Raw genomic sequence first — 72,089 nt, 5'->3', positions numbered from 1 at the left:
GTTTGTGAGAACTTAGTTTCATTTTGTTTCTTCTGTTTAGTGGTTAAAATTATAATCTACATAATTTAAGCATCCCTACCCTATTCATTTTGTGGCCAATATATTTTAAAACTTTAAAAAGATGCTATTTCATAAATAATTCCAATGTATGTTTCAGGAAATGAAAAAGGTTCTAATTTACACAAATAAATAACTATTTTTAGAGTAGTAAAAGTTTACATTTATATATAGTGTTTTATTATATATCTCTTGACAGTTTGGAATATTGCTTGCTTTTCTCATGGTGACAAATAAGATATGAGCAAAAATAAAATTAAGATCCACATTTATTGTAGACTTCTATTATAGGAAGAAATATAAGATATAAATGTTGTATGTTCTTTTAGTATGTTATGATATGTGTGATATAATCATTTGTTTCTATTTTAATAAAGATTATTTTAAAATCATAGTTATTGAGAGAGAAGAAGAAATACACACACACATACACATAGAGAGAAAGAGAGAGAAAGAGAGAGAGAGAGAAATCTTCATTAGTTCACTTTCCAAATGGCTGCAAGGGCCAGGGATGGGCAAGGCTGAAGCTAGGAGCCAGGTGCTTTATCTGTGTCACCCATGTGGGTGGCAGGAACCCAAATAATTGGGCCATGTTCTGCTGCTTTCTCAGGCTTATTTTCAAGGAGCTGGATTGGAAGTGGAGCAGCCTGGGCTTGATCTGCACATTTGGGATGTCATTGACACAGGCAGCAGCTTAACCCACAATGCCACAGTGCTGGCCCCATCACTTGTTTCACAAGCAATAAATATTTGCTTTTAATTAGCCAATAATGCTATATATTTCATTCATTAAGTGTGATTCAGGAAAATAAAGAGAAAAAATGAAAATCCATTTTTCATCTATAATGTGTTAGTTTTGGCACTATACACTTTGTTAAAATAAATCAATTATTTTTCACAGCATCATATAAAATAAAAATTAATCATTCACTCCAGAACTCTTTAGCCTCTTGAGAAAGAAGTAGAATACAATGGAAAGAATCAAGCAGGTTTGAATTTGAATCCTATTCTATTTCTTACAAGCTCTGTGATTGTGACTTTATTCTATTTATTTTATAAATTTTTTTGTCTAATCCATAAAATTAGAATGAGTCTTACCTTGAGAGATAATTATATTTTGCAGTGAAACTCTTTGGAAGTGTCATTTACATTTAGCTTCTCACATTCCTCTCTTCCCATATTTCTTTGGTCCTCCATAATCTGGCTTTTCACCCACTACTCCAATGCTGCTGCAATTGTCCAAGTTCACAAGAACCTCCACATTAAATGCAATGGTTAAGTCACAGTCCTCATTTTACTGGATCTGTTAGTGGCACTTCAAATATATATATATTTCAAAAATATGTATGTATATACATATACATATGTATATACATATATATTATCCTCCTTGCTATACTTTTTTCATCTGCCCTCAAGAATACCACCATCTTCCACAATTCTTCCTACTCCACAGATGTTGTTTCATTTTTTAAAAATATTTATTTATTTGAAAGGCAGAGCCACAGAGGCAGAGACAGAAAGAGATCTTCCATCCTCTGGTTCACTCCCCAAATGGCTACAACAGCTGTAGCTGGGCCAATCCAAAGACAGAAGCCAGGAGCTCCTTCCATGTCTCCCACATGGGTTCAGGGGTCCAAGCACTAGGACTATCTTCTATTGCCTTCTCAACCCATAAACAGAGAGCTGGATTGGAAGTGGAGCAGCAGGGTCTCCAACCAGCACTAATATGGGGTGCCAACACTGCAGGCAGGGGCTTCACCTGCTACACTCAGCCCCAGATTTTGTTTCTTTTTTAAAAAAAAAAAAAAGTTTTTTTTTTTTATTTGAAAGATTTACATAGAGAGGTAGAGACACAGAGAGAGAGATCTGCTGGTTCACTCCCCAGATGGCTGCAACTGACGGAGCTGCACCAACCCGAAGCCAAGAGCCTGGAGCCTCCTCCAAGTCTCCCACATTGGTGCAGGGGCCCAAGGACTTGGGCTATCTTCTACTGCTATCTCAGGCCATAGCAGAGAGCTGGTTTGGAAGAGGAGCAGCCAAGACTGAACTGGCACCCATATGGGATGCCAGCGTTTCAGGCCAGAGCATTAACCCACTTCGCCACAGCACTGATCCCCAAATGTTATTTCTTAATATTAGCTGTTTGTCATAGTACACCCTCCCATCTTGAATTGGTGGAGTGTCTCAAGGTTCAGAATTTGGTACTTTTCCTTTCTTGAACTAGCCTCTCTTCTTGGTAATTTCAAGTCATCTTGTGATTTTAAATACATGCACATGCCAATGATTCTTGATTTGTATCTTTAGTCTCATCTTCATTTTGTATTTCAAAAAGTGATTTCACCACAATCTGCCAATGTGGAGCCTTCTCACTGGCTCAACTGGTGCCTCCTTCAAACGAATTTCCTTTATCTCTTACTGCAATAGATATAAAACTGGCCTCTCCGTTTCTAATATTTCTAGTCTTAGATCAAGCCAATCAACTTCACAAAATCCAGAGGAGGGAGGACTCCATCTAAGACTGTTAGATCCTGTCATCCTTAAACTCAAACCCTGATATGACTTCTTACAACATTCAGAGAAAAAGTCATAGCCTTATATATTCTGTAAAGTCATATGTAATCTTATTCTCCCAACTTTACCTTAACTCTCTGACTCCACTTTCTGACCTTCCTAACTAACCCCTTGTTGCATAATATTTCAATCACACTGACCTTTTTGAACCCACCATAAAAAATTGAGCATTTGCTATTCATTTTTTCTGGTATGAGCCCAGAAGTCGGTAAGAAAAAAAAAAAACTCACTTAAGTTCTTCAATATTTGCTCAAATCTATTCACTGTGGAAAGGTTAGTTATCCCTCCATTTAATATGTGCAGCCTTTGGCACTGCTAATCTCATGTATTCTTGATTCACATTTTTTAAGAAAACTTTTATTTAATGAATACAAATCTCATAGTTACAGCTTTAGGAATATAGCAGTTCTCCTGCCGCCATACCCACCCTGCCACCCCCACTCCCATCCCACCTCCTACCCCTTCTCCCATCCCATTCTTCATTAAGATCCATTTTTAATTAACTTTATATACAGAAGACCAACTCTATATTAAGTAAATATTTCCACAGTTTGCACCCACAAAGACACATGAAGTATAAAGTACTGTTTGAAAACAATTTTATGCAGCACTCTGGCCTCAGAATCAGCCCTCAAGGCATTTGAATCCGGCTAAAAAGCACATGAGAGTATTGCAGGCATGGAAAGTCAAGACACTCTGGCAAAAAAAAAAAATCTAAATGAAAGATCTCTGCGAGTGAGATCCCAATGGAAAGAACGAGCCATCAAAGAAGGAGGTACCTTTCTCTGAAGGGAGGAGAGAACTTCCACTTTGACTATGACCTTGTCTAAATAAGATCGGAGTTGGAGAACTCAAAAGGCTTCCATATCTTTGGCAACTCATGGCAAGAGCCTAGGGTGATTACTGATGCCATAAACAGGAGTGTCAATTGTTAAATCAACAACAGGAGTCACTGTGCACTTACTCCCCATGTAGGATCTCTGTCCTTAATGTGTTGTACAATATGAATTAATGCTATAACTAGTACTCAAACAGTACTTTACACTTTATGTTTCTGTGTGGGTGCAAACTGTTGAAATCTTTACTTAATATATACTAAATTGATCTTCAGTATATAAAGATACTTGAAAGTGAATCTTGATGTGAATGGAATGGGAGAGGGAACAGGAGATGGGATGGTTGCGGGTGGGAGAGAAGTTATGGAGGGGGAAAAGCCACTGTAATCTGTAAGCTGTACTTTGGAAATTTATATTTATTAAATAAAAGTTAAAAAAATTAAAAAAAAAAGAAAACGCATTTATGGTTAGTTCTTAGTATAAGATTCATTAAGGAAAGGGGTTCTACATGGGGAGTAAGTGCACAGTGACTCCTGTTGTTGGTTTAATGATTGACACTCTTATTTTTTTTTTTTTTGACAGGCAGAGTTAGTGAGACAGAGAGACAGAGAGAATGGTCTTCCTTCCATTGGTTCTCCCCACAAATGGCCGCTTCTGCCAGCATGCTGTGCTGATCCAAAACCAGGAGCCAGGTGCTTCCTCTTGGTCTCCCATGTGGGTGCAGAGCCCAAGCACTTGGGCCATCCTCCACTGCCTTCCCGGGCCACAGCAGAGAGCTGGACTGCAAGAGGAGGAACTGGAACAGAATCCAGTGCCCCTACAGGGACTAGGACCCGGCGTGCCAGTGCCACAGGCGGAATATTAGCCTAGTGAGCCGCGGTGCCAGTGACACTCTTATTTATAACATCAGTGATCACCCGAGGCTCTTTTCATGAGCTACCAACACTATGGAAGTCTTTTGAGTCCACAGACTCCATCAATATTTAGACAGGGCCATAGGCAATGTGGAAATTCTCTCCTCCCTTCAGAGAAAACTACATCCTTCTTTGATGGCCACTTCTTTCCACTGGGATCTCACTCACAGAGATCCTTCACATAGATAATTTTTTGCCACAGTTCATTGGCTTTCCATGCTGCAATGCTCTCATGGGCTTTTCAGCAAGATGCAAATGCCTTAGGGGTGGATTCTGAGGTTGGAGTGCTGTTTTGGGCATTTGTCATTCACTGAGTCTCCTGTGTGGACTGCTTCCCATGTTGGAAAGTTCTCTCCTTTTTAATTCCATCTATTGTTATCACCAGACACTGGTCTAATTTATATGATCCCTTTCACACTTAATCCTATCTATGTGATATTTTATACAATGTTTTTCAACTTTTATTTAATAAATATAAATTTCCAAAGTACAACTTTTGGATTATAGTGGCTTTTCCCCCATAACATGCCTCCCACCCGCAACCATCCCATCTCCCACTCCCTCTCCCATCCCAGTCTTCATATAGATTCATTTTCAATCATCATTATATACAGAAGATCAACTTAGTATATACTACGTAAAGATTTCAATAGTTTGCAACCACACAGATACACAAAGTATAAACTACTGTTTGTGTAGTAGTTTTACCATTAATTTGCATAGCACAACACATTAAGGACAGAGATCTTACATGGGGAGTAGGTGCACAGTGACTGCTGTTGTTGATTTAGCAATTGACATTCTTATTTATGGTGTCAGTAATCCCCAGTGAGTCTTTTGATGAGCTGCCAAGGCTATGGAAGCCTTTTGAGTTCACAAACTCTGATCTTATTTAGACAAGGTCATAGTGAAAGTGGAAGTTCTCTCCTCCCTTCAGAGAAAGGTACCTCCTTCTTTGATGGCCCATTCTTTCCGCTAGGATCTCACTCACAGAAATCTTTCATTTAGGTCTTTTTTTTTTTTTTTGCCAGAGTGTCTTGGCTTTCCATGCCTGAGAAACTCTCATAGGCTTTTTAGCCAGATCTGAATGCCTTAAGGGCTGATTCTGAGGCCAGAGTGTTGTTTAGGACATCTGCCATTCTATGAGTCTGCTGTGTATCCCACTTCCCATATTGGATCATTCTCTCCTTTTTTAATTCTATCAGTTAGTATTAGCAGACACTAGTCTTGTTTATGTGATCCCTTTGACTCTTAATCCTATCATTATGATCAATTGTGAACTGAAACTGATCATTTTGACTAGTAAGATAGCATTGGTACATGCCACCATGATGGGATTGAATTAGAATCCCCTGGCATGTTTCTAGCTCTACTATTAGAGGTAAGTCTGAGTGAGCATGTGCTGAACTGTACATCTCCTTCCTCTTTTTTTTCTCATTTTTATATTTAACAGGGATCACTTTTCAGTTAAATTTAAACACATAAGGTTAATTGTGTGTTAATTAATGAGTTCAACCAATGGTATTAAGTAGAACAAAAATATACTAAAAGGACTAAAATAGTAAGTTGTTACTCAATAGTCAGGACAAGGGCTGATCAAGTCACTGTTTCTCTTGTATCCATTTCACTTCTAGAGGTTTACTTTTAGGTGTTCAGTTAGTTGTCACAGATCAAGGAGAACATATAATATTTGTCCCTTTGACTGGCTTATTTTACTCAGCATGATGTTTTCCAGATTCCTCTATTTTGTTGCAAATGATCGGATTTCATTTTTTAAACTGCTGTATAATCTCTAGAGTACATATTGTATCATTTCTTTATCCAGCCTAGTGTTGATGGGCATTTAGGTTGATTCCAGGTCTTAGCAATTGTGAATTGAGCTGCAATAAACATTAAGGTACAGACAGTTCTTTTATTTGCCAATTTAATTTCCTTTGGGTAAATTCCAAGGAGTGGGATTGCTGGGTCATGTGGTAGGGCTATATTCAGCTTTCTGAGGAATCTCCAAACTGACTTCCATAGTGGCTTTACCAGTTTGCATTCCCACCAACAGTGAATTAGGGTGCCTTTCTCCCCACATCCTTGCCAGCATCTGTTGTTACTTGATTTCTGTATGTAAGACACTCTAACTGGGTGAGGTGTACCCTCATTGTGGTTTTGATTTGCATTTCCCTGTTGGCTAGTGATCCTGAACATCCATCTGTTTCTGTACCAGTACCATGCTGTTTTGATTATAACTGCCCTGTAGTATGTCTTGAAATCTGGTATTGTGATGTCTTTGTTTTTTTTTTTTTTTTTTTTTTGTATAGGATTGCTTTAGCTATTCGAGGTCTTCTGTGCCTCCATATGAATATCAGCATAATTTTTTCCAGATCTGAGAAGGTCTTTGGTATTTTGATTGGTATCTCATTGAATCTATAAATTGCTTTTGGGAGAATGGACATTTTAATGATATTGATTCTTTCAGTCCATGAGCATGGAATAATTTTCAATTTTTTGGTATCCTCTTCTATTTCTTTCTTTAAGATTTTGTAATTCTCATCGTAGAGATCTTTAACGTCCTTGGTTAAGTTTCTTCCAAGAAATCTGATTATTTTTGTAGTTATTGTGAATGGTATTGATCTTAAAAGTTCTGTCTCAGCCATGGCATTGTCTGTGTATACAAAGGATGTTGATTATTATGCATTGATTTTATATCCTGCTACTTTGCCATACTCTTCTATGAGTTCCAATAGTCTCTTAGTAGAGCTCTTTGGATCCCCTAAGTAAAGATTCATATCATCTGCAAAGAGGGATAGTTTGACTTCTTCCTTCCTGATTTGTATCCGTTTAATTTTTTTTCTTGCCTAATGGCTCTTGCTAAAACTTACAGTACTATATGAAATAGCAATGTTGAGAGTGGGCATCGCTATCTCAATGGAAATGCTTCCAACTTTTCCCCATTCAATAGGATGCTGGCCATGGGTTTTTCATAAATTGCTTTGATTGTATTGAGGAATGTTCCTTCTATATCCAATTTGCTTAGAGTTTTCATCATGAAAGGGTGTTGAATTTTATCGAATGCTTTCTCTGTATCTATTGAGATAATCATACGAATTTTCTTTTTCAGTTTGTTAATGAGGTGTATCACATTTGATTGATTTGCGAATGTTGAACCCTCCCTGCATACCAGGGATAAATCCCACTTGGTCTGGGTGGATGATCTTTCTGATGTGTTGTTGCATTCTATTGGCCAGAATTTTACTGAGGATTTTTGCATCTATGTTCATCAGGGATATTGGTCTGTAATTCTCTTTCAATGCTGCATCTTTTTCAGGTTTAGGAATTATGGTGACACTGGCTTCATAGAATTTGGGGGGAATCCCTCTCTTTCAATTATTCTGAATAGTTTGAGAAGAATTGGAGTTAGTTCTTCTTTAAATATCTGGTAGAATTCAGCGGTGAATCCATCCGGTCCTGGGCTTTTCTTTATTGAGAGGACCTTTATTACTGATTCAATTTCTGTCTCAGTTATGGGTCTGTTTAGGTTTTCTATGTCTTCATGGTACAATTTAGGTAGGTTGTATGTGTCAGTAATCTATCCATTTCTGATAGATTTCCCTGTCTGTTGGCATACAGCTCTTTGTAGTAATTTCTGATGACTTTTTTATTTCTGTGGTGTCTGTTGATACATTCCCTTTTTCATCTCTGATTTATTGATTTGGGTCTTTTCTTTTTTTAGTTAGTTGAGCCAATGGTCTGTCAATTTTGTTTATTTTTTTCAAAAAACCAGCTCTTCATTTTACTGATCTTTTGTAATGTTCTTTGGATTCAATTTTGTTGATTTCATCTCCAATTTTAATTATTTCTTCTCTCATACTAGTTTTGGGTCCATTTTGCTGCAATTTTTCTAGATCCTTGAGATGCATTGAAAGCTCATTTATTTGGTGCCTTTCCAATTCCTTGATGTATGCACTATTGCTATAAACTTTTCTCTTAACACTGCTTTTGCTGTATCCCATAAGTTTTGATATGTTGTGTTGTTATCCACATTTACTTCCAGAAAGTTTTTGATTTCTCTTTTGATTTCTTTTTTTTTTCATTTTGAATTGATCTCTTAATCATTATACAGTGTCCTTCTTTCTCTTTTAACAGTTTTTGTGTTCAAGTCTTTTTTGTCTGACATTAAGATGGCTAAGCCAGCTCTTTTTTTTTGTTTTCTGTTGGCATGGAATATCTTCTTCCATCCTTTCACTTTCAGACTGTGTGCATCTTTGTTGGTGAAATGTGTTTCTTGAAGGCAGTAAATAGATGGTCTGTGTCTTTTTATTTGGGAGCTGAGGTAATTTATATTCAAGGTGATTATTGATAAGTGACTACTTTGCCCTGCAATTTTCCCAAAATATTCATATTTGTTACTTTGAATTTCCTTTGCACTTTTACTGAGAGATTTTCTTCTTTTACCTTCTTTCATAGTGATGAGCGTAGTTCTGTATTTCTGTGTGCAACACATCCTTAATCATCTTTTTGTAGGGCTAGATGGACGATGACAAATTCTTTCAATATGTGTTTGTTATAGTAGGTTGTTATTTCACCTTCACTCACAAAGAGAGCTTTGCATCATATAATATCCTAGGATGACAGTTTTTTCTCTTATAACTTGGACTATATCTCACCATTCTCTCCCAGCCTATAAGGTTTCTGATAAGAAGTCTGCTTATCAGAAGAGTCTAATTGGATATCCTCTGAAAGTAATCTCGCATTTCTATCTTGCACATTTTCGAATCTTCTCTTTATGTTTTATTGTGGTGAATTTGATCACAATGTGTCATGGTGAAGATCTTTTCTGGTCACGTCTATAAGGAGTATGCTTCCTGTGCTTGGATGTCCCTTTCTTTCTCCAAACTAGAGAAGTTTTTATTATTATTATTTCACTCAAAGGCCTTTTAATTCTTTCTTTCTTAATTTTAAATTTATTTGGCAGATAGAGTTAGACAGTGAGAGAGAGAGAGAGAGACAGAGAGAAAGGTTTTCCTTCCGTTGGTTCACCCCCAAATGGCCGTTATGGTTGGAGTTATGCATATGTGAAGCCAGGAGCCAGGTACTTCCTCCTGGTCTCCCATGCGGGTGCAGGGGCCCAAGCACTTGGGCCATCCTCCACTGCCTTCCTGGGCCACAGCAGAGAGCTGAACTGGAAGAGGAGCAATCGGGAATAGAATTGGCACCCATGTGGCATGCCGGCTCCACAGGCAGAGGATTAACCAAGTGAGCCACAGCACCGGCCCCAATTCTTTCTTCCATTCCATGCCTTCAGTAACTCCTAGAACCTGTATATTTGGTTGTTAGTATCCTGTGGATTTCTAACAATGTTTTTAGATTTCTACTTTCCTCTTCTTGTCTTTGGTTTGTATAATTTCCTGTGCTTTGTCTTCTAAGTCCGATATTCTTTCTTCTGCTTCACTGATTCTGTTGTTAAGGCTTTCAACTGCATTTTTCATTTGTTCTATTGAATTCATTTCATTTTAATTTCTCTTTAAGATCTCAATTTTATGGGAGAAACTTCCTTTGATGTCCTGTATGGATTTCAGTAGTTCGTACATTTGCTTCTGATTACTTCTTTTTTTTTTAAAAGATATTTCATTTATTTATTTGATAGAGTTGCAGACAGTGAGAGAGAGAGAGATGGAGAGAAAGGTCTTCCTTTCCGTTGGTTCACTCCCCAAATGGCCTCAATGGCCAGAGCTGCACCAATCCAAAGCCAGTAGCCAGGTGTCTCCTCCTGGTCTCCCATGCGGGTGCAGGACCCAAGCACTTGGACCATCCTCCACTGCATTCCTGGGCCACAGCAGAGAGCTGGACTGGAAGAGGAGCAACCGGGACTAGATCCTGGTACCTATATGGGATGCTGGCACTTCAGGTGGAGGATTAACCCAGTGTGCCACAGTGCCAGCCCCTGTGATTAATTCTATGTAATCTTATGATCAATTTTTTGAATTGTATTTCTTGCATTTCTTCCATCTCATTATCTTCACAATCTAATATTGAAGTGTCATGTTCTTCTGGGGACATTATGTTTTCTTCCTTATTCTTGTTTCTTGAATTGGTGCATTTGTTGCTCTGTTGCTCACTATTTGTGGAGCTACTCATTGGTTTCTTCTTCTTCTTCTTCTTCTTCTTCTTCTTCTTCTTCTTCTTCTTCTTCTTTTTTTTTTGCTGTTGTGGCTTTTATCTTGTACTATGACTCTGTATATAAGCAGAGTATATGCCTTCAGTGAATCTCTAGAGGCTTGTAGTGGGTGTGGCCAGAGAGCTCTGTTCAGTTCTCTAAGGTTAAGGGTGTGCCTAAGTTGACACACCCATGTTTGGCATGGCAAATATTCTTTCTCTCTCTCTTTTTTTTAATCAGAAGGGAAATTCTGCTCAGTTGAGCTCCTCTCCTCAATGGAGACCAGTGCCTGACCACTAGCCCCAGTGGTTATAATATTTATCCACTCTGTCCCAAGGATCACACAAAGGATCTGTGTAGTCCTCAGTATAAGTTTAATTTCCCCAGCAATATCCCTCATCAGGTAACCAGGATACACTGAGCATGTGGGGTCTCCCACTGTGACTGCCCAAGTCCCAACCACACTGTGATCCTTAGACATACTGCGAATATTCCTCCTTAGAAGTATATTTTTAGGTGATGCAAAAACATGTACTTTCTTAAGAAATGGTTGATGGATTTCAATTTGTTTTATTTTTATTATTTTCTTTTAGTCCTACATTTTTACATTCACTCCCCCTACCATGTTTTCTGAAATACACATTAAGTCACAGAAATCGTATACTCTAATACTGGCTTTTGGAGTTTCAAATAAAGATATTGATGCCTGGTACTACTTTAAAAAATAAAATAAAGTTAAGTAAAAACATATATCATGCTATAAAATTCTATTTATAAAGCTAGGAAAAAAATAGTAACTCAGCTATTGCTGAGACCTATTGGCATACCTAATTACATAAAAATGTTTCATAGGTATATGTCTTTTGTAAAAATCTTTCAGTAAGTCATTGTTTTGATATAAAATTAGAAAACAACCAGGAAAATTCTATTTCATTGATTGAATAAAATACTCGCCAAAATAATCAAAACTATTATACTTATTAAAAGACTTTATTTTTGTAGAAATATAATCACACCAATGACATCATTAAATAAGCCATACTTATTCACTTTATTGATAGTATGTTTTGGTGAAATGAGCTATTTTACTGTGTAGTTCATCTTTCTTTTGTGATAGTAGTATTTAATTGTAGGTAACAATCTTCTTTCTTGTATTATTTTTCTTTAGTCCCACTGGAGGCTTTATTTCGTTTTTCTTTGCCACTGATGTAATGTCATCTTTATGACAAATGTCGCCAATATTCCATTATATCTGGGATGCCAAAACATGAATCTCCTTCATGACTGCTGCCACATGGAGAAGTTTGGTCTCTAAGAATGTGCTGTCCATAGAGCATTTGTTTTAGAAACTTCTATGTGATCCAGGATAAGGTACCAGCCCTTGTGCATCTTCCCTGTAGTTTACTCCTAAATGTGATAAATGTGGTTGTCTAGCAAAGCTAGAATGTTTTAAACCAGCAAGTTCAGTTTCCAAAGTGTAAAGCACAGATTCAGAACCCATGTTTTACCCTGATATTAGAAGGAAGCCAGATTGTTGCTGTCTTAGCCAGAGAAGAAAGGGTCAAAAGGAAGATATGGAAAAAATGATCTGAGACTGTATGTGCTCAGTTGTACTAGTTACCATAAATAAGAATGGTTCCTTTTCCAAAGAATGATCCTGCTTTTCATATTTTTGCCTAAATATAAAAAGACTCACAGAAGTATCTAGAAAGACAAAATAATTGCTATGTTTGATTTATAAAAGAGTGAAGGTCAATAAGAATAAACGATTCCTGGATCCTCCCTTTAAACTTGTGACTCTCTTTAACAGAGGTGCAGTTGATTGAAACTGTCAAGTAGATAGACATTGCTAATTTGCTTGGTTTAACAGCTAAATTGTGTCTTCCTAGGGAAATCATCAATTATTCAGTTTGCTTATTTCATGAATATCAAAAAGTAAACAATAATTATTTTTACAATGAGTAATTAATAATATGGACCTAGAGGAAAACAGGGTTGGCTACATTTTGAAATACTACTAGATTTTTGTGTAACCAGATGTATCTCCCAAGATACAGTGCTTCTGAAACTGTGACTTTCACGGTTGCACTGTACACACTCCATGGGAGCTTGTTAGAGAAGCATATGCTCTGGTCTACCCCAGACCTACTTAACTGGAATCTCTGGGAATGAGATCAAGGAATCAGTGCAGTAAAATGCTATCTAGCTGTTTCTTAGCCTTGTTAAATTTGAGAACTGATAAAAGATAGAGAGAAAAAGTATTTGACAACGGGATTTGATGTCTGCCTGGGCAACTAGTGTAACCCAGGAAACATTTGATGAACAAGGTAGAAGAAAAACCTGTGGGAGTCAGATCAGAAGTGAATATGAAATGACAGCTTGAAATCAAAACCAAGTGAAATACAATATGGGCCCAAGGGATATATTGCTGACTATGCTGATGTTTCTAGTTACTAATGTATCTTCTAGGGACTCTAGTAGGTTAACTGGAGCCAACGAGCTTTGAAAATCAACAACATATCTTATCTGCATAAATTGCTCAAACCTTTCTAAAATACATTTTATCCAGATTGCTTATTCTTTAATGCTATGTTTTTATTAACTTATGATGGGGTAAAAGCATACATATTTACTATATATATTTTTTTATTTATTATGTGTTCCTAAAGTCAATGAGTTCATTTTTCATTTAACAATTGGAGCACATCACTAGATATATGGTTTTTTTAGGAGAACAGCTAGATAAAAATTTTCATAATAGAAACAATTCTGAAAATTTGTCATGTATTGACAATGAAGCACTACTGAATAATGAACTGAACAGATTACCATAATAGTGACTGAATATTATGATAAGCCTCTTTATTAGATAAAATAACATTTATCAATTTTATTCTTAAAATCTGGGCTCTTCTTTTTAAAGGTTTATGTATTTATTTGAAAGGCAGAGATAAAGAGAAAGAAGAAGAAAAAGAGAGACAGAGAGACAGAGGGACAGAGGGAGAGAGAGAGAATTGATCTTCTATCCTCCGAATTACTCCCCAAATGGCTGCAATGGCCGAGGCTGGGCCAGGCTGAAACCAGGAGCCAGGCACTTCTGAGTCTCCCACTTGAGTACAGGGACCCAAGCACTTGGACTTCTACTGTTTTCCCAGGTGCATTAGCAGGAAACTGGATTGGAAGGGAGCAGCCAGGCCTTTAACTGGTTTCCAGATGGGGTGCCAGCACTACAGGCAGAGGATTAACCTTCTATGTTGGGGCTGTCACTGTGGCACAGTGGGTTAAAGCCCTGGCTTGAAGTGCCGGCACTCCATATGGGTGCCAGTTCTACTCCTGGCTGCTCCTCTTCCAATCTATCTCTCTGCTATGGCCTGGGAAGGCAGTAGAGGATGGCCCAAGTCCTTGGGCCCCTGCACCCACGTGGGAGTCACAGAAGAAGCTCTTGGCTCCTGGCTTTGGATTGGTGCATCTCCGGCCATTGCAGCCATCTGGGAAGTGAATAAGCAGATGGAAGACCTCTCTCTGTCTCGACCACTCTCTGTAACTCTTCCTTTCAAATAAATAAAATCAATCTTAAAAAAAAAAAAAAAAAACCTTCTATGCCACAGAACCAACCCCAAGTCTCGGCTAATTTTTAAAAAGTCAATTTTGAAAAGTAAATAAAAAGAAATAAAGAAATGGATTTATGGGGGGGTATGAACATGCAAAAATGCCTTCATTATTATTTAATTTGAAAGACACAACATAATAGTTTTAGAACTATAAAAATACTAATTGATCTTCTGCATTTTTTCTTTTTAAAATTCTTTTTAAATTTCATTTCAGTTATGTAAGTTTAATGTTTTTCATATATGCAGATTTTAAAGTGAATCAAAGCCCAGATAGATCAAATGAGTTGCACATGTCCAGGTAAAATGAGTAGCTTAGAAACACAACCTAAATTTCCAGGGGCCAGTCTTATAGCCATGTAATAGTGTTATTTTTCTTTTACTTCCACTCTCCTAGTATTTTTCAAGTTCCTTTCACTTTTGAAATTATGTACAACTGAATCTACCTGTTCACTTTCATGAAAAGATGCCCTAATACGTGAATAAAAGGTAAAACTGTTAATAAATCATTTATGTTTCTTGGTTAAGATGGAAATTATAAGTAAAGTATGAAAACTCTAGTAAAATTCTTGATTTGCTTCTGTACCTATCAGAAGAGAGAGAGCCACTGACTGTCCTATTATCACAATTGTCTTTAATCATTCTGTTTCTACTTCTTAGGCCAGCAGCCTAAATTTAAGCAATGTAAGATGTGTGTTGCTACAAGAGTGCTTCCAAAAACCATGAATTTGCTAGTCACACTGAATTTCCCTAAACAGATATCAATGTCCCTTATTTAAATTGATAACAGTTTCATGGTTTATTGTATGCATTTTTGGGCAAATATTTACTTTTTTCTAAGAATATTCTCTTGACTGTTTCTATAAAAATGATGATAAGTATGGTGCTTAAAAGTTGCTCCTTTTATTTTGAAATAATAATTTAAAAAGCACCACTATAATTTTAAGCATCTGTGTCAGCATATTAATTAAAAGGCAATAATACTATTATCCCACCTTCTTTTTAACAAAAACTTATTTCATCATATAAATTGAGTTTTATAGACTTCTTGCAAAAAAACCTTTTCTTTTTATTTAAGAATGATAATTACGAGGCCATTGGAGTTAATTGAGAAATGCACTTTTATTTAGGGATGCCATGAAGTTGAAGCAATTTAGACATTAAGGAGAAATATTTGTTTTTGTTTTAAATGTAATGAGAAAAGTCTAATTATTTATTAAGAACATGTTGGGTGGAAATGTCCAATATTGTTGTGATTTGCTTCATTTATTCTAATTCCTTAAGTCATATAGGTCTCAGGTCACATCTGTCTCACACAGAGATCTCAGCCTTGATACAAAAGAAGTTTGAATTTTAATAAGCAGTCTAAAAATGGCAAAGTGCTGAACCGTCAACGTTACTCTTGCCCTCAGTATTACAATGATTGGGATTCGACAAGTCATTAGCAGAAGTAGAGAAAATGAGGATCGGGACAATAGGATAAAGTTCCATTCTTGCCCTAGCTTTTCCCCCAGCTAATAAACAGCACACTTTTGTTCTTGGGTAAGAAACATGGAAATATTTTCGGTCGCTGGTTTTCACCACCTCCATTGCCACTCTTCAGCTTTCCTTCTTTACACAGGCCTATCCATTTTTCCTCCATACTCTAATCTGTTCTCCATTTCTAGTCCAGGAAACTATAATATCTTTCAGGAATACTGCAGAATCTTCCCAATGTATCTTCTCATGTATACTCTTGTTGCATTCCTATATATGAATCACACATAACACATCCAGTTAATTCTTGAGTAAAGTTTGTCAGTGACATCCCTGTGTAATCAAACTGCAATCGAGACTTCTGTTAAGATTTCCAAACCTGCATAAATTGTGAGTCCATCTGTACAAATTTATTTTACACCATTCCAGTTTGCTCACTTGGCTACCCATACTGTTTTTGCCTGCAACAGTTCGAATTTGTCCCCCTTTGTGTTTTTACTGCAAGTTTTCCCTTAGTCTCTCCTTGATCTTTATCAAGTTGCTTCCTAGAGTCCAGAGCTTAGCTTGTTAACCTCTGGGACACAAAGCGCTCTTGGTTTCCTGAATGCCTAATCTATCAAAGCAGAGACAGAAAAGGAAAGAGCAGCTTAAAATAAAACTTGAGAGCTAAGCAAGGTCAACCACAAAGTCAGTGTTGTGGGTGGACTCTGCTTGAATGCTTGGAGATCATATTATGTAAAATGAGTCCCCATGTTAATTTTCATAGACATTCATCTTTCTAAAGAGCAGAGTTAGTGTGTTGCCTAATAAAGAGTAAGATCATCTTTTACCTAATTACCTACAACAGGAAGGGTAAGTAGGCAGAAAAATGAGAGAAGGATGCTGAAAGGAAAGGATTAACACTGTATCACTTGGGCAGGACATCTAGAACCAAGACAAGGATATTTCAAGTGTTGTTATAGTTAGAGAGGCTTTGATTATTTGTGATGATCATGGCAAAGAGAATTAGGAACTATAAACAGAGTCCTTTTTGTATTACAATGAGTGCCACTCGACAAATTTGAAGATCAAGAAAGTAATCTTACCACCTGATTGTCTTACCCCAAATGAGTATATCTACCTGAGATATTGTTATGCATTGTGTATGACTAAGTGACAGATGCGTGTTCATCTTGATTCCTGACAGCATTGATGTGAAATATTATGACAGTGCTATAGTTGGGGAAATTGAGGCCCAAAACTATTAAAGCACTGCCAAGATCACCCAGTCATAAAACTTTTATATTTGGGTTTATTTGATTGCAAATCCCATAACTGTTTAGTAAGTATTATTTGCTCTATCTACATGTATTTTAATAAATCATTTCCATAGAGATTTTAAAAATAACTTTTTGAAGGATTACCCATTATAGAGGTTTTACTAAAAAGTGATGAATAGAGAAACAAGTTAATCCCTGTGTGTCTAAAGTGTTATGTGGAACAAAGACAAATATGTAATCACTGACCCATTTACTTTCAGTCTTTTTTGATTTTCTTATCTTCTCATGCTGTTGTGCTAAGCCTGTGTTAGCCTGAAAATTTCACAATTCTTTCATGCACTATTAAGGGAATCATTTTTGGTGGTTTGACGCTGAGCATGCACGTTTCTTTGCATATCAATATCTGACTGCCTATATTTGTTTATTTTCCAGGGCAATTTTATTTAAATCCCAGTAAATTCTTAACTATATCTCATGTACGAAGTTGCACCTACATTTGCTCATTGTAACAACTTTTGTGCTGAAAGAGGATAGGGAGGGATAACATCTTTTTATCAGTCACAATTTCCCTATTTTCTTGGACACACATCTGAAGCTGAATAGCTATCTAGTACTACATTTATGTACTTACTTACTTTATAACATATAGAAAAATTCAATATAAAATAAATATAGAATTCATTTTACAAAAAAAAAAACACAAATATCTATGCAAGTCACCACCCAGTTCAAGAAAAAGATTGTTTGGTACCACAAAAGTCATTATTACTCCCACTCCATCATTACCCTATCCTTCTACCCACATACCAAAAATCCTGACTTCCAAAGTTGAGTCCACATTGAACTTACATTAAGAATCATGAATTGTGCCATTATTTGTGTTAGTTACTCAGAATTTTCCATTTAAGAACTTTCAAGTTTTAGCATGAAACTATATTTTATTCATTTTTATCTTCCATAGTACTTTGCCTCATGAATTTGAATTCTTTCTGGCATGTGCATGCTGATAAATGCTACTTAGACCAACATTAAATAAATCTCTTTATGCACACAGTTCATTTGGAGATAGACCTTGGAGTGGAATTCTTGAGTCACGTTGTGTGGATATACTGGTGCTTGCATGAATTAATCTTCCATTAACAATGTATGAGTAGATCTTCTTACTACTCCATGTTCACTCAAGTTCATATTGTATTTGTTTATTGCTGTTCTCTTTCTTTTTAGGATATGGAAGATATGGAGTGTCATTTCATTGGTTTCAGCTGACACTTGTCTTATTACATTCATTTGATGACTTTTCCCTGTGTTTATTAGCTAGTTGAATATTCTGATTTGTCAAAAACCTCTGTCTTCTGACAATCTTTCTACTCTTGTTCATCGTTTTCTTATTTATCTGAATGAGTTTTTCATAACTTATTTATATGCTGTGACTTTGATCTCCACGTTGGTTACATGTGTTGAAAAAATCTATTAAGATTATTTTTTCTCCATTTTGATGTGTTTTTTAAATTTTCATGTAGTACAATTTAACAATTTTTCCTTTATTTTGTATTCCAATTAACAATTCCGTACTACAAAACCATAAATATATTTTTCTATAATATATTCTAGGAACCCTACATATGTATGCATGTAAATCATTACATATTTGACTCATATCAATAATGTGCTTTGTATTTATGTATTTTATGGGTAATATTCAAATTTCATATTTCCTGTACAGAAAATTCCCTGTGTCCCTGTTATTAAAATGTTGTATTTTTCAAACATATAAAATGTTTGTTGGGGAGCTGGCATTGTGGCATAGTGGGTAAAGGTGCTGCCTGCAATGCTAGCATCCCACATGGGTGTCTGTTTGAAAACCAGCTGGTCCACTTCCAATCCAACTCCCTGCTAGTGAGAATGGGAAGCAGTGGAAGATGGCCAAAGTCCTTGGGCTCCTGTACCAAGGTGGGAGACCTGAAAGAAGCTCCTGGCTCCTGCTTTTGGCTTGGGTTGGCCCTGGCCATTGCTGCCTTTTGGGGAATAAACGGGCCAACAGAATCTCTCTCCGTCTCTGTGTGTGTGTGTGTGTGTGTATGTGTATGTGTGTCTTTCTCTATCTGTGTAACTCTTTCAAATAAATAAATGAACCTTTTAAAAAATGAATTCTGATAGCACGGTGCTATGATGAATAGCGTCATTTAAAATTTATTCTGTATTTTGCATATATAAGTAAAATAAAATTTTGAATATTGATTTTGTGTCCAACAGACTATATTACCCATGTGGTCACCTAAAATCACTGAATAAATAATCTTACAAATAACTTAATATTTATTCCCACATAAATGTAATGCTTATTCATTCTTATATACTATTTTCTAGTTATTATTTCTAGAGTAAATTTCTATCTTTTTTTTTAAAAAGATTTATTTACTTATTTGAAAGGCAGAGTTAGAGGGAGGCAGAAGGAGAGAGAGAGAAAGCGAGAGAGAGAGAGAGCTCTTCTATCCACTGGTTCACACCCCAAATTACTACAAAGGCCAGAGCTGTGCTGATTCGAAGCTAGGAGCCAGGAGCTTCTTCCAGATTTCTCACCCAGGTGCAGGGCCCAAGCACTTGGGCCTTCTTCCACTTCTTTCCCAGGCCATAACAGAGAGCAGGATTGGAAGTGGAGTAGCCAGGTCTCAAACAGGCACCAATATGAGATGCTGGCACTACAGGCAGCGGTCTTACCTTCTATGCCACAGCACCAGCCCCATATACTAATTTCTGTCTTGATTGATAATATTTTTATTTGATTTCAATTCTAAAATTGTTAAGACTTCTTTTATGATTCAACGTAGAGTCAATTTTTATAAACAATTAAAAAATATAAGTTCTGCCCTTAGATGCAGCACTCGCTATTTGCCGAGCTTCTTATCCATACAGTTCTGGTGTCTGTCCTGACTGTTCTGTGTTGTCCATTGTCTACTCTCCATCACTACTTCCTCTTCTAAAGTCTCCTCTGCATCACAGGAGATACCAGGGGCTACATTTTCCAGGTTCCTAGTAAAAGGCACTTCAGTGAGCTGAGGTTCCTTGTGGGTTTCAAACACACTGTCTTGTATGACCCTTTACCTGATTAATGTGTTGCTTAGCACTGGGAATTATAAAAGCACATTATTGATATAGTTTGAGGCATGGGATGACACTGGTTTTTTGAGTAGCAGCTGACACAGAGCTTTACAATTCTAGATCGTTTCATGCAATCATGAATGGTAATATTTTGTCGTCTTTCCCTACAAACACTGATATTTGCTTACTTTATTCTTCCTCCCGCAGATTAGCTGTTCAGACTCCCTGAATGATGTGTTTAAGGCTCTGTGGAACCTTTCCTCCTGTACAGACCCCATCCTCTGAAACTGATTTCCTTAATTCTTTAAGATTCCTACCTTGTAGGTCAGGTTTTCCAGAACTGAGAGAGGCTCTGAATGCAAAAGAAATGCCAGATCTCAACTCACTGTCTCAGCATTCTTCTCATACTTTGGCGTCGTATTTTTGGGAGTTTGTTAATGTTTTAATGCTTTCAAGTCAATTTGTTAGTGTATTGTAATCACTTCTTCCTACTTATTATCAACAGAGCAGAATCTGGATTTACCTAGTCTGCTTATTATTAGGAACTTTTGTCATTTACATTTTCTTTTCAGTATGTTTTCAGTCAATGATATGCTTATCTTTTTTTTTTTTTTTTGACAGGCAGAGTGGATAGTGAGAGAGAGAGACAGAGAGAAAGGTCTTCCTTTTTGCCGCTGGTTCACCCTCCAATGGCCGCTGCGGACGGCGCATCTCGCTGATCCAAAGCCAGGAGCCAGGTGCTTCTCCTGGTCTCCCATGCGGGTGCAGGGCCCAAGGACTTGGGCCATCCTCCACTGCCTTCCCGGGCCATAGCAGAGAGCTGGCTTGGAAGAGGGGCAACTGGGACAGAATCCGGCGCCCCAACTGGGACTAGAACCCGGTGTGCCAGCGCCACAAGGTGGAGGATTAGCCTGTTAAGCCATGGCGCCGGCCGATATGCTTATCATTTTAAGAAAATGTTTTACAAGGATATAGACCAGGCTATAATTAGTTATTGCTATAGACACAGTGCCTAGCACAAGGTTTACACTTACTGAACATATATGGAGAGTGATTCATTGTTTCATTTAATTTAAACCCTAGTATGTATGATCTAGCTGAATTACTTATTTAATAAGTTAATAATAAAGAGAATATATTTTTCAATATTTTTGATAAACAGAGTATTAGCTTCATCTTCGTGGATTATCTCAACGTTTAAATACTCTAAATGCTGTTAAATTTGTCACCCTTAGTTGTAGAAAAGTTAACCTGTCCTAGATTATGCCCAAGTTCTATAAATTCTACTAATGAGACTCACAGGCCTGAGAAAGTGTCAAGTTACTCAAATCTTATGGTTTAAAAATAAGGTTAAATGATCTCCTTTCCAAGTTTTCATGAAAAATAGAGTTCATTTTCTCAGAAATGGTGTTCCTAGTCTCCCTACTATGCTGCTTTTGAGAAACTGAATACTTCTGATAAATTGAATTCTAAGTCAGAAGTTATTGAAACATTTTAACATTTTATAAGAATGGATTTTATCTTAGCATTGTTATCTTGTAGTAAAAATCTTGCTACATTAAACTGCAAAGAAAATTAAACAGTCAAAATAAATGCACCAGAGAAGAAATGTTTCTAGAAGGAACTTATTATGAGCCAATTATTCCAATATTGAGACACACGACTTGATTTTGTATTAGAAGAGAAACATGGCTATAAATTTCTTCAAGAGTGTTTTATATCTATCAGTGTACATATAAACTGCAGACTACTACACATACCCTTACATTTCACAAAATAACATGAAATGTGAGCAAAACTGCTATTTGCTCTAAGTTTAACAGTCTTGTCAGTATATCAAGATGTAGACACAAAGTAATCACTTTTTTTTTTGTTTAAATCAACAACAAATTAGTTTAAATTCTGCCATCTTCTTATTCACCTAGGATTATATTTTTATAATTGAATGTAACACTATTATGAGCTTTACTAATGTTCATTTAAAAAAAATTTTAATCCTTATTTTGAATCCTTATCTTTCCACCTTCCCTTTTTTTCTTTATTCCAACCACCTCTACTATCTTGTTGCTTCTACAACTAAATGTATTCTTAACTTTGGAAACATGGGATTTTTCTGTTTTCTTTGCCCAAAAGGCACATCACTCACATATACCATGACTGCCTCCTTACTTGATCCGGATCCCTGGTAATAGCTTACCTAATTTGAAAAGTCTTTGCCATTTAGTATATCTGATATTCCTTTTCCCTTACACGGCTTTATTTTTCCTTCTGAATGTTGTCACTCTAGCATAAGTATTAATTTATTATTTGTGACTTTTCACTTAACTGTAAGTTTTACATGAATGGGGCTTTTGTCTTTTTTTCATGGTAATACCCCAGCACTTTCATGGTGCTATCTTCAGAGCAAGCATCAGATATGAAATGACTTAAAAAAGTAATAGAAAATGGAATTAGAAGATTATTTTTATGCAAAAATTTGTTTTTGAAAATCTATGTGGCTTTTTAGCAATACACATTTACCATGAAGTTTTCCAAGACTCTTTATTCATGTTTGCTGAGTGAGGAATGATAAGGCTCTTTGCTCCAAAGCCAGCCAAATGACCAGTCCTCTCCTTGGAGCTTCCTCATCATGACTAGACAGAACTTCTTGAAAGTTCCGCTTTGCCAAATACTGTTTCTGTGTTTGTCCTTGCCTTCTGAAAACACAGCTTCCCCTGTATTCATAGATCACAATCTCTAAACAACATTATACCTAATATTTAGACTCACTGAGTACCTAATCGGGCCTGGGATTTATGGCCCTTCTCTTGGGACTGTTATCTCCTGTATGCCGCACCTTGTGGCTGAAAATCTAACTTCCTGAAAGCTAGTATTTGCATATGGCTCCTATAATTCCAAGCTATCTGACCTGGGGGAAGGGAACAAAAATTATACCCGTATTATTTTATAGCAGGGAAAGCAAACAATATATGTTCTACATTTTAAGAAACAAAGCAGACACTGAACTACAAAAGGGAAATATCTTTTACTATGTATTTTTATGGAAAATAAAAAAAGTTCTTTATATGATGGTTTTACCATATTTGAAAACACATAAAATTTGTCTTCAAATTTAGTTGTGAAGTATGATTGGAGAGTCATTGTAATAACATTAACTAAAGTAGTTAGCAAAATTCAAGAATGCAATATATAAATTATGCCCTAAGTAGGATACATACATATCTCTGGTGTGTGTGTGTGTGTGTGTGTGTAATTCCTGGAAAAGGATGGTATAAAAATGGCACAAATATGATAATGATTGATATTTTTCAATATATAGCATCTAATCCACTTCTGGCAAGCTGAAGGTCATAAGGCTGGTCCAGGGTGGCGACGGGTAAAGAAAGGAAAGATTGGATTTTATCTCTGTCATAATTTGAAGAACCTTGAATTCCAGCTTCAAATATATGTATTAATATTTGGATGTCATAATAAACCTCAGTCATAGAAATATACAATGCTTCCCAAGATGAAATTGTAATGAGAGTTAAATTATATGAAATGGCACTAAGTGATGACTTCCTCCAAAATGCATGTTGCTTAAAGAAATTATAGGAGAATGACATCATTTAAAAATTCTGAAGCAGAACAAACTGTTATCAAAGCATAATTCTGCTAATCAGATTTAAAGTACATATTTTTACAAAACAAACACCTACAGGTGGGCATAACATATTTCATAAAATTTGTTTTCTTAAAATTCAGGTTTTATTGTTGATATATTTTTGGCCTCATTGTAGATCTGTTGTTTACACAGTACTAACAGCTTCTCATATTTTCCTTTCATTATCCTTACAATATATAAGTAAAATGCAGAGGTGAAATAAATTTACAACTATATATATAGGAAATTGGGGAATCTATTATATCTTCATGAAACACTAATAACAGGAGGACAGTTCCATGAGGACAAGGAAAATGCCTTATTTGCTGGGTAACACTGGACCACCAAAATATGTTCTTTGCAAATATAAATTAGTGAGTTTATGTCAGTATTTGTTTTGGATTGAATATATCTGTGCACTGAAAATTAATATGTTGAAGTCCTAACTCCCAGAGTGATGGTATTTGAAAATGGAGCTTTGCGGAATTAATTAGGGTTAGATGAGGTCATAAGGATGAGGAATCAGTGCCCTTATAAGAGAAGATGATGGAGAGCTTGTATTTCTCTCCCCTCCAACCCCGTCTCTCTCTCTCCTTACAACAGATAAAGTGAGCACAAAATGTGAAAACAATCTGGATTTTCAGCCTCAAGGACTGTGGGAAATAACCTTCTTTCTTAAACCATTCAGTCTATTATTAATATTGTATTTTTAATGGCAAACCAATTTGATTAACACAGCTTTCTAAACTGACTTTGAGCTGTAATATTGTGACACATATTCAATGAAATCGAATCTTAAAATACAAATTAAAGATATTATGTGTGTATATATAGATAGATAGATGGAGAGATAGTTAGATAGATATTCAACAAAACCGAAATGCTGATTGGAATTTAGAAGTGTTTGTTTCACAGTATCTCTATCTCCAGATAGCATTTAACTTCCCTTTGAGAATTAACATAGCCCACTATTTGGACTACCCAGAATTTCCACATGTAATATAAGCTATGTTTTATTATAATGCTCAGTGTTTTATGGAAAGACTGAATATACCTGTGGGAAACATTTTATGAAAATATGCTTCCAACCTCAGTGATAGAATTGGAAAACATAATTAAAGTGATTGTTAGATGCTGAAATAGTTTATCACCTTTATGTTGTGTTTTTAAAAGTGTTATTCCTAACGGGGCCATGGTGTTGTTACATTTTGCATAAAAAGCCCTTTCTCATTTTTCTTTGGAATCTAAGTATGCTCCTAATTTCAGATGCATTCATTACACTTAATAAAAACAATTAATGTATTATGATACTGAGAAGATTGGATGTTATACCGGAGGAATATTGGTGCATAGGGAGTAGAAAGGGATAGTTTTGTTCTCATCTATGAAAGTGGAGCACATAACTGTGAAAGTGTGTGTTTATTTTTGAAGAGTCATGGATTTGTTTAGTCTTCCATAAACTATGTAAATGCTGATTGCCTCTCACCTTGGTACAAATAGTCTGAAATGAGCCAATTATATCAGATATTTGAGTATACAGTGGTTCTCTATGTCATGTTTCGGATTCTATCTGATCATGAGTTCTGTGACTATAAAATTATAAGAAATTATATAGTATTAATGCATTCGCAAATTGTGTTAAAATAATTAGAAAAATATTTTAAAATGAAAGAATCCTTTACAAAAGAAGATAGTCTTTCTAGTAATGATAACAGAAAGATATTGTTAAACAAAAAAAAGTATGAAACTATTCAATAATGTTGAAAGCAAATATCTCAGGACTCTGAAATTGATCAGAGGCAAAAACATATTTAGAACCATTTATTTATTAAAAGTTCTAAAACATTGATTAAAAACAAATGAAACTCTTTGGCCTGTGTTCCTGGGGCTGATCCTAATTCCTCCCCTGCTCTCTCCCAGCTGTATCAGCACTATGATTTCACCTGGGCATGGCTGTCCAGGAAAAAAAACAAAAAACAAAAAACTAGCACCTTAATGCCAAGGTGACTTATTTGCAGCTGAAAGTGAAAAGCCACACCCAGTGGCATAGTCCATAAAATTAGGAAACTAAGACTGAAATGAAGATGTAAATCTGAAATAATGCTGCGTTGAGGTTGTGGACTTGCCAGAGGGAAGTGACGGACTAGCCAGCCTTAAAAAGGGAAAGCCTGGAAATGAAGGGGTCCTGAAAGGCATAGGTAAACTCCATGTAGATCCCTACCTGAGTAGGGAACAATGAGCATGTGCAGAGGAGGCTGAGCAAAGCCAGAGAGAATTAAGAGCTAAATCGAGATTCAGAACTGTTGAACCCTCACCCCATTTCCTCATAATTATTAAAGTGGAAGACTTAAGTCACAAGTCATGCCAGCATAGCCATTGCCTAGTCATCGGCTGACCATTAAGAAATACAGACACAGGGAGATCTATCCCTATAATAAGAGCAGTGGAAAAATTAGGAGAAAAAAATAAATGTGTGTTTTATTTAAAGTATATTTTAATTTTTAGAATTTTTTGAGAGACAGAGAAAGCTCCCAACTGCTGGTATACTCCTCAAATGCCTGCAAAGAACAGGGCTATGCTGGAGATAGAGACAGGGACTGAGAATTTAATCGAGGTCTCCTCTTGGGAGGCAGGGATCTAACTACTGCAGCCATCATCTGGTGCATCTCAGGGTGCACATTAACAGGAAGCTGGAACTAGGAGCGGAGATGGGAATCAAGCCCGTGCATTCTGATATGATATGGGGGCTTCCTCACTAGTGTCTGAATCACTAAGCCAAATTCACCCAACAAAATATGTTCTTTATCTGTTAAAGTTTGATTTTGTTGCTGCAAATGAACAATCTGATTTTTAAAAACTAATGGGATTCTGATGATCTCTAGAAGAACTACACAGGTAGTTTTAGACGTATTAAAAAAGTAGTCTTTTATATGATTTTTTATTTGTATAAAGGGAACACATTTCATATATTTCATAAATACAGTTTTAAGAGCTTAATGATACTTCCACCCTACCCTTCCTCACTTCCACCTTCCATCCACCTTCCTTTCTTATTTTTTCTTTAATTTGTACAATGACATACTTTCAGTTTACTTTATAATTACAAGCTTAGCTCTCTACTAAATAAAGAATTCAACAAATAATAAGTAGAAGAACCACTGTCCCCTCACAAGTATAGAAAAGTGTTGTAAACAATAATAAAATCTCAAACTGTGAATTTTGCTCATATACATTATGATTTTTTGTACTCTGTGTATTAGTTACCACTGCCACAAGGTGATCAACCATTCAAATTGACAAAAAGATTTTAATCTTATTAATTTTCTCAATGCTTGACTTAAATACTTCTGAATATGAGATATATGAAAATTAAGATGGTTACCTCATTAGAACCACCATATCTAATTGTGTGAATTGCACACTGCTTTGTATGCTCTTAAAAGGTAGTGCTATTGTGTGAACAGCTGGTTAAAACATCAAGGTTATTAGTCTCAAAGCACTACTATTTTCCATAGGTTATGTTACTTTTTCTATGGCTTGGTCATAGATTTAATCTTTTTTAAAATATATTTATTTTATTTATTTGAAAGACAGAGTTACAGAGAGAGGTAGAGCCAGAGAAAGAGGTCTTCCATCCACTGGTTCACTCCCCAAATGACTGCAATGCCCAGAACTGAGCTGATCTGAAGCCAGGAGGCAGGAGCTTTTTCTAGGTCTCCCACACGGAGACCCAAGGACTTGTGCCATCTTCTACTGCTTTCCCAGCCATAGCAGAGAGCTGGATTGGAAGTGGCACAGCCCAGTCTTGAACTTGCCCCCCCATGGAATGCAGGCACTGCAGGCCCGGACTTCAACCTGCTGCACCACAATGCCAGCCCCAGCACAGATTTAATCTTAATCCAACCATATCCTTTGACCAAGGAGAATATAGCTGAGTGTGAAAATAATTTTTTCTTATTAAAACTTTTAAAATTTAAGTCCTTCTGATGGAAGGATATTCACAACAATGTGGGTACAATGAGATCAGCAATATCTACATTCTCAAACATGCATAAACATATCCATTATGTTAAGTTTTATTGTATATGCAACCATATTAATATCAGGAACTTTAAAAGAACCTTTAATTATTTATTTTTATTTTAATTGAAAGACATAGAGACAGAGACAGTGAGAGAGAGACAGGCAGAGAGAGATAGAGATAGGCATACTCTATCCTCTGGCTTATTCCCCACATGCCTGCAACAGCCAGAGTTGGACCATGCACAGTTCGAAAGCTAAGAATGCCACCTATGTTTTCCACATGGGTTTCAGAGATCCAAATCCATGAGACATTAACTGCTGCACCCCACTGTACACATACCAGGGTACACATCTGAAGTGGAGTGATGGGAACAGGAATTGGGTACTCAGATACGGGATACAAAGCACTGACTTCACCATTAGACCAAACCACCACTACAGAACATGTTTATATTCACTCATTTCAGATGATAATATAATAAAAAAATCCCTTGATGTCTATATGAGACTGAAATATATCTTTAGGCTTCAGTCAAGAAGCTATCAAAGAAAATTCTCTAAAGCATAAGGCTGGCATTACCTCTCTAATTTGTATCCACACACGCAAATAAATTTTATAAGAAAAGGAAAAAATAAAATCTCAAGTAACTGGAAACATGGACTGAATTGCACACATTACTGTCTGAAATCACCTAAAAACTGACAATCGAATTATAAAGAATCCAATGTTGCATTCTCAGGCAAAACTATTTTTCTTCCTAGTATCCCTCTTCTGATCCAGCTTCATTGACAACAGTCCCTTGTAAGGATCTGTGATATTTGCTATTGGGTGGGAGATTTTCTTGAAATGCTGGTCTCTGCCTCAATCTTTTTCACACAGATAGATCTCTATTTCCCAACTTTGAGGGAAGCATGTGGTAGGCTACATCCAGAACTTGCTCTTCTTTTCTAATATTCTGAAGAAGGAAGAGTAAAGACTTGGGGCTTCAGACATAAGCACTGTAACTTGATGGGGCATAATAGAAGAAGGATTGTTCCCTGAGTCAGGAAAAGAGGGGGAGGCATTGGGTCTGGAAGCATAGTTGACCAGAACTGCTTCATTGCAGTGCTGTAGGGCAGTTATCTGCAAATACGGGCACTGAGGCTTCACAGAGGAATGCTTACAAGTTATGTCAGGCTCTAGGCAGAGGGGTTGAAAACTCAACAAACATTTCTTTGCACTGTGGGCATTGTGGTGCAGCACGGTAAGCCCACCACCTGCAAGTCTTGCATCTGGTATCAGAGTCCTGGTTTGATCCCTGGCTATGCTGATTCCAATCCAATACTCTGCAATGAATCCTGAAAGGGAGCAGTGATGATTCAACTTGCTTGGGTCCTTGCCACCCTTGTGAAAGACTAATGTGGATCTGTTTAGCTGAGGTTAGCCTGTAGGGCTAACTCGTTGCCTTTCAAATAGATGAAAAATAAATACATACCAGATAAACATTTTAAAAGTTAATATGAGCGACCGGCACTGTGGCTCAATAGGCTAATCCTCCGCCTTGCGGTGCTGGCACACCAAGTTCTAGTCCCGGTTGGGGAGCCGGATTCTGTCCCAGTTGCCCCCTTCCAGGCCAGCTCTCTGCTGTGGTCAGGGAGTGCAGTGGAGGATGGCCCAAGTCCTTGGGCCCTGCACCCCATGGGAGACCAGGAGAAGCACCTGGCTCCTGGCTTTGGATCAGCGCGGTGCGCTGGACGCAGCGCGCAGGCCACAGCAGCCATTGGAGGGTGAACCAACGGCAAAAAGGAAGACCTTTCTCTCTGTCTCTCTCTCTCACTGTCCACTCTGCCTGTCAAAAAAATAAAAAAATAAATAAATAAACAAAGGTTAATATGAGCACAGAATTTCACCAAAGTGACAGAGAGCCACCAGAACATATGTGTGGGACGTTTGATTACCTGTGTAGATAGAAAACTAAAGACCAGAACCACTGCAGCCATTGGTTGATAATGACTAGGGGCTTGGAACAGAGACAAAAGAGGAGAGGCTGTAACAACTCCTGAGCTGTAAAGCAAAGTCTGTCCAGGAGAATGGAAGCTCAATGTAAAAACTTAATAATGTCAATTATTTAAAAATATTAAATGGTATTTCTATTACAAAGGAGATTTAGACTGAAATTTATAGCCCTTGCATGTGTTAAGTTCCACTTTAATCATTGAGTATATTAAACTATTTTATTACATTAGAAAGGATGCTGCAAATTTCATGTAATCATCTAGTAATAAATATTAGATTCAGTATGTATTTGTTCTATTTTATACTTATGATACTGGAGCTGATAAATTCTTTGCAGTTCAAAAGTAATAGCATGCTTAAAAATGTTTATTTATTTTCATCTACTTGAAAGGCAGAGTGAACCAGAGAGAGAGAGAAAGAAACAGAGACAGACAGAGATCTTCCATCTACTGGATCACTCCACAAATGCCTGCAACAGTGAGGTCTGTGCCAGGAACTCCATCCAGGTCTCCCAAGTGGATGGCAGGCACCTATACACTTGGGCCATCACCCACTGTCTTCTAGGTACATGAGCAGGAAGCTGGATTGTAAGCAGAGTAGCCATGACTTGAACTGACACTCTAATATGGGATGTGAATGTCCTAAGTGGCAGCTTAACCCACTGGGCCAGAACACTCATCTGTAATTGCATTTTTAAAGTCCCAAAACAAAGGGGATGAAGTGCTGCATCTTAAACTTTATCATCAAGATATTTCAAAGAAAAGCAAAATGTGCTAAAATGTAGAAAGTCTTTCCCTAGAGAAGCCCATTCGGTAAAATAAATTTTAAAAAGAAAATCAGATCTCTTTATAGTCTTCATACTGTGAATATTTGGACAGATGGAGGAAAAATTAGCATGAAAAAACTGGATATTTCTTGGATAAAATATGCTTAAAATTGAATATAAATTCATAAGCCTCTAAAAATGTAGATGAACCCACTTCATTACTCTCATCAAATAATTAGAAATGGTACAGTGCTCTCTGGAAGAGAACTAATGAAGAAAAGGAAGACACTCAAGTATAATAGTTACAATTCATACAAATTATTTTATAAGAGAAAATTTTGCACTAAGTCACCCAAGCTAAGTTCCCATATGGCATTTTACTATGTTATACAGATGTCCTCTGGTAGCAATACTAAAATTTAGAAGCCATCCTGCCACTACTGTAAAAGTACTACACTTCTATACCTCTCACAGAGACTATTTTGATAGCTTTCTGATTGTTTGCCTCTGATCTCTTCTATAAAAGAAAGGGACCTTCCCCTACTGCCAGAGAATCTTACAAAGATAATCACAGCTCTGATGGTGGCTTTGTCCTGCATGGGAACACCCCTTTGCTATAAAATAAAGGACCCATTTCCTAACTTGACACTCAAGGATTACTAATTTAACCTATGTAAGGATGATTTACTATAAAGTACTATAAAATGTAATTCAAGTTTGATTAACTTTAGTAATCCTAAAGTGATACATAAGAAGAAACTCTTACAGAATTAAAGTATCACAATTAAAATCATACTCATAGATATCAAAAGCCTGTACCCCTTAATAAAACATATAAAAATATTAATCCTAACCTTACATAAGATAGCTGAGTGCTGGTAAAGAAACTCTGAAAATTAGAAACCCTTTATTAATAGCATTTGCCAATCTCTGAGGTGTAAATAACTTCACCATTGCCATTTAAAAGCTACCAACAGCTTACAACCATGTCTCAGAATTTAACAATTGATTCTCACAAGCACCTCACTGATTCTTACTCAAGCATATCACCAACCTAGTGACAAATTATAGAACCAGATTGGCCAAATAGCTCATTCTTCCTAATGGTTTTCTTGCTTGTTAAACTGGCCTTTTAATTCCTATACCATAGTGTGGTTCTGGTTTAAATGATATATTACCTTACAATGAACTTTTTCCATATTTATCTCAAAATCAATTATTAATCATATTTTTATATTACATCATGAAAAGCATATTGAAAGTATTAAGTATTAAGGATACAGAAACTAATGATACATGAGTGTATACTTTAAAAAGTTGGCAGAGTGCGCTGACTTTGATCTTATTCCGTTAGGGTCATAGTCAAAGTGGAAGTTCTCTCCTCCCTTCAGAGAAAGGTACCTCCTTCTTTGATGGCCCCGTTCTTTCCACTGGGATCTCACTCACAGAGATCTTTCATTTAGGTCTTCTTCTTTTTTTCTTTTCCATGGTATCTTGGCTTTCCATGCCCACAATACTCTCATGGGCTCTTCAGCCAGATCCCAATGCCTTAAGGGCTGAGTCTGAGGCCAGAGTGTTGTTTAGGACGTCCGCCATTCTATGAGTCTGCTGTGTATCCCACTTCCCATGTTGGATCTTTCTCTCCCTTTTTGATTCTATCAGTTAGTATTAGCAGACACTTGTCTTGTTTGTGTGATCCCTTTGACTCTTAGACCTATCAGAGCCATCAATTGTGAACTGAAATTGATCACTTGGACTAGTGAGATGGCATTGGTACATGCCACCTTGATGGGATTGTATTGGAATCCCCTGGCACATTTCTAACTCCATCATTTGGGGCAAGTCTGATTGAGCATGTCCCAAATTGTACATCTCCTCCCTCTCTTTTTCCCTTACATCCCATGTGGGATCTGTCCTTAATGTATTGTCTAATGTGCAGTGATGCTGAAACAGTATTTTTACACTTTGTGTTTCTGCGTGGGTACAAACTGATGAGATCTTTACTAATTATATACTGAATCGATCTTCTGTATATAAAGATAATTGGAAATGAAAAAAAAACTGGTGTTAAATTGGAAATGGCATAGAAAATTAATTAATTTTTTTAAAAAAATATTATGTAGGATCTCTGTCTTTAATGTGCTGTACACTCTTATTTAATGCTATAACTAGTACTCCAACAGTATTTCTTTTCACTTTGTGTTGCTATATGGGGGCAAACTGTTGAAATCGTTGCCTAATATATATTAAACTGATCTTCTGTATATAAAGAGATTTGAAAATGAATCATGATGTGATTGGAAGGGGAGAGGGAGCGGAAAAGGGGAGGGTTATGGGTGGGAGGGAAGTTTTGGGAGGGGGAAGCCATTGTACCCATAAGCTGTACTTTGGAAATTTATATTCATTAAATAAAAGTTTAATAAAAAAAAGTTGGCAGAGTGAAATTTTAAATTGTTATATAAATATGGAGTGTTATATGTGAGGAATCTTTAAAAATTTATGAAAAATTTCATTATGGAAACTACATGGATTTCAAAATGTTTTCACCAAAATAAACTAATCTTTTAATTACAGTTTTCTAAAAACCAGCTGATGTACTTCATATTTAAAGATATAATCCTGGGGGGGGGGGGCTGCGCTATGGCACAGGGTTAAAGCCCTGGCCTGAAGCACCACTATCCCATATGGGCACTGGTTCTAGTCCCAGTTGCTCCTCTTCCGATCTAGCTCTCTGCTATGGGCTAGGAAAGCAGTAGAAGATGGTCCAAGTCTTTGGGCCCCTGCACCCACGTGGGAGACCCGGAAGAGGCTCCTGGCTCCTGGCTTCGGATCAGCTCAGCTCTGGCCTTTGTGGCCATCTGGGGAGTGAACCAGCAGATGGAAGACCTCTCTCTCTGTCTCTACCTCTCTCTGTAACTCTGTTTTTCAAATAAATAAAATAAAATGAATCTTTTTTTTTTAAAAGACATAATCATGGAATGGCTTCAGGTTTACATTTTAATTTTGATTTAACCTTGAATAACTTGCTTTTTGCCCTTTACCTTTAAGAATTTTCTCTAACTGCTCACTTTTCAATAACAAACTTATTTCTACAAGAGTAAAAGTGTGTTTTAATGTGTTTTCAAACATTTCCAGCCTTTTTTTATTTAAGGCTTTTTCTAGCTGTATACATTTTTGACCAAGAACTGCCACCATTGGGTGCAATCAATAGTCAACTTATTGAGCTGATGAACTTTCTCACAGGCACAGAGCTTATCATGTTCGTCTCTTTAGCCTTCATGTGTATTATGGATTCAGTACAAATTGATGCGACTATAATAAGATAAGGGATACTACTTGTAATTTAAAAACAGATGTTTTGCTTAGTACAAGTTTCAGACAATGACTATGTCATTAATCTTGGACATTTTTTCCCAAATTGTGTACATAATTACATCAATCATGTTTACTAGATTGACGATTCCTTTGGAGAATGTCAGAGACTATTGATTCAAAGCATTTTCGATGGTAAAATTGTGATAACACTTTTCTGAATTATTTATGTTTCAATCTATCATTATCATTGATAAAACATGTTATTAAGCTTTTTCCAGATGAATAATTATCCTTTGTTAGCATAGTACAGAATTTTTAAAAAATTATATTATAAACATTGTCTAAATTAATTTTTATGTGACTAGTAAGTAGTAGATTTTAGAATTTTGAAGTATATCATATTTTCCATGCCATGTGAAGAGTAATAAAATCTTTGGTAATTATACAAATTAGAAAAGAAACTAAAACTCGCATTTATTCATCAACAAATAATGTTGGGAAATTTCTTTGTGTCAGGGCCTATTCAAGGAACTGAGGCTGCAAGAGAGAAGCAGAATTCTTATTATTCTTTCTACCTACCAATAAATTGATTATTCTCATACATTGTTTATGTACAGCAATATATAAAATTATCTTGTTTTATAGGAAGAAATGCAGATTTTTTTCTCCCTCAATATCATGTCTTTGTAATTTATCCATGTTGAAATATGAATTATGAGGGTGGGCATTTGAAACAGTGATTAAGATGGGACTTGGTACACCTACATCCCATATCAGAGTGCCCAGTTTGAGTTCTGGCTCCTCCATTTCCAATCAAATTTTCTGCTACTGTACAAAATTGGATGCAGCCAAAGATGGCCATAGTGCTTGGATAATTTCCACCCACAGTGGAGAACTATATATTATTCGCACATGCTGATTTGGGCCTGGCCCAGTCTGGCTGTTGTGGGCATTTACACAGTGAACCAATGGATGGAAGATCTGTTCTTCTATCTCATCCTTTCAAATAAGATGAAAATTAGAAAATAATTATTTGTTAAAAATTAATACAAATTATAATTAATCCTGTTTTATAGGTAAAAGAATATTTACTTTTATATCTTTAATTTACATATTAATTTTTATATAAATGAAGGAGTTTTTAACACTATTCTTCATGCAATGTCCCAATGAATACTACGTCCTTTATCTTCTTGTTAATATGTTCATAAAAAGTTAGGATTCTAATTCTAGGAGGAAGTATGTGAGTGAGAGGTTATGAACATCTTCACCTTTCCTGGATATTATAAAATTCTCTCCCAAAACTGTGTTGCTGATGCCCATTCCTGCTGGGAGTGTCCTGTGCTTTATGTTGCTCCACCTCCTCCCCATCTTGCAGAAGTATTATTCTTCTCTTTTTCTTTTTCCTTTTTAAACTTTCCTTTCATGGCATTTCCTTGTCTCCCTCCTTCCTTTCTTCCTCCCTCCTTCCCTCATTCTGTCACTTCTTTCATTATCTGATAGTCTTGAAATTGTGTAAAATTTATTATTTCTATTCAGATTTTCAAGGCTGAGCAAATTTTCTTTTGTTTATTGTACATTCTTATCTTCCCAGTAGACTGTCAACTTTGATTAATTTTTCTTGTAGATTTATTCTGTTTGAGTTCTGTAGGATACTTTAATAAATCAGATAATGCAGAGACATTTATGATATAAATAGTTGTAACTACCTGCCACAAACACATGTTTATTTGCCCAGTGAGTATTGTAAACATTACGAGTATTTTCCAGGGTAGCTGTTGTGATGCAGAGGAATAAGTCACTGTTTGGGAGGCCTGAAGAGCACTTTTTTTAAATTTTAAATTGAAACTACTATGTATTTCTAATCCAGCATCCTTCTAATGCCCCTGGGATGCAGTGGATTTTGTTCCAAATACTTAGGTTCCTGCCACTCACACTGGAGTCCTGCTTGGAGTCCCTTGCTCCTGGTTTCTACCTAGCTTAGCCTTGGCTATTACAGATATTTAGGAAGTGAACCAACAGATGGAAAAATTTCTAATTCTCTTTCCACCCTCCTCCCTCTCTCTTTCTCTCTCAATGAATAAATAAATAAGTATATAAATAAATTTTTAAAGAGTATGTTTCCACATAAAAGAAATATAGTAATGTATCTATGAACAAATTCTTCTTTCCTTTTTCTCTTCTGCTCTACTAATATCTAGGTTGATTTAGGATGATAGTAAAAGATACCTGTTTTACCATACATTTTATAAAATATCAAAGAGGGAATAAGAAAAGTCAAATATTTTTCCTGAAGGAAGACAACTACTGAATACGAAAATCAGTTTAACCTAGGTTTCCTAGCATCAGAGTGCATTTGCTTGTGAGTTTGGGCACTTGTCATTGAAATTCTCACTAGAAAATTTTGAAAAATACCAATAAATAAGCAAATACTAGCACATGTTAAATCATTTTTCTATTCTTTGAAATCATTTTTATTATCATACTACCTTAAGAGATAATGTTGAATATTTAGATGAAAAGAGGGGTCTGATAAAGAGGGGGCTTCCTTGAGAAAGGATTTAATCAGTCATGGAAGATTTATATTCATTATTGCTCCCAATACTATTATTATTTCATTCTCTCTCTTCTCTTCTATGCTTTTTACTAACTCTCTATAGTTTTCCCATCTTTCCCCTCTACCCCTTTGCTTTTCATTTTGAGTAATTTGTTTGGAGCCAACACCTATTTCATCAATTTTCTGTAACTATGTGTAATATAATTTCATTTCTTCTAAATGAGTAATTTTGATTCTTAAATTTTGGATCTAGTTTGTTTGGTTCTCTGTTGTTTCCAAAATTCCCAAACTTCTCTATTACTGTATTTTAAAAATTTTTGGTGTCTTTTGAATACCCAAATGTTTGAAGTACTTTTAAGTCTTTTTTCATTATTTGTTATTAAGTCCATATTATTTTACTCACAGGCATTTATCTCTAAGTATGCCAGTTGTTTGTGGCTCCTTATTGGAAGTAGGAAAACTATTTGTAAAAACACAAATGTAATTTGCTCAAGAGGGGATTTTGTTTGATTCTTCCAGAAGCTTATGGTCCTAACTATACAACATCATTCTAATTTTAGAACTTGAGATTAGTAAAGACTAAGGCATCAGTTCTTGTACTGGCAGGCATCAATGTGACTATTTTTAGAATCTTAATTCAAAATAAATGATTTTCAATACTGGACCTCCTTAAATAGGCTATTACCTGCAGATCTGCAATTCAGCACTCAGTCAACTGAACTACAGTCATAAAACTTCCCAGGACTAAAAACTTTCTGTTCTCACAAGTTCTTCTCCTTTGACTTCCACTCTGCTTCCTATACCCTCACATTCTTCTGTGTTTTAATGCATTGTGTTTGTCCAGATCTTCTAATTATTCTGAGAAAGCTGTCTGAACTACTTGATATTCATTATAAGGAGCCAAACCAGAATTAGTCTTTAAAAATCTACATGACTTTTTCAATTTATTTTTAATAATATGCTTTCTTGCATATTTGTAAATATAATGAAGGAAGTACACATACTCATAAGTGCTGATGCAATTGATAAATCATATATATATTTATATTTATACATACTCATAAATGTGTAAATTTATGGTAAGCACTTGCTAATTTTCAGGTGAAAATTAACAGGAGGTGTTATTTTTGGATGATATATACTGGATTACCTTGATCAAGATCGACATACTGCTATTATTTTCAGGTCTAAAAAGAGTTGCACTTCTTAAAGTTATAAAGCATGTATTTATTTTTTTGAGATGGTAATGTGAACTTATTTATTTTTATTATTTTTATAGAAGGCTTTTATTTAATAAATATAAATTTCATAAGTACAACTTTTGGATTATAGCGGTTGTTCCCCTCATACCTGCCCTCGCACCCCCAAACCGTCCCACCAACTACTCCCTCTCCTATCCAAGTCTTCATTAAGATTCATTTTTAATTATCTTTATATACAGAAGATCAACTCTATACTAAGTAAAATTTCAACTAAGTAAAGTTTGCACCCACACAAACACACAAAGTATAAAGTACTGTTTGAAGACTAGTTTTACTGTTAATTCTCATAGTACAACACATTAAGGACAGAGGTCCTATATGGGGAGCAAGTGCACAGTGACTCCTGTTGTTGATTTAAAAATTGACACTCTTATTTAATTTTTTGAAGATTTATTTTATTTATTTGAAATAATTATAGAGAGAGGTTGAGACAGAAAGAGAGGTCTTCCATCCGCTGGTTCACTCTCAGATGGCTGCAACGAACAGATCTGCTCCCATCCAAAGCCAGGAGCCAGGAGCTTCTTCTGGGTCTCCCATGTGGGTGCAGGGGCCCAAGGACTTGGGCCATCTTCCACTGCTTTCCCAGGCCATAGCAGAGAGCTGGATCAGAAGAGGAGCAGCCGGGACTAGAACAGGCCTCCATATGGGATGCTGGTGCTTCAGGGCTCCAAGGTGCTATGCCACAGTGCCGGCCCCGACACTCTTATTTATGATATCAGTGATCACCCAAGGCTCTTGTCATGAGCTGCCAAGGCTATGGAAGTCTCTTGAGTCCACAAACTCCAATATTATTTAGACAAGGCCATAGTCAAAGTGCAAGTTCTCTCCTCCCTTCAGAGAAAGGTACCTCCTTCTCTGATGGTCCTTTCTTTCTCCACTGGGATCTCACTCACAGAGATCTTTCATGTAGGTCATATTTTTTGCCACAGTGTCTTGGCTTTCCATACCTGCAATGTTGTCATGGGTAAAGCATGTATTTATTAATTATTTACATGTGAATATTAAGTTTCAGAACGTTATTTATGCAATGGATGATAATTCATTTGCCTTTACAAAAGAATTGTGTATATTGCTTATTGGTCATAACAGAAAAAAACTTTTATCAGACCTGATCAGTAAATGAATCAAAAAGTGAATTTAAAGCAGAGGATGAGATTTACAATGTTACTCTTTAAATTACTCAAAGTTGGGGCCAGTGTTGTGGCGCAGCGGGTTAAAGCTCCGGCATGAAGCGCATCCCATTTGGGCACTGGTCTAGTCCTAGCTGCTCCTCTTCCGATCCAGCTCTCTGCTATGGACAGGGATAGCAACAGAGGATGACCCAGGTCCTTGGGCCCCTGCACCCAAATGGGAGACCCGGAAGAAGCTCCTGGCTCCTGGCTTCCGATCAGCTCAGCTCCAGCCATTGCGGCCAATTTGGGAGTTAACCAGTGGATGGAAGACCTCTCTCTCTGTCTCTACCTCTCTCTGTAACTCTGTCTTTCAAATAAAAAAAAAAAAATTACTCAAAGGTAAGGCATCATTCTATTAACTTTAAATAATATAAAATTTTAAATATTTTACTTCATTTCGGTTTATATCAGGACCTCAAAATAATTGTGCTGTTTATATAATAACAAAAGCCATCTTAGAAATGAAAATTTAATCAATTATTTTATCAATGATCTAAATCTATCATAGTAAATATTTTAATAAAAGGCTAAATTAGCTTTACCAAAACATCAGGTTATTGTTAACTGTGTTTAGGTTTTGTGATCATTTATTCTGTGTCTGATTTATCAGTCATAAATTATTTATAAAACTTTTATAGAGTTTTAATCCCTTTTGCTAAGATTATCTTTGCTGTGGTCTGCTCATTAGTTTTGATGAGAAAATTTATAATTTAGCATTCAGATTAGTCTTCACTCTGGAACAAATGTATTGGTTAGAAAATCACAAATCTGTATTTGAGTTTCAGTAGACTTAAAATCATTAAAATCAAACTTCAGGCAGTTAGTGTACATCTCTAAGTCACTTAATCAGAATACCATGAAATTGCATTTCTGCTATTTTGAAGTGTAAGAGTACTTTAGATCTTATGTAAACAATATAAAAAGTGAAGTCTAATTAACTCAATTCTGACATTAGCTTACTCAGTATTTTGAGATATTGCTTATTCTAATGAAAAAGAACCTTGGGTTATATTGAAGCATTCTGCTATCATAATCACAAATACAATTTCCAGGGTTGTGCCATTTATAGCCAATCAATTATTTTTGTGTTGTAATTATGCTATGAAATATGACCAATATCTGAGTACAGTGGTCAGAGATGTTTTTAGCTTATATATCATCAGAGATTCTCCGACTGGATTGAGGCTTTATAAATTAGGCAATCACTTTTTTTTTTTTTACAACGGAGAAATATGAGAATACAGCAGAAAACTCCTTAGATGCTTGTTCAATGTCTACACTCTTTCATTAACAAAGCATCTGTTTTATTTGGATACCCAAATAACTTATTAAAATATTCATGTACTCAAAATTCATATACTCAAAAACTTTTTTTTTAGGGACATATCAATTAAAACTAATGATACATGGGCAGATATCCATTAGATAAAGCTTCCTGGAGTGTTTCTTCATAAAGAGATAGATTAAAAAATAATTCACCATTTGTCTGTGCCCCTTATCTTATTCTTGTTTAATGGACATATGTGATTAGAGACTGGCATTCATGGTGCAGTAGGTTAATCCTCTGCCTGCAGTGCCAGCAACCCATATGGGTGCCAATGCTAGTCCTGGTTGCTCCTGTTCCAGTCCAGCTCTCATCTGTGGCCTGGGAAAGCAGTGGAAAATGGCCCAAGTCCTTGGGCCCCTGCACCTGCATGGGAAACAGGAAAGAAGCTCCTGGCTCCTGGCTTCAGATCCACGCAGCCCCAACCATTGTGGCCAATTAGGGGGTGAACCAATGGGCATAAGACCTTTCTCTTTGTCTATCCCTCTCACTGTCTGTAACTCTACCTCTCAAATAAATAAATAAACCTTAAAAAAAAGACATATGTGATCTTAGGCATAGGAATAGCTGACTCACAAGCAGAAGGATTAAATACACATGCTAAGGATACCTGGATCATAATGATATCTAATCACTCCTTAAGCAATTCTGTTCTACATTGTTTGTGAGCATCTTCCCCTCCTCCCAAGGAAAAATAACCCTTTTTGGAAAACCACTGTAACTAGTTTTCTTGTTTGTGTAGCCAAACTTACTTTTAACTGCTATAATCATAATTTAATATGAGTTAACAGAACTTGAACTTGGTCCTAAGTTTAACAAAATAGTTTCAACATTTATGATTCAGTAGTCACACATTTACATCTCATTGATGGTAAAAATTAAACGAATTAAAGCAGAACTCCATAAAACAATATAAAGCTATAAATATGAAATCATAACTTTTGAAGACAAAATAGTTTTTAAAAAGGTATTTGTCAAAATTGTTTAAATTTTTACTATTATGAATAAATAATTATTTTCAGCAAGCAGTTTCTCTTGTTATTTCCAACTTATCTCTAACTTCCTGCTTCTTAACATACCAACAATTTTGTTTTTCAATTCTGTTACTTATTTTTCTTACAAGCTTTGAAATGTATGCTATTCTTATTTACTGTCCACAGATACCCACACATATATTCACAATTTAAAATTCTTTCCTGATTTCATAAAATTTACTATTTGATCACTTCAGAGATGTACATCATTTTTTCATTCACCATCATTGATTTATTTAACATTATTCTTTTTCATTTACCCTATAATCCAACCAAGGTGGACTCCTTTCCAATCTGTTTGTAGATTGGGATTTTCTACCTGTTTGTTGAGGCCTACTCAACTCCTCTCCATAAACGACTGTATCCTTCACCCACCTGTATTCAAATGGCATACATATAACAAGGATAGGATACAAACGATGTCCCTCATAAACCATTTCTTCATTTTTAACTATCCTTTAATGCATCTTGCTCAGTTTTTCTTACTCTGTTATTTCAGTTTATTTCTCCAGCTTATTTTACATTTTTATGAAATTAACATTGCCCAACCTGTTTAAGGACCACTTGGAAATCCATAGAGCATTAATTTTCTTAAACAAGTATTCTCTAAACTTATTAGTATTTTATAAAGGATATATTAGCATTAGCAATCAAGGGTTCTTAGCTAACACTGAAGGATATCTTTTTTAAAGATATATTTATTTATTTGTAAAGCATTTACAGAGAGGCAGAGGACCTGTGCCATCTTCTACTGCTTTCCCAGGCCATAGCAGAGAGCTGGATCGAAGTGGAGCAGCTGGGACTCTAATTGGCACCACTGCACTAAAGTGCCAGCCCCTGAAGAATATTTTAAATAGAGCTTGGACTATGAAAAATCTTTTCTCTGACACAGCTGTTCCCACTGTCTGTGTTTTAAATTAAGTTGCTGTGCATTTCAGGAGTATGTGAAAAGAACTAAGAAGCTTTCTTGGAATCAAGTCGCTTGTCCCAACTGTGAATAATCAGACCCCATTGGACAAACTTCTTTTCCTTTGGCTGGATAAACAGTGACACAGATGATGAATATAGGATTAGCAGCATAATGGGAGGCTTTACGTCTTCCTGGGGTGCTATTTTGCTTTTATCTTTGACCATCTAGTTCTGAATTTTCAATTGAGGAAAATGTCTTTAGAGATGGAGGAGAAGGTCTTATGAATTGGCACCTCTCTCTGTGCCTCACAATATTTTGTGATTACTATTGCATTTCTGTGTTGTTTATTTATTTATTTATTTATTTTGGACAGAGTGGATAGTGAGAGAGAGAGAGAGAGAGAGAAAGGTCTTCCTTTTTGCCGTTGGTTCACCCTCCAATGGCCTCTGCGGCCGTCTCATCATGCTGATCCGAAGGCAGGAGCCAGGTGCTTCTCCTGGTCTCCCATGTGGGTGCAGGGCCCAAGGACTTGGGCCATCTTCCACTGCCTACCCGGGCCATAGCAGAGAGCTGGCCTGGAAGAGGGGCAACCGGGATAGAATCCGGCGCCCCAACCGGGACTAGAACCTGGTGTGCCGGCGCTTCAAGGCGGAGGATTAGCCTGTTAAGCCATGGCGCCGGCCTGTGTTGTTCATTTATTTACCATCAATGTGTATCATTGAATCCCAGCCATGCATTTTCATATTTCTCTAATCGAGTTATTAAAGTCTGTCCCATAATCACAATAAGACAAAAAGAAAGATTTTCAGCACACGAAGAGAAAGATGATCCATGATGCTGTGGTCAGAGACTTCTCCTAGTTTAACTAGAAAACTGTCAGAAGTTTCTATTTCTCTGATTATCACATCACTTTGGACTATTTTCAGCTGCTGCTCCAAATGGATTCTAAAACAAATTCAACTTTCTATTCCTACTTGTACCATAAAATGTTTCTTTAAAGATTATAAAGATGAGACATTCATTTGATTGCATGTTTAGAACATTATCCTGTTGATAGGAAATGCAATTGATGTCAAATAAATTGCAGATTTCTGGAAGAAAATAGTAAAATTTTCAATTAGGTGAATTAAGAACAAGAAATTCGTGAATCAAAAAGCAATGTCACTCAAGTGCCAAAGCTTTATCTGTCTCAAATAAAATACTTTTGAGAGTTGTTATTTTACTTTTACACTCTTGCAAACACAACTATAATTTTAGTCAAAGAGAAAAGCATCACAAAACAACAATATATACTATCAATTCTGAAATCTTAGAAAGACAAATAAGATAATTTTATTTTATTAAAGCAGAATATAATAATGACTACATAAATTCTCACCAATAATTAAAGGGATTTAGAAAAACCTGAAACCAAATATATAAAAAACTTAAATTCATATTTTGATTTGAATACACATTAAAGTTGCATATTTTGTATAATAAATAAATGCTGTTTTTGGTTAGTTTTCTCAAACGTTATGTTCAACACAATGTTTCCTCTCTACTCAAAATCTGAATTAAATTAATGCTGAATCTTAGAATAGAGAATGACTTTTATTTATCTAGATTTAATATACTTGAAGAGAGAATGTGTGACTTGCTCATGTATATCTATCAGGGCTTTTATAAATCTTGGTGCATGAAATATAAAACAATAGCTTTTTTAGTGAAGATGTTTGTAGGACAGTATAGCTATTTTATTGGTAAAATGTGATTGGTTTATCCCAATATTATCTTCATTTACTCTTTATCATTTTGGCTGTATAATTTTCTTGATGAGTTTATCTTCTTTCTTATTTTTTGGATCTCTTGTCAGGTATTTTCATTCTTAAGAAGTCATTTATGGGGAGGAGCCAAGATGGCGGAATAGTGAGGGCACACACTGATGGTCCGCGAAAAGATAGTTCAATAAAAGTGGAGTTACTGTAGTCTCAGGAAAAGGCTTGGGAAAAAATTACAGGGAAACTCTTCCAGATCTAGTGGATGTGACGTGCAGGACCTACGGGGAGAGCAAGGATGCCCATGGCACGGAAGCCAAGGTGCGGGAGCCAAGCCATGGAAGCCGAGCCGCGGAGTCTGCCTGCCAGCGCTGGAAGAGGAGGTGAGACAAAAACCTCGGTAACCCAAGTCATTGGTGGGGAAAGGCAGAAAGAGCCTAGAAGGAATGAGGCTTGAAGCCCCGCTGGGAAAGTTCACCAGGCTGACTGGAGGAGAGATAAAAAAAAAAAAAAGAATAAATAAGGGGAACCGGCACGGACACTAGCCTCTCTTTCCACACACCTTACAAAGCCAAGCAAGACAAAGAGCAAGTGCCATTTGGACATACTTAAGCAGCACCCACGATCAGCCAAGCAGAAAAACCTGACTCTGGTGGGGAGAAATAACTGGAGGTTAGAACCTAGTGAAAGTGTGGAGCTAACGAACTGAGACTGTGAAAATCTAAGGGTGGGTGAGAGAACTCACCGAGTACACAAACTCGGTAACCTTGGCAACCCGGTAAGAGACTGCTGAGAAATTTGAGACCACACTGAGGGTTGCATAGACCCTTTGAGTGGTCCTTGGGGTAGAACAGACTAATACCTACAGGGGCCAGATTTCATACATGAACTATCCTCAATTGCACTCAGCTGTGTGGAATTACTTCCCTTCTGAGTCAAAAAAAAAAAAAAAAAAGAGCGAGTGAGCGAGAGAGAGAACAAACTGGGTGAGTAACTTTTGGCACACCCTTAACCCTGAAGAACAAAACAGAACTCTCTGGCCACACCCATCACAGCCTCTAAGGATCCATCAAAATCAGACAGTCCACTTAATCTAGAGTAATAGTATTATGAGAAAAAACACCACAGTGAAGAAACCAAAGAATATCTCCACAATGCCGAACAAATGCAAAAACCGAGGTAACAAGAACAAGGAAGACACTACAATACCCCCAAATGATAAAGACACCCCGATTCAAGATTATGAAGATGACGAGATAGGAGAAATGTAAGAAGCAGATCTCAAAAAATTGATAAGAACATTAAAAAGTTCTCAAAAACGAATTCTTGAACTACAGAAATCCTTACTGGAAAGGATAGAAAATCTCTCTCATGAAAATGAAATATTAAGGAGGAATCAAAATGAAATGAAGCAACTAATAGAACATGAAACTGTGATAGTGATGAGAAACCATAATGAAATGAAGAATTCAATAGATCAAATGACAAACACATTAGAGAGCCTTAAAAACAGAATGAGTGAAGAAGAAGAGAGAATATTGGTCTTAGAAGACAGAGCACAGGAAAGTATACAGTCAAACCAAAGAAAAGAAAAGGAAATTAGAAATCTAAAAAATATTGTTGGGAATCTACAGGATACTATTAAAAAACCCAACATTCGGGTTCTAGGAATTCCTGAAGGCATGGAGAGGGAGAAAGGACTAGAATGCCTTTTTAGTGAGATACTAGCAGAAAATTTCCCAGGTTTGGAGAAGGACAGAGACATCCTAGTACAGGAAACTCATAGAACCCCTAATAAACATGACCAAAAGAGATCCTCACCACGACACATTGTTATTAAACTCACCACAGTGAAACATAAAGAAAAGATCCTAAAATGTGCAAGAGAGAAACGTCAGATTACTCTCAGAGGATCTCCAATTAGATTCACAGCAGACTTCTCATCAGAAACCCTACAAGCTAGAAGGGAATGGCGAGAAATAGCCCAGATACTAAGAGAGAAAAACTGCCAGCCCAGAATATTATATCCTGCAAAGCTCTCATTTGTGAATGTAGGTGAAATAAAGACCTTTCATAGCAAACAGAAATTGAAAGAATTTGTTGCCACTCGTCCAGCCCTGCAAAAAATGCTTAAAGATGTGTTACACACAGAAACACAGAAACATGGCCATCAATATGAAAGAAGGTAAAGGAAGAAAACCTTCCAGTAAAAGATCATAGGAAGCTTAAAGCATATACTAGAAAATATCTTTGGGAAAATGGCAGGGAAAAGTCACTACTTATCAATAATTACATTGAACATTAATGGACTTAACTCTCCAGTTAAAAGGCACAGACTGGCTGAATGGATTAAGGAACAAAACCCATCTATTTGATGCCTACAAGAAACACATCTTTCCAACAAAGATGCATGCAGACTGAAAGTGAAAGGCTGGAAAAAGATATTCCATGCCAACAGAAATGAAAAAAGCAGGTGTAGCCATATTAATATCAGACAAGGTAAACTTTAACTCAAAAACTGTTAAGAGAGACAAAGAGGGTAACTATATAATGATTAAGGGTTCAATTCAACAGGAAGATGTAACTATTATCAATGTATATGTACTCAATTACAGGGCACCAGTTTATTTAAAAGGTATGTAAGAGACTTAAAGGGAGACTTAGACTCCAATACAATAGTACCAGAGGACTTCAATACTCCAGTTTCAACAATGGACAGATCAACCAGACAGAAGATCAACAAGGAAACAGCAGATTTAATCGACACTATTGCTCAAATGGATCTAACAGATATCTACAGAACTTTCAATCCTACATTTAAAGATTTTACATTCTTCTCAATAGTGCAATAGTGCAATCCTTCTCTAGGATTGACCACATACTAGGCCAAAATGCAAACTCAGAGAATTCAAAATAATTGAAATCATACCATGCATCTTCTCAGACCACAGTTGAATGAAGCTCTAAATTAGCAACTCAGGAATCCCAAGAGAGTATGTGAACACATGGAGAATGAACAACATGCTCCTGAATGAACACTGGGTCATAGAAGAATCAAAAGAGAAATCAAAAACTTTCTGGAAGTAAATGAGGATAAAAGCACAACATACCAAAACTTATGGGATACAGCAAAAACAGTGTTAAGAGAAAAGTTTATAGCAATAGTGCATACATCAAGGAAGTGGAAAGGTACCAAATAAATGAGCTTTCAATGCATCTCAAGGATCTAGAAAAACTGCAGCAAACCAGACCCAAAGCTAGTAGGAGAAGAGAAATGATTAAAATCAGAGAAGAAATCAACAGGATTGAATCAAAAAAGCATTACAAAAAATCAACCAAATGCAGCACTGATTTTTTGAAAAAATGAATAAAATTGACACACCATTGGCTCAACTAACTAAAAAAAAGAAAAGACCCAAATCAATAAAATCAGAGATGAAAAAGGAAATGTAACAACAGACACCACAGAAATAAAAAGAATCATCATAAATTACTACAAGGACTTGTATGCCAGCAAACAGGGAAATCTATCAGAAATGGATGGATTCCTGGACACATGCAACCTACCTAAATTGAACCAGGAAGACATAGAAAACCTAAACAGACCCATAACTGAGACAGAAATTGAAACAGTAATAAAGGCCCTCCCAACAAAGAAAAGCCCAGGACCAGATGGATTCACTGCTGAATTCTACCAGACATTTAAAGAAGAACTCCAATTCTTCTCAAACTATTCAGAACAATCGAAAAAGATGGAATTCTCCCAAATTCTTTCTATGAAGCCAGCATCTCCTCAATCCCTAAGCCAGAGAAAGATGCAGCAATGAAAGAAAATTATAGACAAATATACCTGATGAATATAGACGCAAAAATCCTCAATAAAATTCTGGCCAATAGAATACAACAACACATCAGAAAAATCATCCACCCAGACCAAGTGGGATTTATCCCTGGTATGCAGGGATGGTTCAATGTTTGCAAATCAATCAAGGTGATACACCACATCAACAAACTGCAGAAGAAAAAGCATATGATTATCTCAATAGATGCAGAGAAAGCATTCGATAAAATTCAACACCCTTTCATGATGAAAACTCTAAGCAAATTGGGTATAGAAGGAACATTCCTCAACATAATCAAAGCAATTTATGAAAAACCCATGGCCAGCATCCTATTGAATGGGAAAAAGTTGGAAGCATTTCCACTGAGATCTGGTACCAGACAAGTATGCCCACTCTCACCACTGCTATTCAACATAATTCTGGAAGTCTTAGCCAGAGCCATCAGGCAAGAAAAAGAAATTAAAGGGATACAAATCGGGAAGGAAGAACTCAAACTATCCCTCTTTGCAGATGATATGATTCTTTCTTTAGAGGATCCAAAGAACTCAACTAAGAGACTATTGGAATGCATTGAAGAGTTTAGCAAAGTAGCAGGATATAAAATCAATGCACAAAAATCATAAGCCTTTGTATACACAGGCAGTGCCACAGCTGAGAAAGAACTGCTAAGATCAATCCTATTCACAATAGCCACAAAAACAATCAAATAACATGGAATAAACTTAACCAAAGACGTTAAAGATCTCTACGATGAAAACTACAAAACCTTAAAGAAAGAAATAGAAGAGGATACCAAAAAAATGGAGAAATCTTCCATGCTCATGGATTGGAAGAATCAACATCAACAAAATGTCCATTCTCCCAAAAGCAATTTATAAATTCAATGTGATACCAATCAAGATACCAAAGACATTCTTCTCAGATCTGGAAAAAATGATGCTGAAATTCATATGGAGACACAGGAGACCTCGAATAGCTAAAGCAATTTTGTACAACAAAAACAAAGCCAGAGGCATCACAATACCTGATTTCAGGACATACTACAGGGCAGTAGTTATTAAAACAGCATGGTACTGGTACAAAAACAGATGGATAGACCAATGGAACAGAATAGAAACACCAGAAATCAACCCAAACATCTACTGCCAACTTATATTTGATTAAGGATCTAAAACCAATTCCTGGAGGAAGGACAGTCTATTCAATAAATTGTGCTGGGAAAACTGGAATTCCATGTGCAGAAGCATGAAGCAAGACCCCTACCTTTTACCTTACACAAAAATCCACTCAGCATGGATTAAAGACTTAAATCTACCACCCGACACCATCAAATTATTAGAGAACATTGGAGAAACCCTGCAAGATATTGGCACTGGCAAAGACTTCCTGGAAAAGACCCTAGAGGCGAAGGCAGTCAAAGCCAAAATTAACTATTGGGATTGCATCAAATTAAGAAGTTTCTGTACTGCAAAAGAAACAGTCAGACGAGTGAAGAGTCAACCGACAGAATGGGAAAAATATTTGCAAACTATGCTACAGATAAAGGATTAATAATCAGAATCTGCAAAGAGATCAAGAAACTCCACAACAACAAAAATAACAACCCACTTAAAAGATGGGCCAAGGATCTCAATAGACATTTTTCAAAAGAGGAAACCAAATGGCCAACAGACACATGTTTTAAGTTCACTAGCAATAGGGAAATGCAAATCAAAACCACAATGAGGGTTCGCCTCACCCTAGTGAGAATGGCTCACATTCAGAAATCTACCAACAACAGATGCTGGTGAGGATGTGGGGAAAAAGGGATAGAAATCCACTGTTGGTGGGAATGTAAACTTGTAAAGCCACTATGGAAGTCAGTCTGGAGATTCCTCAGATCAATTTCTGTTCACAGTTGATCATAATGATAGGACTAAGAGTCAAAGGGATCACATAAACAAGACTAATGTCTGCCAATACTAACTGATAGAACCAAAAAGGGAGAGAATGATCCAACATGGGAAGTGGCAGACACAGCAGACTAATAGAATGACAGATGTCCTAAATAGCACTCTGGCCTCAGAATCAGCCCTTAAGGCGTTCGGATGTGGCTGAAAAGCCCATGAGAGTATTTCAGACATGGAAAGCCAAGACACTCTGTCAAAAAAATATGAACTAAATGAATGATCTCCACAAATGAGATCCCAGTGGAAAGAACAGGTCATCAAAGAAGGAGGAACCTTTCTCTGAAGGGAGGAGAGAACTTCCACTTTGACTATGACCTTTTCTAAATATGATCAGAGTCGGTGAACTCAAAAGGATTCCATAGCCTTGGCAACTCATGACAAGAGCCTAGGGTGATTACTGATGCCATAAATAAGAGTGTCAATTTGTTAAGTCCACAACAGGAGTCACTGTGCACTTACTCCTCATGTAGGATCTCTGCCCTTAATGTGCTGTACATTGTGATTAAATGCTAAAACTAATACTCAAACAGTATTTTTCACTTTGTGTTTCTATGTGGGTGCAAACTGTTGAAATCTTTACTTAATATATACTAAACTGATCTTCTGTATATAAAGAGAATTGAAAATGAATCTTGATGTGAATGGAAGGTGAGAGGGAGCGGGAAAGGGGAGGGTTGTGGGTGGGAGGGAAGTTATGGAGGGGGAAAGCCATTGTAATCCATAAGCTGTGCTTTGGAAATTTATATTCATTAAATAAAAGTTAAAAAAAGTAAGTTAAAAAAAAGAAGTCATTTATATTGTTTTTTATAGTCCATTTTCCCTAGAGGTACCACAATTTTATCTTTATGGGGTGTTCATTCCTTTTTATTACCAAATCCACTTGGGAAACTTTTTCTTTTGCCTCCTTCATTATTTCTCTTGGTGCAAATAAGTTACCTATAAATTCTCTTTTTTTCTGAATTTTAATTCACCTTCAATTTTAAGCATGTTTTAGGTGTTTATCAGATTATAAATGAGCACTTGGATATTTTGAAGTTTTTTATGATTTATTTGTTTATTTGAGAGGGAGAATCACAGACAGAGAGAGGGGGAGAGACAGAGAGACAAGTCTTCCATATTCTGGTTCACTCCCCAAATGGCTGCAACAACCAGAACTGGGCTTGTCCAAAGCTAAGAGCCAGGAGCTTCTTGCCGGTCTCCCACGTGGGTGCACTTGGACTATCTTCCACTGCTTTCCCAGCCACATTACCATTACATTACCATGCATCTGAAGTAGAGCAGCTGGGAGTCAAACCTGTGTCCCTATGGGATGCTGGCGCCACAGGCTGAAGCTTAACCTACTGCACCACAGTGCTGGCCCCTGAAATTTTTTGACATATCACTGATTATTTACTGTTATTTTTAATGACTTCTCTTTGAAAATCAAATGCCATTGTTATTATTGCTGGTCATTTGAGGATAATGCATCTTTTTTAATTCTTTTAATTTTTTCTCTTTGACTATTATTGACTTTACTATAGTGTCTTAAATTTGACTTTATATATTTATATTTCTGCTTCCTGCAAGTTTCCGTCTTCTTAAAATCAATTTTAGGGTTCAAGTCCTTTTTTGGATAGAACTTATCACCTCCACTTTTTTTCCTCTTTTCTCCTTCTAGTACTTCAATTGGGAGTCTACAACTCATTTTGTCCCATGTATATTTACATTATTCCTTAAGTTTTAATTGTGTTTACTTCACATATCAGTCTGCTTAATTACTGCTAACTTTTCTTTCCACCTACTTACGTTTTATTCACCTGATGGGTCACCATTGAAGACCAGGAGTATTTTCCAGAGTGATTACTCCTAGTCTGGATTGAATAATGTGTTTTCTCTCTCTTTTCAGCTTGGTGACCCTGTTCCTTTGTTTATTTAGCCTCTTAGCTTTTGCTTCCAGCTTCCTTGCCCAGCCTTTCACAACCTGCATATTAGAAGTTGGGAACAACGCACATAACATCAGGCCTGTATCCCTATCACTCCCTTTGCTCTACAATTTTGTTCTTTCAATTCCAAGTTTGTGTGACATCTTTCAATTCTAGTTTTGTTTTGTTGTTATTGTTTCCTTTGTTCTAAGATAATCAAAAAGCTTTGAGACTCTATTCTCTTGCTGGTCTAAGGTTATTTTTTGGTAAATGCCTCAAAAAGGGTAGTGGCAACAAAGTTAGAATCATTTCCTCTCTTTGGAATTTTGGACCATGAAGACCTGAATGCCTGATTTGTTTTACAATATCTTCTCATTGAGGTTTTCATTTAAAATCCAGCTATTATGTACCCTTGTTGAGAGATATTTTCTGATATAAGCTATTCTACCATAACCAAGAAATGAAATCACTTGGACTTCGTTTTTAATCTAATTTCTTTTTTAAAGAATGAGTGAAGATAACCAACAATGAAGCCTAATTTAAGAGAAATATCTTCAACATTATGGTGTACAAAATTAACTTTAAAAGTCTTCTAAAAAATGAAAGCTTCATTGACACGTGCAATTTTTTAATTAACACGAAGAGTCATGTTTGCTGCATAGGTAAAATCCTTATAGTGCATAAGAGGAAAAGATACACAACAAAAGAGAAATCAATAGGTTGCTTTTTATATTTCTAAATCTATTTAATAGTTCAATAGTTTCAGTGACCTCAGTTTATTACTAAGCTAATTACCATCTTGATGTGATCATATAAGATATTTTTTAAATGCCATCAAACATAGACACTTGCATGCAATCTTCCCTTTATTATATAATGGAATTTTTTTCACAGTATTTGACTGGATTTTTCTATTTCAGGGTCATCCTCCACCACGACAAACTTAAACTTGCTTTAGCTAATAGATAAACATTGTAGCATAATTGTTTACCTTAAATGAAGACAAGAAAGTTTCTGCCTTTATATTTTAAACTTTTGTTTATATTTTGTTCCTGGCTTTCATACTTCAAGGGCAATATAATCTTTCTTTTTTTCCTCAAGAGAGTTACATTATAGGAAAGTGGATAAGGTTTAAGTACCCAGTCACATTTTGTGATTTTTATCCTAGCAAACTCCTTTTTGAAAGTTTAAGAGGAATGCCAGTTTAAGGGCTATTATGAGGCTCATTTCATTTTGCTATGCCATTATCATAAACAGCAATGAATGCTGGACTATATTAGCAAATGGAAATTGCTGAATATACATATAAATCTATGTGCATATATATATGTATGTTATATACATATTCATTAATGAATGAAAATAGAAATTATAGTCCCTACCTTCCATTGCTTGATTTTTGTGACCCATGTTAAATGTTTTTTTTTTCTTTATGAAAATAATACTTATTTGATGGTCTAGTCTCTATTTTATACTTTTGCCAGCAGGGAAATTTTAAATTGAAGGTTAAACTAAAACTAAATATTCAATTAGATATTAGATTCATAAGCTTTAATATTCAAAATGTGCCAAAGAAGCATCGGAATTACGAGTCTTGGAAAGCTAAGAATCAGTTGTAAAATCAATTGCATGAGTAGACATTTAAAAAAGAAAAAGAGGATGTGGATAATTAATAAAATTTTAAAAGTATGTTTGGAAGCATATTTATTTGTAATATACAAAAATTAGATTCTCTGGCCAGCACCACAGCTCACTTGGGTAATCCTCCACCTGCGGCTCTGGCACCCCAGGTTCTAGTCCTGGTTGGGGCACCGGATTCTGTCCTGGTTGCTCCTCTTCCAGTCTAGCTCTCTGCTGTGGCCCAGGAAAGCAGTGGAGGATGGCCAAAGTCCTTGGGCCCTGCACCCACATGCGAGACCAGGAGGAAGCACCTGGCTCCTGGCTTTGGATTGGCGCAGCGCACTGGCCGTAGCAGCAATTTGGGGGGTGAACCAGTGGAAGGAAGAACTTTCTCTCTCTCTCTCTCTCTGTCAACTCTGCCTGTCAAAAAAATAAAATAAAAATAAATAAATAAAATAAATAAATTATATTCTATAAGACTGTAAAATGACTTTCAAAATTCTTTACTTTGGCACAATGTTTTTTTTATTTTTTATAAGATTTATTTTATTTGAAATGCAGAGTTACAGAGAGAGAAGAGAAATGGAAAGAGAGATCTTCCATCTGCTGGTTTACTCCCCAAAAAGCTGCAATTGCCTGGACTTGGCCAGACCCAAGCCAGGAGCTAGGAGCTTCTTCCAGTCTCTTACCTAGGTTGCAAGTGTCCAAGCACTTGGGTCATTTGCTGCTGCTTTCCTGGGCCCATTACTAGGTAGCTGGATTGAAATGGAACAGCCAAGACAAGAAATGGTATCCGTATGTGTTGCCAGCATTGCAGGTGGCAATTTTACCCAATATGCCACAGTGCAGGACCTAGCACAATGTTCTTCATTGTTCTATTCAGGAATGAAAAAAAAAAAAACAAAAACAAAAACAAAGAAAAAGAAAAAAAGAAAAGAAAGTCCTCCTGAATATCCCGGGGGGGGGGGGGAGCATTTCAATCAAAGATACCTTGGATACAATTTTGAAAAGTTGACCTTCAAGAAATAAGTCTTTGTATTTAGAATGTTAACAGTCCTCAGCACAACATGAACGAAGAATAACATCAGTGACACTTTCTAGTTGAACCAAATGTTTCACCTACATTATTTCATTTTATGAAAATTGTGTGCTATATTAAAATATCCATGTGACATGTCGACTTTATCACCTAACGTTACATGAATAGGAGAAAGCACAAGCTAGACTTGAATGCATGCCACATGACTTGATATTCAGCTTATTTTGTACTTTACCACAATTAACTTAAGCTAATGGAGAAGAATATTAAATACCCAGCTTTGAAAATTATCAGTGAGCATATTCCTTTAATTTTATGTACAAACATATAGAATTGTCATGGATAATTTTCTTCTTTTTAGCTCCATGTGATCTTTTTATTTTCTTTGTATTTTATCCCATATAACTGATTCTATTCCCCAGTAGAGGGCAGAGCAGGGGTTACTAACTTAACAGGTTCACCTAGAGGATCAATGTTTCCAAGCATTCCTTCTCTTCTCACTTGTTTTTCATGCATAAATCTATTTAAATGGAAATGAACCTATGTACATTGCAGTGAGACATACTGCCTGGCTATTCAGATATACCACAACAGATTTATCTGACTTACTGATTCTATAGGAATAATTCTTAGAGGTGTTTTTAATGCCTTAGTTCTAGACATTGCATTAAATAGCATCTATCACATGATTAGTTGCTTTCTAAAAATGAATAAATGTAACAACAGATTTTGAATTTCCATTTATTACCTTCCAGTTCCTCCCGTTGCTTTACTTGCGCTATTCGCAGTGTGTGACACATCCAACTGCTGTTCATGTTGTGTCTTCTGTGAAGCACCTCTCCCACTCATCTCTGACATGATTTTAGCTAGCATTTTAGATAATACTTATCACCTAATGTGATAGTTATCATTAAATGTGATACATTTTCAAGCGCAACTGCCTTGGGATCATAAATAATTGCCCTTAAGCATTTATGTCACTCTGGTAGTTATGGATATATTGGCTCTCATTTCCAAATTCAAAATTGTGACTTGTCCAATAAAAATTAATCTGTGCCCTTTTAATATTTTTGCTTTATGAGATATCATGCTGTTTAGCTTTATCTGTAGAATGCCCTGCAGAGACATTGCAGGAATAAAGGGTGTCCCTTCTTTGCAGGGTTCTGCAGTACATACAGTTTCTGCAGCACTGGAATCCTGTAGTTCTTCCAGGTTCTCTAGTTCCTGACTCCTGCAATGCATAGTTGCAAGGAGCTCTCATCAGCCAGGAACTCCCATCATGCATCCTTCTCTTGAGTGCTTTGGTAGCATACTGTTTCCAAAGAGATACTTCCTGTGAATACCTGGCAAGTTCCATAAGGTAGATATCTTGAGAAAGTTTCACCTGTGCTGTTCACAGTGATTTCTCAATCCTTCACTTAACCGTGGTTTTGTCCTTTCCTATGGCCTATATCTCAGCCCTGTGAATTTGTTTCTTTGAATGCTCTGTTTCAGCTATAGAGGCAGAAGCTGTTCCTTATGTCTGTTATTCCAGTATTCTTAAGTGTTTCTTTAATTTTTTTCAAGACTGTCTCTTTTTTCCGGTTCCTCATCATAGGTAATATTTACCCATATTTAAACTTCCCTGGTTCAAATTACTGTGTGATTTCTCTATGTTGACTGAACTCAGACTGATGTGACCCTTTAGTCATCAATAATCGAAGAACACTTCCTGATTTAAAGGAATGAACTTACCTCACTTCACAGTGTAAATGATTCATCTCCAAGTTCTCCTTATAGTCCATTAGGCTGTGAGCAAGAAAAGTCAAGCAACAACATCTTTTCCACTTGAGTCAGGAGTAGAGGGACCAGCACGTAATACAGATTATGTATAACACGAAGTCCTCTCAAAACTACAGTGACAAACTTAACAAAATTTGTAGTTCGTTCAATTACCATCATTCCTACTTGTCATGAGAAGTGGGCAAAAGGAGGATATCCACTTCTTACGCAGTTAAATAGATTAGCAACATTGGCCACTCAAGGTAGGATTTTTTTGTTGTTTTTTTTTACTTGGGAGACAACCAGGATGAGAGCTTCTATTCACTAACTGACTCCCCAAATGCTCACAGCAACCTGGGATGAACCAGGACGAAGTCAGGAGCCAGGTAGTCCCACTTGGGTGACAAGGACTCCACTACTAGTGCCATCACATGTTTCTTCCCAGGGTATACATTAGGAAGCAGGAATTGGGAGCTGGATAAGGAATTGAACCTAAGCACTCCAATATGGGACAAGGAGATCCAATTTACAAAGCTAACCGTTTGATTACCTTGCATGATAAGATTTTGATAGGCTGACAAGTAACATATTTTGAACTTTTTTTTTCTGAAATTTAAAATCTCAAATCAAATTTAACTCTTCAGTAAAAATTTCTCTTAATTTTCCACATATGCTTTTGGTGCATTATTAATTCTGGCTGTATGTGCTATAATTCATCATGAAAGAATTACTTAGAGACATAAAAAATGCATTACAGAGCAGCTGTTACATTGCTGAAAGCAATGTATCAGGGCATGCACGTGGTAATATAAAATAGAGAACTGATTACTTGTATATCTTTGTTACAGTCAGTTCTTAACTTTATGATAATTGTTGAATTCAAGAGCAAACTCTAGGATTTCCTTTATGTAATACTATTTTCAAAGTAAACAAGGAATAATCAAGTTAATAACAGAAATTGGTAAGTACAGGTTAAGGAAACTCAAATTGTAAACAATGTATTAGAGTTACTAGTACAAATAAAAAAAGTCCAACATTTTGTGAGTTAAATAAACTATTTAAAACCATTGAATACCTAAATATTTGACATTTTAGGTATCTTAGCATTGGAATTATTTTATTTTTAAGATTTATTCATCTAAATAACTTTTATTTATGTAATGAAATAAATTCCCTGTTTGAAGATTGTATTCTTTCACATTCTTGCTCAAATACTGTCCTGTGTGCTAAGATAATGATGAGCCACAGGAATCATTGATGAATGATGAACCTGGAGACATTCCTATGACATATCTTTGACCATTATCTTTTTATTACATGATAAGTAAAAAGGTGAAAAATTTAAAAATATGAAAAAACTCATGATAACAAGGGAAAATGACATAAATTTTCTTACTATTACTTGACATTTAATAAATATGCATTTTCTTTTTACTTTATTATAACCATTATGCTATGCATATTAGATAATAAAAACCATTGTTCTCAAATTCAAATAACTCTAATCCAGCAGATTAAGATATACCAACATGTGCTATTCCTGAATATATTAAAGACAATTCTCATTAAAATATTCAATTTGACTACTGAATTAACTATAGGTTAGTAATCAAAAACATTTAAATAATTATGCTAAATACTTAAAATGTGATTTTACTTAACTTGCCAATTTACAATGTAAGGAAAGATTCATTATCCTTATCTGTTTAAAATATGATATTTGTGTTTGTCAAGGTAAATATTGCTGGAAGATATTCACATATTATATTTCAAAGCTAAGACTCATGTGTAATTTTCTGATTCCAAGCTAAGTATTCTTTTACCACGTCACAACTGAAATTATAATCTAAAGAGAAGAACAATTTAAGAATCTTTAAAAATAATGGGTATCGGGGGCCCAATATCTGTCCTAGTAGTGAAATATTTAGTGAAAGATTTTTCTCAAGTTTTGAAAGAGTAGATTTTACTCTGTTTTGTTTTGGGGCTTATTTGGGACCCAATACTAATATTTTCTTTCCTATTTCTGTCTTTTGGAGTAAGAATGTCACCCTTTTGCCTGTGTCACCACTGCATTGTGAAATCACAGATGTTGTTTGATTTCACAGGCTAACAGCTGGAGGCAAATTTGCCTCAGAATGAAGTACATTTTAAGAATTATCCATATCTAATTTAGGTGATATTTGAATGAGACCTTCCACTGCAAACTTTTGAATAGATGGTTCAATGAGTTAAGACTTTTGAGGCTACTGGGACAGAATGAATGTATGTTACAAGGTAGAAGGATATGGATTTTGGTGGGAGAATGTCCAGGAACAGAAGGCTATGATAGAAGTTTATTTCCACCCAAAATTCATATGATGAAACTTAGCTCCAGAGATGATAATGGGGGCCTCTGGGAAATGATTAGTTCTTGGGGGCTTCACCTTCATAAATAGGATTTGTGACTATAAATGAAGTCTCTGGGAGCCTGTTAGCTCCTTGTGGCATATGAGTGAATTCAAGGTGCTAGAAGAGAGCTTTGAGACAGAGAGCAAGTCTTCAAAAGACACTAAATCTGCTTCTGCTTTGGTCCTGTACTTAGCTTCCGGAATTGTGAATATTAATTTTATGTTGTTTATAAATTATCCAATCTAAAGTATTTTGCTATCATGAGCCAGAATGGTCTAGGCAAGGGAACAATGATGAGTTACATTCAGGTAGTTTTATTAAAAACTTCCTAAATAATAAAACAAAGCAAAACAAATCAAAAAATATTCATCACCAATACCCTTGAAATTGTATTAAATACAAATAGATATTTTGTACTTAAAAAAAATTCAGTTTAGGATATTGTATCAATGATTAAACTTGAGTTAACTGCCTTTTAATTATAAAATGTTGCATGCTGCTAAGCACTGAATAACATTGCTTTTATTCTGAGAACTTAGTACTATTTTGGATTTATATAAAATTAATATAAAATTTTAGAGGATGATGAAAGATAAAATACTCTAGCTTTTAAAATATTTTGAAGTATTTTAAAATTGAACTTTTAATTTCAGAAGAGTTTTAAATTTACAAAACAAAAATTGTGAAATGGTAATAGATTTTTTTATAAAAATCCAGTTGCATCCATTTTACTGCAAAACAGGATTTTATTCTTTTTTTTAAAAAGCTGAGTAATATTCCATACTATCTATATACCATAATTTCTTTATCCAGTCTTCAGCTGATGGACATCTAGGTTGATTCAATATCTTACCTATTGTTAATCCTACTGCAATGAATATGGGGGTACAGATAACTCTTTCATATGTATATTTCTTTTGTTTAGGAGTGAGGTGGATGGATCATATGGTAGGTCTACAGGTAGATTTCTGAGGTATCTCCATACCTCTTCCACAGTGGCTGTACCAGTTTACATTCCCACCAACAGTGGATTAGTGTACATTTCCCCCCCACACCCCCCCACGTCCTTGCCAGCATTTGTCGTTTGTTGATTTCTTTGTTTAAAAAAGATTTATTTATTTGTTTGAAAGTCAGAGTTATACAGAGAGAGAAGGAGAGGCAGAGAGAGAGAGTGAGAGAGAGAGTTCTCCCATCTGCTGATTCACTCCCCAGATGGCTGCAATGGCCAGAGCTGATCTGAAGTCAGGAGCCAGAAGATTCTTCCAGGTCTTCCAAATGATCACGGGGCCCAAGCACTTCAATGATCTTCTTCTGCTTTCCCAAGCCATAGCAGAGAGCTGGATTGGAAGAGGAGGGGCTGGGACATGAACTGGCACCCATATAGGATGCTGGCACCACAAGCTGAAGCTTAGCTCACTTTGCCACAGTGCTGGCCCCATACCAGGCTGCTTTGATGATAACTGCTTTGTAGTACGTCTTAAATCTGACATTGCAATGCCTCCATCTTTGTGTTGGTTGTATAAGACTGCTTTAGCTATTCCAGATCTCTTTGTGTTTCTGTGTGAATTTTAGCATCATTTTTTTTCTAGATTTGAGAGGAATGTTATTGGTATTCTGATTGGCATCACATTGAATCTATTAATTGCCATTTGTAGTATGAACATTTTGATGATATTGATTCTCCCAATCCCTGAACATGGAAGATTTTTCCACTTTTTTGTGTGTCTTCTTCTATTTCTTTCATATTTCTTTTTTAAATTCTCATCATGGAGATCTTTGACATCCTTGGTAAAATTTATCCTAAGATATTTAATTGTTTAACCATTATGAACTGATTGATCTTAGAAGTTCTGTCTCAGCCATGGCAATCTGTATATACAAAGGCTGTTGATTTTTGTGTGTTAATTTTATATCCTGAACATTACCAAACTCTGTTTTAGGTTCTAATATTCTGATTCTTTTTCGTGCCTATAATAGCTCTGGCTAAGCTTCCAGGGCTATATTGAATAGCAATGGTGAGAGTGGGCATCTTTGTCTGGTTCTGGATCTTAGTGGGAATGCTTCCATCTTTTCCCTACTCAAGATGTTGGCTATGGTTTTATCATAAATTGCCTTGATTGTGCTTAGGAATGTTATTTTTATACCCAATTTGCTTATAATTTTCATCATGAATGCATGTTGTATTTTATCAAATGCTTTTTCTGCATGTATTGAGATAATCATATGGTTTTTGTCCTTCAGTTTGTTAATGTGATGTAGCATATTAATTACAACACTTTAAGTGAAAGAAACAAAAGATGCTATATGCCAAAAAAAAAAAATAAACATAACTATCAAAGATGTAAGGATGGCGAAAATGTAACCTTCTTGGATATTGGGACCAATGGAAGATCACAGACACAGGGAAGGGATAGAGTTAGGAGAGCACGTTCCTTTAGTGATTCCTAGAACCTTGAAAAACGTACCCATAAAATACTTGGCTTTATTAGCTTGCTTTTTTGTCATTGGAAGAAGTTGAAGTATGATGGTTTGAACATATAAAAGGCCAAATAATATGCACTGACAAATAATTCATATTTATTCAGTTCCATATGAAAATGGAAGGTTCAGACTGATTATATACAGAGGGTACCATCCTGAAACAAACTGGTAGCATAATATGTGTTTCATATATCATAAAAGGCTTTGATTGTGGTAGATGAGAAACAATTCCCCTAGTAAAGTGTTCAAGAATAATGGGAATTTTCAGTATGTGAGAGATTCAATACAAAGGAATCTTTTCTTTTAAGGAAATAATGACAAAAATCATATATGTAAAATTTTGCAGCAAGTAAAATGCAGAGAGACTTTAAGAAAGAAATCTTGGAACTGACAAATAATCACTGAAATATTTTTGAGAACTTTCAATACAAGTACTAAAGAATGTGCTTAATTCTGCCATGGGAAATGAAAGAATTGAAACCAGAAGTAAATGTAAGAACTAGCATTGTGGGTACTATGGCCAAAATGATTTAGTTTGAATATTTAACCTCCCTATTATCATCAGGTTCTTCATCTGTAAAGTAGGAATTTAAATACTTTTTGTATTTTAGTGCTGGTGTGAATGAAAATGTTTAAAGTATTAAGTACTGCACCTGATCCTGTGTTGGTACTCAGTGAATCACTGTCTATCTACAAGCATCACTATTAGGAGGCAAAAATAATGAGACATAGATAAGAAAATAAAAGCAACTGTGTTCTAGGAGATCAATGTAAGTCTCTAACATATCTATTAGGAATTGCAGAAAAATACTAAGAGACAAGACAAAGAGTTAAAACTTAAAATATTTTTGGAAATTAATTTTTTCAGGATGAAAACCACAGGAGGGTCCATAATGACAAATTGTTTATCACATGTCAAACATTATATAGGCTAAAGTAAATAGTGTGGGGGCCGGCAATGTGAAAAAGCAGGTAACGCCTATGCCTGTGGTGCTGGCATCCCATATGAGCGCTGGTTCAAGTCCTTGCTGCTCCACTTCCAATCCAGCTCTCTGCTATTGTCTGGAAAACAGTAGAAGATGACCCAAGACCTTGGGCCACTTCATCACATGGGGGACCAGGAAGAAATACTGGCTCTTGGCTTTGGATTGGCATAGCTCTGGCCATTGCAGCCATCTTGGGAGTGAACCAGCATTTGGAAGACTCTCTTTCTCTCTCTCTCTCTCTCTCTCTCTCTCTCCCTCCCTCCCTCCCTCCCTCCCTCCCTCCCTCCCTCTCTGTAACTCTGCATTTCAAACAAATAAATAAGTCTTTAAAAAATAAAGTAAATAGTGTGGCTTGGATCACAAAAATTAGCAAAGGGTTGCAAATATAAGTATTATGTTTTAGGAAGTAGATTGATTCCTTTATTAACTGTGGTTGATTATTCTAGCTTTCAATTAATAATTGGACATGAACTTTGACTTTCTTATCTGAAGCTTTTATACTTTTACCATGACTAGGAAGTTTGACAAAAAAGCCCAGTATCTCAAATTTAAACTCAAATCTTCAAATACTACATATGGTAGCTTATAACTCTTAACACATTAAATAAGGTTTTTAAGCTATTGTACCTAAGTTTCTCCATCTCACAGAAATGTCTGTAGTATTGATAATTTGATGATATTACAGACTAAACAATTTAGAATAGCAGTGGGTATTAGGCCTAGCAGTTAAGATGTCTTTTTCCCACATTGTAGTGCCTGGGTGTGATCCCCAGCTCCAGATCTTGATTCCATTGGCCAGCTAATGCTGATTCTAGGAGGAAGTAATAATGGCTCAAGTAATTGAGCACCTGTCTCCACACAGGAAACCTACCTTGTATTCCTTGCTCATGGCTTCAGTCCTGATCATGTGGGAATTTGGACAGTAACATAGTGTAAAGTGACTCTCGCATTCTTCCTGAATGCCTCTCTCTCTAGAGTGTTTCCCTCAAATAAATAACATTACATTAAAAACCTATTAAAAATTAGGGGTGGACATGTAGCCTAGCAGTTACAATGGTGGATTAGACACATGATTCTGATATCAGGGTGCATCGTGTGTCTAATATTCAGCTCTGACTCCTGATTCCAGCATCCTGATATTACAGACCCTGGGAGGCAGCCATGGTGGCTCAAATAATTAGGTTCCTGCCACATATGAGGAGACGTGGATTGAATTCCAAGCTCCCAGCCTTACCCCAGCCAGGGGTGATTTCATGTACTTGGGGAGCAATCTACTGGAAGAGAATACATTCTCGTTAGATGTCTTTCTCTGATTCTCAAATAAATATATACATTTTTAAAGATTTAGAGCAGGATTATACTCATAGTAAGTGCTTAATATGTGAAATATAATTTTGTACCAACCATCTTTGGCTCATCTGTGAAACATTTAAAGTTTTTCCCATGAGAATCTTACAGTATACAACTAAGTTAATGTGTGTGTATGTGTGTTTGTGTGTGTACACAACTCAAGTGATAACAAAAGTAATATGAAGTAAGTTTGACCAATGAATTTAAAATAATTAAAGGATTAGTAGAAAATATTTCTGTTTTCTAATACTTGCTAAAGATTTTGAAACTCCTTTCCCACTGTGTAGTTGATTATGGCAACTGCTTTTAATCCGAATCCATGAATTCCAATCACTTTTGATGTCTGCTGTTGCATATTTGATTTAACATCCTCCTCCCTTCCAAATTCAGTCCAGCTTTGTAGTTCTATCCACCAATGTGGGTGGATTGGAGGCAAGTTCTGCTCTTTCCCCTGGACCTGTTTTTCACTTATCTCCCCTAGTTGAAAAGACGCAAAAATGTCAACTCCAGAGCAGGCATTGTGGAGCAGCTGCCTGAGACATGAGTATCCCGTTTGAGCATCATTCTGAGTCCTGGCCACTCTACTTCCTATCTAGCTCCCTGCTAATATACCTGGGAAGGCACTGGAACATGGCCCAAGTGCTTGGGCCCCTGCCCAAACCAAGAAGGATACTTTGATGGCTCAACATCCCAGCTTTGGCTTTGCCCAGCTCTGGCCACTGCTGTCATTTGGAGAGTGAACCAGTGAGTAGAACATTTCTCTCTCCCTCTGGAACTCTGCATTTAAAATAAACTTAAAATAAATCTCTATTAAATAAAAATATGAGCTCCAAGCTAGTGATATAGCACTTATTGTCCCTCCTTTTTAGGAAGTCACCAATTTACTAATAGTACTTGGTTTCCATTTACCTCCCAATGGCAATTACTCAAAAGTTGGCTCACTTAGAATGGTGTTAGTTCATACAGAGTATATCACAGGCATTTTCATCTTAAAGGGGATCCACTCTTAGATATTCTCACTATCTAGTGGCAGAATCCAGATCAAGTTGCCCTTTAATCGATGGAAAACTCACGTCTTCTTACTTTGACAAATAATAAGATGCAGGCTGTCCTTTGGTAGTCCTGCTTTAGGCCAACATATTTTGTGGCTTTTTCTCTAAGCCCTAGTAGTCTTATGCTATTTTTGCAGGTTCATCAATGTTAGATATTTCATTTTCCTACAATTTTCTCCATTTTGCATAGTCAGAATTTCATGTCATTGACATTTGGAAGATCACTTAAAATTTCTGTTCCTCAGTTGTTTTGCATTTTAAACACATATTAGCATACTAATGTCACAGAAATGTATTGAAGTACAATGGGGAGGGTGAAGTTACTGTAAGTCACAATGACTATATGAGACAATACAAATCTGTATCTTTCATATATACATGTGCACACACACATACATATTTAAAATTCTGAACAGAAAGTCTACAAGGGCTTCATAATCTGAGCACAAGACCATAACATCAATATAAATAAACAAAAAATTGTAAAGGGAACACTATTCTGATTCCATCAATTATTTATTTTCCTTTGGAAGATCCAGCTTTATATAATCCTTTTGTATTTCTCCCCAAAGGACATGAAGGCCAAGTACCTACAGAAGGAGGAGAGTATGGCTGTGTTATTTTCCTCTTGTTGCCACAACAATTTACCACAAATTAAAAAACTTAAAACAACACAGGTGTATTGCTTACAGTCCCTGTAGGTCATTTCTGACATGAATTGTACAGGACTAAAATCAAGGTTTTGGCAAGGATGCATTTTTACTAGAGGCTCTGTATATAGCCTGATTCCAGTTTTGGGCAGAATTCAGCTCTGTGTGGTTGTAGAACTCAGACTCCTGTTTCTTTGCTAGCTGTCAGCTCCTAGATAACCCACATTTCTTCTGTGCTTTCCTTGCGGCCTGTTTTTGTTTCAATAGAAGCTCTAGTCGATCTCAGGACCTAAACTTCCCCTCCTTTTCCTTTCGCCACCTCTCACGGAGGCAGTCTTGTGACTTCCTCATCTACCTTCAGTGGCTGATGTGCTTCAAATTGTTCTCATCTAGAAAAATCTCCCCAGTCTTTTTTCCCTTTTTTGAGAGATGGAAAGATCAACAGAAGACTCCAACTTACTGGTTCATTAATCAAATACCTTGTACAGACAGAGCTGAGTCAGTCCAAATCTAGGAGCAGGGCCATCAATAGAGGTCTCCCACATGGATGACAGGGATCCTAGTATTTGAGCCTCCCACAGTCTGTGTTACCAGGAAGTTAGCCAGGAGCTAGAGTCAGGAAGCAAACCCAATCACTCCAGCAAAGTTCCTTCAGGACTGTATATTGTGCTTTTCCAGGTACCCAGTGTCCTCTCAGGACACGAATCACTTTTTGTATGAGATGGGAGAGTTTGCATGTTCCTATTATCCTATCAACTGGGAAAAAAAATCTGGAAATTTTGTACACTTAGGATGTCACATGGAGTTTTTTATTTTTCTAAAACCTTAGATAAATTGCCTGATGCCAATTATGAGGAAGCAGAACATTTTCACCAAACACTTCTGTATTTTTTTCTGAAACTTTTGATTGAGAGAACAAACGCTTTTTAAGGGACTTCTAATACGGCTGAATAGGGAGAAAACTTACTACTTTAGATGATGGGAAAATAGCCGAAGAAAGTTGAGGAAATGCATTCCCAGTTGAGAGTTGGAGAAAAGTTTGCAGTGGAAGTTCTCCAGAAGAAAGAGGGATGCCATGGAGCAGTGTGGAAGGGGTGGACGCATAGCAGAGTGTAGACGCCACGTACAACACCTGCAGCTGAGAGAGCCAGAGGAGATGCCAGCCTCAGAGAGCAGACTTGGAAGCCCATGCCACTAGTGAAGTTGTCAGAGAGAGAGCCTTGCAGAAACACTGTCTTTGAATCCAGCCTGGAGCCCTAAGAGGAGGGGGCAGGATACCTACCTCATCCAGTGAAATAAAAGCCTGTTTCTTTCTCCTCATCACCCCCACAAGAATGCTGGGCAACTGGCAGGTAGAAGGTGCCATTTTGACACCAGTAGCATCAGTGGCTTCTTGTGCACACATGTGATCAGAGGATTTTACAAGAGTGAAAAATCCACGTCCTCCACTGATTTTGAATCTAGCTAGGAGGATTGATGGGGGCGGATACCCATGTAGGAGTGTGAGGTGCTCTTATCCTCTCAGCATATCACAGGCTCCGGGGCTCAAACTGCCAAGGCAGAGCACCCATAAGCAGCTGGCTCCGGGAGTATCTCTGCTCTCTCTGAGGATGGGACAAGCTAGGGGAGCAGCACGTCCTTTGTACCCTGTGCCTATGGGAGCTTGCGTGCTATGACTGTGGGAAATCTGTGATTACATGATAGGAACAGTGTGAAGCTGGGTCTCTGGGATATCAGATTTTCTGAATTCCACTGCAGTGCTTCATTTTTCACAATGTTGCTCAAGCATAAACAAGCTGAAATTGTTCTCTCTCCTCTTTCTGCACAACAAGGAATTTAATCAAAAAAGCAGGTAAAATTAAATCAAGTTGCTCTCACCAGGATACAGGCTGACCTGCCCTTTGCTGAGAGAAGAGAGCTCTGAGCATTGGATAGTGTCCTACTTTACAAAGAAAGGCCCAGGGGACTCTATGCAGAAATTGTCCAGAAAACAGTTTTCTGATACTTGCAGGTGGCAGAAGGCTTGTCAACACAGGTTAGAAACATGGCCAAGTAGCATGGAAGTATAATGCTATATACCTTGAAGTAGAATAAACATGAAAGTCCAAAAACCCAAGATAGGTGCTGAGTCACTTTGGTTGAAAAAACAAAGCATAAGACAGGTGTTTGGCCCAGCAGTTAAGACAAACATATCCCATTGCATTCCATGGTTGGCTCCCAGTGAAACTTTTTCTGCCAATGAAGATGCTGGAAAGCAGCACAGCATGTCACAATAGCTAGTGCCACAGATGTGGGATACCTGGATTGAATTATTGGCTCTCAGCCTTGCCCTGGACCAGGATGAATGTTGAAAGCAACTGGGGAGGGAACCAGTGGATAGCAGTCCTCTCTCTCTCTCTCTCTCTCTCTCTCTCTCTCTCTCTCTCTTTCTCTTTCTCTCTGTCCTCTCAAACAAAAATAGTGAATGAAAAATTAAAGAGGACATGAGAAAAAACAGGGTAGAGGAAACAGTCTGTTCTTTGAAGTGAAAAATAAAATCTGGCAATTTCTAAATGACAATCTGTCCACTGACTACCTCTTCATCAAAGCTTCCCAGCAGCTAGCAGGAGCTTCTCCAATTTCTCAGAGAAAGATAACACGCAGGGTGTGAGGCTTACACAAATCATCAGCTGGACAGGGAGTCCCAGCTTTCCCTTTGGTGGGTTGGCTCTTAGCTGGAGATGGGGATAGTTGGAAGGCAGCCATTGTGGAGGAACAAACAGAAGTGGCATTGTTGAATCTGTTGTTGTTTTAAGTGTGAAGTGGATAGGCCTATTAAAAGTGATGTAAAATTACAGAGTACTTGGAACTAAGTTTTAAATTAGTTTGCCTTTAAATGTTGTTGCCTCTACTATTTTTCTCAAAAACAAATTTCTATCAGAATTTAATGTAGAAATGGTCCCATTATATGGATAAATACAAATGAAAAAAACAATCTGATTTCCATCTTCATATTTTAAAACAAATAAAATAGTACATCACATTTGCCAAGAGAGGTATATGATGTCTTCTTGATTTTATAATCTGTATAATAAATTTGAAAATGTATACTATTAAGAGACTTCCTTTCACACTCACTCTCTCTTATTCTTTCTGCCTTCCTTTTATTTCTATAGTAAATAATTGAAAAGGCATAATATGAAAATGCCAGCTTGTGCCTAGTTTCCAAATTAATATTTATATTAATGTTAGTTATATTTGACATCTCTAAAATGCTTGGACTCTAACATAACCCTAATAGTAATCTTCCTATTTTTCCTGATAAATTGAAAATACCTATTGTAAAAACCCTTTTTCAGTAGTTACTCAATGCTAGAAAATATAATGTAAAAGTGAAATTGATACTAATTGCTCTTTCAGAGATTTCTCTATAAATCTTTGGATGACAGAAAAAGAAGCAAATTTTGTAATGTAGCAGGAGAGATGTTAGAACTTAGGGATTTACTACCAACAACAGATGCTGGAGAGGATGTGGGGAAAAGGGACACTAACCCACTGTTGGTGGGAATGCAAACTGGTTAAGCAACTATGGAAGTCAGTCTGGAGAGTCCTCAGAAACCTGAATATAACCCTACCATTCAACCCAGCCATCCCACTCCTTGGAAGTTACCCAAAGGAAATTAAATTGGCAAACAAAAAAGCAGTCTGCATATTAATGTTTATTGCAGCTCAATTCACAATAGCTAAGACCTGGAACCAACCCAAATGCCCATCAACAGTAGACTGGATAAAGAAATTGTGGGACATGTACTCTATAGAATACTATACAGCAGTAAGAAACAACGAAACCCAGTCATTTGCAACAAGATGGAGCAATCTGGAAAACATCATGCTGAGTGAATTAAGCCAGTCCCAAAGAGACAAATATCATTTGTTTTCCCTGATGGACGACAACTAACTGAGCACCAAAGGGGAAACCTGTGGAAGTGAAATGGACACTATGAGAAACAGTAACTTGATCAGCTCTTGTGCTGTTGTTGTACAATGTAATACTTTATCCACTTTAGTATTTTTTTGGTTCCAGTACTAGTGGTTGAACTCTGTAGTTAACACACAATTATTCTTAGGTGTTTAAATTTTAACTGAAAAGTGATCCCTGTTAAATATAAGAATGAGAAAAAGAGAGGGAGGAGATGTACAATTGGGGACATGCTCAATCGGACTTGCCCAAATGATGGAGTTAGAAATGTGCCAGGGGATTCCAATGCAAGCCCATTAAGGTGGCATGTACCAATGCCACCTCACTAGTCCATGTGATCAATATCAGATCACAATTGATCACACTGATAGGTCTAAGAGTCAAAGGGATCACACAAACAAGACTAGTGTCTGCTAATACTAACTGATAGAACCAAAAAGGGAGAGAACGATCCAACATGGGAAGTGGGATACACAGCAGACTAATAGAATGGCAGATGTCCTAAATAGCACTCTGGCCTCAGAATCAGCCCTTAAGGCATTGGGATCTGGCTGAAGAGCCTATGAGAGTATTTTAGGTATGGAAAGCCGAGACACTCAGGAAAAAAAAAAAAAAAAAAAAAGAAGAAGATCTAAATGAAAGATCTCAGCAAGTGAGATCCCAGTGGAAAGAACAGGGCCATCAGAGTAGGAGGTACCTTTCTCTGAAGGGAGGAGAGAACTTCCACTTTGACTATGACCCTGTTGGAATAAGATCAAAGTCGGCGAACCCTAAAGGCTTCCATAGCCTCGGCAACTCATGACTAGAGCCTAGGGAGATTACTGATGCCATAAACAAGAGTGTTAAATTGTTAAATCAACATCAAGAGTCACTGTGTACTTATGTCCCATGTGGGATCTGTCCTTAATGGGTAGTCCAATGTGAAGTAATGCTATAACTAGTACTGAAACATTATTTTTACACTTTGTGTTTCTGTGTGGGTGCAAACTGATGAAATCTTTACTTAACATATACTAAATCAACCTTCTGTATATAAAGATAATTGAAAATGAAAAAAAAACTTGGTGTTACATTGGAAATTACATAGAAAATTAATCAATTTAAAAAAAAATCATGTAGGATCTCTGTCATTAATGTGCTGTACATTGTGATTTAATGGTATAACTAGTACTCCAACAGTATTTTTCACTTTGTGTTGCTATGTGAGGGCAAACTGTTGAAATCTTTACTTTATATATACTAAACTGATTTTCTGTATATAAAGAGAATTGAAAATGAATCTTGATGTTAATGGAAGGGGAGAGAGCACGGGAAAGGGGAGGGTTGTGGGTGGGAGTGAAGTTATGGGAGGGGAGCCATTGCAATCCATAAGCTGTACTTTGGAAATTTATATTCATTCAATAAAAGCTTAAAAAAAAAAGAACTTAGGGATTTAAAAATTCTAATGAGGGGCCGGCACCATGGCTCACTTGGTTAATCCTCCGCCTGTGGCACTGGCATCCCATATAGACACCAGTTCTAGTCCTGGCTTTTCCTCTTCCAGTCCAGCTCTCTGCTGTGGCCTGGGAAAGCAGGAGAAGATGGCCCAAGTACTTGGGCTCCTGCACCCACGTGGGAGACCCGGAAAAAACTCCTGGCTCCTGGCTTCAGATCGGCACAGCGCTGGCTGTTGCGGCCATCTGTGGAATGAACCAATGGAAAGAAGACCTTTCTCTCTCTCTCTCTCTCTCTGTAACTCTGCCTGTCAAACAAATAAATAAAAAATCTTTTAAAAAATTCTAATGAGACAGCAGATAAGGAAACAGTTCAAAGTAGGGGATTACGATGTGTGTACTGAGAGAATCACAGAGAAGAACCAATGATGAGCCAAATCTTGAACAATAAGCAAATTCAATATTTTATACATTACAAAAGATAAACACTTCTTAGAGATCAATTGGCACCTTATTTGAGTTTTAGAAAGATTATCTTGGAGTAATGTGGATGGCAAAGAGAATTTCCACTAAGAGTACGGCAGGTGTTGTGAAAAGTTACAGGGGAAATATAAATAAAGAACAAAAATCAGGTAAAAGTAGAGAAAGAAAAAAATATGTTGTGAAAAGTAGAGATTCTCTAGGCAGGGGGTCAGTTTGTCAGATTGGCAAGGAGGCATCAGTAAATGGAGAGAGTTCAACACATTAGGTAGGTTAGAAAGGAGGAGAAAGGAGAAAAAATGATTCTGCTATGTTGGAGTCAACAATAAAGCAGAAGTAAGTGAATCTCACTCTTGCAGTTTTCCTTTTTTATTTTAACCACACTAATCCATTCCCCTGCTGTGATCATTTCAACGCTCTTCTACAGAGGAGAAAAAATAAGATACATCCCAGCATTTTGAAACCTCGAGCTACTTAGATTTAAGCAGAAGCTTTGCTTTATACCAAACATTTCTCTGCAAATACTCAATTCACATAATTAACAAGAAAGAGCTTTATTAGATTGACGTAGCTAGTGTCACAGTATAATGGGTCACATTTAACAGAGATATGTTAGGGCATCAGATACACTGTTTTCAATTAACTTAACAATTTATCTCTGATGATTTATTTATTCTTTCATTCAACAAGTAATTTTTGAATGTTAAGTTCCAGAGAATATTATAGGAACAGTGAATATGTTGCATTCCTTACAGAAATTTCCTTTCAGTTGTGCAAAAACCAATAATAGATGAATTGGTAGGGAGAAATTACTCTGGGATAAGAGCTAATAGAAGGAAATTTTAAAAGATAAGAGAAATGTAGTTGTACTAATGATTTTCCAGGAATGAGTCACTGAGTAGGTGACATTTGAACAAAGCAATAGAACTAGGTGAATTGGGAAGCTAGACATTAGTTACCTGGAGAAAATTTCAGGAGGGGCTGGCTCCATGGCTCAATAGGCTAATCCTCCACCTGCAGCACCAGCACACTGGGTTCTAGTCCCGGTCGGGGCGCCAGATTCTGTCCTGGTTGCTCCTCTTCCAGTCCAGCTCTCTGCTGAGGCCCGGGAATAAAGTGGAAGATGGCCCAAGTCCTTGGGCCCTGCACCCGCATGGGAGACCAGGAAAAGCACCTGTATCCTGGCTTCGGATCAGCACGGTGCGCCGGCCGCAGCATGCTGGTTGCAGCGTCCATTGGAGGGTGAACCAACGGGGAAAAAAAAAAAAAAAAAAAAGAACTTTCTCTCTGTCTCTGCCTCTCTAACTGTCCATTCTGCCTGTCAAAAAAAAGGAGGATGGATGAGTGCAGGCTGTAGTATACTCTCAGAGCTGGTCTACCCTGTTCTGGAAACATTCAAGAATCTGCATACCAGAAACAGAGAAGAGCAAGAAACAGAGCCAAGGAGTTGCACCCAGAAATAACAGAATCCA

This window comes from Lepus europaeus, chromosome 10 (assembly GCF_033115175.1).
Source record: "Lepus europaeus isolate LE1 chromosome 10, mLepTim1.pri, whole genome shotgun sequence".
Classification (NCBI taxonomy): Eukaryota; Metazoa; Chordata; class Mammalia; order Lagomorpha; family Leporidae; genus Lepus; species Lepus europaeus.
Note: the sequence above shows the minus strand (reverse complement) of the source record.